General features: G+C 33.9%; 1 protein-coding gene across 2 annotated transcripts; it reads left to right on the plus strand.

The window, feature by feature from the left end:
- Window positions 1-2,240: 2,240 nt before the first annotated feature.
- On the plus strand, window positions 2,241-55,537 carry LOC142975698 (zwei Ig domain protein zig-8-like). Of its 2 annotated transcripts, none has more exons than XM_076118698.1 (7): window positions 2,241-2,580; window positions 35,939-36,038; window positions 44,392-44,591; window positions 50,085-50,295; window positions 51,709-51,836; window positions 53,236-53,404; window positions 54,042-55,537. In XM_076118698.1, exons 2-7 carry the CDS (start codon window positions 35,966-35,968, stop codon window positions 54,173-54,175), a joined length of 915 nt encoding a protein of 304 aa, XP_075974813.1. In that variant the 5' UTR covers window positions 2,241-2,580; window positions 35,939-35,965; the 3' UTR covers window positions 54,176-55,537. The 2 variants fall into 2 exon arrangements, with proteins under 2 accessions (XP_075974813.1, XP_075974812.1); XM_076118697.1 differs by having other exon boundaries at window positions 2,241-2,485.
- The last annotated feature ends 16,552 nt before the right edge of the window (window positions 55,538-72,089 follow it).

Genomic DNA, 72,089 nt, shown 5'->3' on the forward strand with positions numbered 1-72,089 from the left:
ATATATATAACAATTCGTATCAAAGATATACTTATTACGACAAAGTCTTTAACTTAAATAAAACCAGTTCATCCATCACCCAATATACTAGAAAGTCAACAGAAGTGCTTCATATTGCATTTATTTCTCTTTTACGACTGTCTTATTTAAAAACACTTCGTTTAATAAGAGTTTTTACGCAATCAACGCTGAACGAGCGGAGCTAGTTAAATATAATTAAAAATGTCTTCCGCGTTTGATGGTGGACCTCATTGATTAATTCTCTACGTTGTTCAATTACTTTGTGATAAGGTTTGGTAATTATATTCTTGTGAATTTGTCTGTATGGGTACAGCTTATTTTAATATTGGGGAGTAGCGATGAAATGAAGGAAATGATTTTGTTTATCTTATTAAATTCATAATACTTCTACGCATTAAGTGCAAATAATTTCATTATAAATTATTTTAAGTACAAATATTTCTCTAGAGAGCAATTATTATAGGTAAAAAGTAAGTTTTTAAATAAAAAAAAATATATTTTACCACACAAAAAAATGTTCCTAACACACTTCATCAATTCGCGGGTAACTATATGTGTTGTACTAATAAACGCCGTGTAAGCTCTTTTATTAGTAATACCATACATCGTTGTGTCACTTTCACTCAATAACACACATAAAGTATATAAATTTGAATACTATTTGCTATGTACCAGTAAATTTAAAGTACTGGTAAACATTGACTTGCCAAGTCCGCTTTGAAAGTCAAATAGCTTTTCTACAAAAATCATTGTAGAAGTGACAAAATGAGAGATCAAATCACTCAAATTCGTCTAATTGGACAAAGAAACTCCCGTAAAACAGTGCCTTAAGTTACAAAACAACGAAAACTTGGCACTTTATAATATTAGTATAATTACAAGGCTATTGTTCGACGTCCGTCGGTAAAGTTTTACAAGCGACGGAATCAACAATGGCTTAGTGAAAATAAATCACTCTATCACTCGAGTGGTGTACAAGTGATAAAAGGATTGCAGAGAAAATTGGACATTGTAGAAGAAAGGAGCTTTCTAAAGTAGTTACTTATTATAGAAGATGTTAGATCGTTTGAAAATTGTGTGTGATTTTAAACATGGCTTGTATATAAAGTGGTTGGACCGAGACGTTTGATCTTTTGTGAAATTGTTTGTGATATTAAATTTGACTTGTAAGTTACATAGCCGAAACGTGATTGTGAATTTTGTTTTTTTTTTCAGTAACATCTGAATGGCAGCTTAATTTTAATAAGATTTACACATTTTTAGCAAAAAATCTTTATCCCTTTTGCACATTACAAATGCCGGTTAAAAGAGTATATTATAGTCAACATTTCATAATCATCGCTGGTCAGAAATGAAAAATGTATATTGTTTCAACAAACTGTTTGCAAAACTTTGGTTAGAAATAAAGCTAATATTATATCAAACACTGAATACAAACTGTAATCACTTAGTTTGTCTTTCATTTCAATATCAGCGTGAAAACCACGGAACCGCAAAAAAGAGAAACACTTTTTACAAATTCAGATTAATATTAAAATGGTGTAGGCAAACTTTGTGGCAAAAGGTTAGAACCTCCGTGCTTGCAGCCGTAGAATTTTTAATCTGGATAAAAGGCACAACGAATTTTTTGACTACCAAGTGTGGCTATAAAGTTAACAACGAATAGATAGAGTTTTAATTCAGAGAGTGGACATGTGCTATTTTGACTACACAAATACTTTACTAACAAAAAATATCGTTTTAACACATAACCCAAATATAACAGCGCAAGGAAACGCTAGAGCGATAATTACAAGTTTTTCCTCAATTCCAAGAACGAACGAATAACAAAGTTTGCTTTTACCGCGCGGACAGTAGACTTTCCCGCTCTAAGAAAACACGATACAGGAATAATGCAACGTATAATTAGAACGAACCGGACCGAAATTTAATTACACTGTGCGTACTTTATGCTAATTCTTCGGCCGATTATAAGATTAAGTTGAGTGTGAATTACTGTCGTTCCTTATAAGAAAAAGGCCGGCTCGTTATCCCGCCTTGTTGTTCTACGGGTGATTACATTGCGGGAGAATCCCCTCGGCGCGTTTCTCGTACCTTCAACGGGCGGTCGGCGGTTTTGCAATTTAGTTGGAACGGGCGCTGAGAAAAATTTGCGGTGATGGGTGCGCGGCAAGCGGGGCGCGTGCGCGCGAGCGGCGCGGCGCGGCGAGGCGGCCGCGGCATCCCCGCAGTCAACGGCGCGGCGCGAGCCGATTAGTCTGCGCCGGTACGCTCCGCTCCGCGCCTCTCCGCGCCACGCGCCTCCCGCGCACCCCACCGCCCGCACGTCAAACTAACTAATTGATTTATACCCCCAAACATTAGCAACAGAACTTGTACCAACTTTATGTGACCCGCAACTAACAGTGCCGTGAACTTTTTCAAAACAATAAACTGTAAAGTTATGACTTTCAAGTGTATTTAGGTATGTTGTAAAACTTTATTTTTTAAATGTTTAATGTAACTTCATCAGCGGAGGAGCTGCGATATGTCAAGTTAAATGACAGTGGATGAATGATGGTAAATATAATACATCGGATCTCAGCTATGAGCTCCTTAGACGCTGAGTCACGGTGACAAAAATGAGCTAATGGATTCCCTCGTACAATATAGACACAAATAAAATGTGAATTTTAGAAGTCCGCATCATTTATTTTCACGTCATCAGCACAATTTGTATGAATAAATGAATATTTTAAGCAGTTATTAGATTTTACATAAAATACAACAGCTTCGAAGGACTTTGAAACTATGCGAATTTTAATTTGAAATAACCGATGTCGTGTTGTGACGCCAAAAATGTTTAACATTTTAACGACCCTGTTAATATGTTTTGCAGACTTGATTAGTCTTTTTGACATAAAATATTAACGTTCAGAATTTGCTTCAAAGTTTAATTATATCTTTAAATGTTGAAATATTAAAAAAACACATAAAAATATAAATAAACATCATATCATGATTATACATTGTTGCTATATGGTAACTTTTCCATTAGTAATTATTAAGTAATCAACTGGTTCATTTAGCCGCTTCCGTTTTCCGCTCTTTCGTATCATCTCAATAAACGCTAGCAGCAAAAAGGTAATATTTTTCTCAGGAGACGGGAAAAGATTTTTAGGAAACTCACGGTAATTTTCGCACGAATTATTTATACGTATATTTTTACTTGTCTAGTAGTTATAGTAAAGTGTTACGTGTTAGAAAAAATAGATTTTCGCCGTATTATCTTGTGAGTCAGTGTGCTGTATTTGACACTGTTCATCAATTTAGACTGAGGGGAGATAACAAACTTGACCTGTTAAAAACCTTGAACTATTCAATTGAGATAAAAATTCGAATCATGATTGGTATTTACTACAAACCGCTGTATAAAATTATGTATTATAATTAAAAAATCGCTGCTATATGCATTGTTTTCAGAATAAATCGGACAAAAAAGTCAGACTTATAAATATACAGTTTTAACAAGATGAAAATTAATAAGTGTTACCAATTATTTTATTTTTTATCCAGTCAAAATATTTAATTATATACGGTCGAATAAATACAATGATTACACTCTGCCAACAATATATTGCTTAAAGTCTTCGCGTTATTTGTATAGAGGTAAATATTTAAACATTTTGATTGATAGTCTGTCTAGCTCGCAAAGTCTCAAAAATAATGCGTTTTACACACTAGCTTAACCATGATACTAAGGAATAAAACATATCTTGAGTCATTATAACACCACTCGATATTCCTTTCTCATTGAGATTTCGTGTTCGCAGACACTGTACATGAAAAAGTATTAATCAATCATATTTGGCTGATAGCCAAAGGCATAGCTGTATTTTTTCGATTCCGTTACATATTAGAATTACGTATCCATTTTTGCATGGGCTTAGTCGTTATTTATTAACAGACACTGAAAATAATAGCAGATAGCAATGCTGCCAGCATTCTGGGAACGTTCCCGATTAACAGCGATGTGGAAGAGTTCTACGACGCGTATTGCGCTTCCCATATTTAGTCATTTTAATATTTGTCTATTTTTATATGTAGTGTAAAAGTTTATTGTTGCTGTAAATAATATAAAAAGTCATTGTAAATATTCACTGGAACAAAAATAAATTATCATAGCAGATCGAAATAGGAAGTTTATAAAATATATTTTATTTAGATATTTATTTTTGGACAAGTAACAGTCATCTGATTCTTAACTAAACAGAAAGACTACGGGAACTAAAGAACTTATAAACATACTTATTTACTTTGAAATACACACAAAAGACGACGTGTGTTACATCAGTCAATAGGTGATCCGCGCGGCTTCACTTTCGTTCATACTTTATTTCGGAACGTTTGGGAATATTTTTGAAATAACTAAGTATAAATATAATATGTTACTAGCTTGACTTGAAATATTTTTTAGCTAAATTTCATCCAAATCGACTGACTGATTAAGCTATGAAAATGTAACAGACATACAAACTATCGAATTTATAATATTGTGTGGATTTTGTTTGAAACTTGAGGATATTGTTTGAAAGGGTATCGAAATCAGCTTAGATGTATATTGTACATATACAGTCTCCTAAGTGTTTGTCGCCGTGAGTACGTAAGTGCACTAAGTACCTACGCTATGGCAGAGCGACTGCTGTTGTGCTACTTTGCATTGTATACAGTGCATTTGATTCACGTACGAAACGAATATGTATACTGATCGGATCTCATAGTAAGTTATATTTTTATAAATTTTGTCGGAATATTTGATTTTGTATTATTCATTTAAAATTCCCTTTGACAAAAATGTTAAAAGTGTATTTTTTTTTCCTTTTACGTACCTTTTTTTAGGTAATTGAGAATAAGCTCGATATAACTCGCCTACAATTACGGTGTTTTGTCGTAATTGGGTGAAAATTAGGTGAAATTTTTAAACCCTCCATTATCCAAATTAAAGTTAATAAATACTAGTCGTTATACTGGACGGTTAATTCAATTTAGTGCTTATGGTTATAGTCGTAAAGTCTACAATTAGTTAAATACTGTAGCGTTTTTCTACCACTCCCTGGAGGCAATATTTTTATTTGATAAAAATGTAGGCTCGCTTCAGTATTTGGGTTACCTACCCAATAATTAATTGGCCTAATTATTTATTAGCTAATTAAAAAGGTTTTCTGTAATGGAAATAGCTATTTTGACTATATTCAGCGGTAGTGAGCGCCTAGAATCAACATTAAAACAAGACCTTTGCTCATTAAAAGCTGACTAACAGAATTTGGGTATTTCGCTCTGTCTTTTTATTATGTTTTGAATACCCTAATTAGCGTTTTCTCTCACAAGCTTTCAAGCGAAAAGCTTACACTTTTTGATGTTAGAAACTTCGAAAAATGAAGGCCTTTTTGCTAAGTATTTACTTTTTAGATATTTCGTGGGCTTAGTAACCTAGTTCTAAGTTTGAAGGTTACGTAGCAGACATTTTTTGTGTATAAAACACGAACTAATAACAAAACTGACTGGAACAAAATACGTTATTCATATTACGTCGACAATGGGCTGGTTTATATTGATTGAATTACTTGCGCGTTGTGAAATTCACGAAACGTGAATTACATACATGGAGTATACAAAAAAATGAATAAATATATTTTACACGTAATTTTTTATTTTATATTAGCTGCTAAAATACAATGACATTAAACTTATCAGTGATTTTGTAGAGGCAACAATAATTCGGTTCGTCTGCGTTTTACAATAGCATGGATTGGATGGAACATTTTATAACCAATGGCAATAAAATTCATCATACATACATAAAATAACGTCATTTTCTAAAGGAGTAGACGAAGATGAAAGAAAAATAAAAGATTATACACTGACATCGATAACCTACATTTTTCAAAATAGAGTCCAAGCTTTTGCAGCACCCGATAAATTTACAACATTTACAACTAAATCTTGTCTAAAATAAGTAACATTTACTATTTGCTCAACAAAAAGAAAGTATTCAACTAAATTCTTCCACATATTTCCACACGAACGTCCATCAAATGCGGCAAAAATAAAAGGCCGTGAGCCTAATCGCTCAGTCTCCTGAGATAATCGATTCAACTCTTGTAACATTAAATATTGGGGAACTATACAGCCAATACATCAATCAGGCCAATGTGGAAGTATTTTGAATTGTTTTTAGGTTAATTTTGAGATAAAATATTGAATATGTTCACTGGCTATGAATATTGCTGTGTCTAAGAGCATACTATCAGAGTCTACTTTAGTCTATTTGAGAATTAACGATTTTTTTTTACTTATGGTTTGCAAACACCTATTTTGTATATTCACGATCGAGGCCTTCTTTTTATATGGGTTTAGTCCCTAGTTTACAACCAAAAATGTTGTTAATATAGTTATTTAAACTCATCGGTGGTAAAACGTTATCTAAGGTTTTTTATCAATAATTCTTTAGTTTGTCAAACAAAAGGCCACTCAAGCATTTCAGATACTTCGCTAATTAATTCAAAGGTATTCATTTGGTCCACCAACTTTTTTGAAAAGCCTTAAAATCCAATAACCGATATAAAACATTCTCATCAGAATCCGAGGGAAAAATTCCAAAAATTTCACAGTACGAAAGAATGTAAGGAATCCTTATAACCCGGGGCAATCTCCTCCAAAAATCTAAATATACCTACTTACTTTAAATTCATTCCTTAAGCCAAAGGTCCAAATTCCGTATGTTCCAGAATTAGAAGAGGGTAATAATAAATCAACTTTAACCCTCAGGATAGGTGGTGTAATAAATTATCTCACCATAAGTATATGTAACTTCCACTCGGTTTTGCCCGGATTTTCGTATCAGTTAAGGAAGTTACTAATGAACGTGTGTAGTTGAGTTACGGTCGTTTAAATTGTGTAGCTTATAACTGTCACAATAAGTTCGAAAACCTAAAGTTACTATGTACTGGTCAAGTTTTTAATGACCTTTTAACCTCATCTGTGCACGTAAGAGAACTATACAAAACTTTTAACAACGGACTCGTATAGAGTTACAATATAAAATGGTAATAATTATTAAAATTATATTTGTATGTACTGTAAATAATAAAACGGCATATGGCAATTCGTTCACAATAACAGAAATATAGAAACATTTTCAACCGCTAAGCTCATTATTAAAATTCGAATAATTTCAACACAAAATATTACCACAATCGCCAAATCGGTTCATTAAATAAACGTAATAATTTATTCATACATATTTAAATTACATCGACCAATATTCGAACTGTTTAGTTATTGACTGAACCAATCAGGGGCTATAAAGAATTACAGGCCAATTTTTGCGTCAATTTGCGAAGCCTACAATTTGATAATTATACGACTAACAATGATTGGGAGTTTGAACTCAGCAATTAGTAGCCTGATGTTCTGTGGCTGTCGATTGGTATTATTTATTGGCAGTACTGCTTTCACATTAAAGATGCTAATCACTAAATCAATTAACCCCTCGGTGAAACATATTTGCTTCATATACTGGCTCGCAGATACTATTAAGCTTAACTAACATTTACTTACTTTACTTAATTAACATATTTAACAGTTCAATAAGTATGAAAATAAATTCAAACGTGTTCATAAAGAGTCTTTCCTTATCAAACTAGTAACTAAAAAATCAAAAAAAATGTTACGGGATGAAAATCAACTTGAATTTTTTTCATTATGCTGAGACTTTGCTTTACTTTCTGAAACTTAATTTGATACTAAAACAAATCTTAAGATGGAATTCGTTTAATTCCCCACCAAAACATAATTTCTTGCCACAAGATCTGCCAAATAATTTCGTCCAAATTTCCACAAATGCCACAATTTCCAGTCCGAGCCTACGCGATCAAAATCCCAACTGAAGGCCAGAACAATTAAAGCACTCTGCCCCTTCAAGGAAATGCAAATTTTGATTGACGCAACATCGCAAAGAAAGGTACTGAAGTGGTAACAGCGTTCGTTCATTTACATTTGACAGTTTTCTTCGAAATGATCTGACGAGGGTCGTAGGCCGTTGGCTACAGGCCTTGGACCTTTCGGTGCCATTCATAATGCTTATTGGTGCATGGTTTTCTACTAAGTGTAAAAAAATGTTACTTAATCTTATGGTTTATGTTGTTGTTGGTGCGGTTACCAGAAACTAGCTACCAAAATAAAAATAAACCTCAGAAAATCTCTTGAAAGACTAAACCATTTTAGCAGCTGAAGTTTTCAGTTTAATTGTAACCTAATAGTCTAAATCATACTTTACTGTACGTGTCTTTATCAAGAAAAATCATAACAACCACTTCTTTCTAGAAAGTCCTAACTAAAACATTAGTTCGTACATCACGTTCCATTTATCGAATGAAAAAAGAAAACAATAAAGCAACGCCAAAACCCTAAATTACGTCACATCACTACTGATCCACTTCCCGTGAGACTTGTATTAGTATTCTCTCTTCGTCTCGCTCGGGGGATAAACGAAAAAGTTGTCTATGAAAAAATGTATTAAAATAAAAAATATGTAGCAACAATATTAATGAATTCGCTGCACGTAACATCCATACGTTGGAACGTAGACAGGCCGGTGGGAATTTCAACAAGGTATTGTATAATGCTGTTACCAGAAAGTCCGATTAATTTTAGTTACAATTCTGGGAAACCGATCGGCTCAGTGATCGATGTTCTATTTGAATATCGACGATTGATGGGAACGGATGCGTCAGGATAAAATAAAGCTTAATTATAATAAAGTATCAATAATTAATATATTCGATTTGCGGCAAGCAAACTGGCATAGGTCCTTCATTAAAAGAAAACTTAGAAACATTCCTATTATATGAATAAACCTTTATCACAGAGTACTTTCTTCGAGGACGGCAATAGAAAAAGGGCGTCACAATATTCCCAAAATATAAAACACGCAGACGATCAAAAAAGTTCTAACAAATTCAGCCAAAAAACAAATACATAACTCGTGCCAACGATCTCTGGCGGGAAAATAACAAAAATCCAAAGACCGCTCTCGCCTAAAACGATAAAAAGGCCAAAGATTCGACATTGGACGAAAAATGACCGTCGGAATCTAACGGTTACGAACCGAGGCATTACTGAACCAAGGCAATGAAAGATAGCTTGATAGTTGGGTCGATATTGCTAATCATTTGATCAAATGTTTGTTCAAACAATAGTGTGACAAAATTGCCGCGCTGGGTAAGTTTGTGGGGAACTCTATTGAATCAGGAAAGAGTTTGTTCGTTGTTTTCAGATAATTTAATATTACTTATTGCGGCAACGAAGGTAATTGACAATTACATCTAAGAAAGAAGAAGATAGCTAAATGTTTTAATACCTATATTTTACTTATAGGTAGGTTCCCGATGCGCTATTATATTCGCGTTCGTATTGTACTACTTACTTCACACATAGAGTCATAACTCAAGCAAACGCATTTGGATCAGTGAATTTGAGTCCCGTTTACGTTCAGGGGTATATCAATCATCATCATTAATCATTTCAACAGAATGCACCGCTGGTTTACAGGAAGTTTCACGCAGCCTGCAAGCCCGAACTACATTTAACGACTTGCAAAACTATAATAATATACCAATATAAACTTACTTCGCTTAGTTTAGTACATTATCTAAGCTCTAAGCTAAAGAAATTATTAAACAACATATAAGGTCATAACCTAAAACTTCGCGTTGCATGATTAATAAAATAATAGGATAACTATTACGGTTTGTTAGATACGGCACGTACATACAGTGTGACATATGAACATGGTGACAGACAGACGGACAGTGTAATAGGGTCCTGATTGGCCTATGGATACAAAACCTTAAAAACGTAGTTACTTTTTCCATAACCGAAGATTTAGAGCTACATATAGATAGTATGACTGAGTCCGCTTGAGACTTAAATCTATTTTTAGAATTCAATAATAAATTCAAAGCATAAAACGTACCTGCCATAAAATAAAAAGCATAAAGAAAGAACAGGGTTCATTCTATTTATACCTGTTCGCATTAATTCAATTTTCCCGTAGCAAATTACATTTATCACCGACGTCAAACTGAAAGAAACATCACAAAGACGTCGACATGTTAATATTAAATCTGTTTGCTTCGCGCTTTCGTCACAATGAAATATTCTGAAAGGTAAGAACAGTGTTGACAAAAATGTACTCATTCACACCTGTACGCGAATTTACGAGTTACATGACTTTTGGTGAATGTTCCAGTTACATGTATAAAACCAAACAGACTGCGTAATGATTAATGTTGTTTATTTCTAGAACAACTGATGTTTTTGATACTTTTGAAATATAATATATAGTCATTAAGCTTTCATGACATAAAAGTATCGCTAAATAGAAGTAGTTATACAAAAAATATGGGTAAATATTTATATATCTAGCGTAAGTCCTAAAAAATTTTGTAAAAACAAAAATGTACCAAATTGAAATCGGGTAACATAAATGCGTTAATTTCAAAATCGTTAGTCATTTAGTAAGATCAGTGCATATCATTTATTCATATTACATGACATGCATTAAATAAAATTAGAAACGTTTAACAGAATGGGGATTGTTCACTTTTTTTTAAATGCTGTAATTCGGAAACCATTTCGAGGAATAGTGCTCCTAAACATTATATATTAATTTTTAATGAAAAATATTATTAATACATTGATATTTTTGCAAAAATATGTTTGACCTTGCTTGCCCTTCAAATAACGTCATAACAGGACTTTTAGGTTTGTGACTTTGTCTAACAAATTCCGAAAAAAAAATCTGCCAAATATTAATTGTCAAGTTTATGTCAAAATCGTAAACAAAAATATAACCTATACAGTTGATAATCCGATATCGTTTCGGTTTTAATGTTGTATTGCATACAGTTTATGGATTTTATTTCGTTTACTCATCAACTTTTATAGATAAGTGGAATATGGAATGCAGGAAGCGTTTAGTGCACAAAAATATTGTACCTGCGTGAAAAGATTTAAGGAAGAAGTGGTGTCGCGAAACTGATGTTGTTTTAGCTATTAATAGAGGGTTTAACGGTATAGATTCAATATTAAGCTCTCGTGGCATGAGAGTTTTAGGCCCCCAAGTGTTTGTACACGTAGTAAACAACCACATTCTGAAGTTTTACAAACTTAGGTTATAGTAAGCTTGAGATTGAGAGTATAACACTTATTTAATTTACAAGGAAAATAAAATAAAAAGCTTTTGATAATGTAAGTAGTTTTATTCCTTTCTGTTACCTTCAATTAATTTTAACATTTGGATTTTTGCTTCGTTTATTTCGTCTACACTAAGGTGACTTCTAGTCGAGATATAGGTATTCAAATCATCACAGTATCTTCATTAGGCAGGTTTCGAGAGTCTGCTTGAACAAAAGTACCACTCATTTTGTTGAAACGTTTATAAATATCAATAATAATTACGATTACAATAAGTTGTAGATCAGTTTATAAACATAAACAGAAATATGACAGATCATGATGACGGGCGACACTTGACACATAGAGAATATTTTCTCGGAGTTCTGCTTATAAGGCAATGGCACAAGGCATTATGCCACTGATGACGTCACATAAAATAAATATAAAATAAATTTTGAATATTTTTAAAAAAATAACTATTGTTCCTATAATAAAAATATTCAAATTAGTTTCTTAAAATACTCTATATTTTCAAGAAATAAAATAAAAACCTATGTTAAAAAAATATGAACAATCCCCATTATATTGTGTAAAACTGCTAAAAAACAAAGTATGCTGTAAATTAAAAAATAAACCAGTCTAGCCATCATAATGACAATGAATAAAGATGAGATGAGGTAGACAGTAGACAAACAGTTGACAAATATGCGTGGAATGTCCCGTGAGTAAAAATTTATGCGTTGTCATTAACCCAGTAATTAACCTAGATGGCGTTGGTCGCGAGACACGTACATGGGTCGCGACTCAAATTTGTTCCCCGCCGGATATATTTGTGTATCTGATTTTACATTACATTCTCTGTTGTTTGCCAGGATTTTCCGCAATGTGCTGCATTTGCATGTAGTGTTATTTTTGTACGTGTTTTAATTTTAAATTAAGATGGAGCATGCGGGCTCTTTGAACCGTTGTATTTTGAGGACCATACCATCATATTCATTGAGATAATAATAGTCGCAAAGATATTTTTTCTTAATTATAGCCGTTCTTTGAGTAAACTCTAGGTTTCTATACAGCAAATCTGAGATTGAATAAAAAAAATCACGTAATTGACCATTATTCATCTACAGAATTACGGTACCTTAAGGGAAACAGCTACGATATCTACATCTATGTGTCTTTATAAATGAAACATCATAACGAATCCCCAGTCGATCTTTCCAGACGCAAATATTCACAGCTAAACGCCCAAAAAATCCTCGTGGAGTGCGTACCCTCGCTCTCAAGAGTTTCAAGTAACGTCTGAAGTAGTCTCCACACTCCACACTCGCAAGCTGACCGCATTATGAATGAGAATGTGGGTGGTAACATACGGTACGACCACGTACGAATGCTTAGTGACGAGTAGACTTAGATTTTAGATTTTTCAACAAATCGTTTACCATACGGCTGGACTTTATTGTTTACATATTTTCTTATAGTTTGTTTGATCACAAGACAACTTTTATCATGTTTATTTCTATTTCTAGTAAATTAGGACTGCTCTTGCGCATGATATTTTATTTCTAAAAATCAATAATCGTGTAATTCAGATGAATCGGCTTTAAAGTATCAAAACGTCTCATCTAAGTGTAGAAAATATGGTATTCAATGTTAACTTTTACCACATAGTTCAGAAAGACCAAGCTACCACATAGAAGAACTACTATTGCATGAGCCATGCAAAACAAGACAATGTTTAATAGATAACAGATTTCCAAGTGATTCATGATCCTTCCGTTACCACTAAAACGTATGCGGAAATATTACGTATTCAAGCAAAGCGAGCACGTCGACTAATTTTAGTATAACATCAACGGTCAATAAACCGCGATACAAAGGGCTCTCGCGGGACCATGATTTTGGATTAAATGGGAAAAAAAGGGTACGTTTCCGTTTTTTCTTTTACCCACGCAAACCTCTGCCAAATCTGATTCCTGTCCCATTTTTTTGTTTTTCCCAAAGGCCGTACTACTCAATGTTTGCTTTGAGGTCAGGAGACCACTTTATTAGGTATATTCTATTTGTAAACGACTCAGGCTGTGCTGAAGATCTAGACGCCGAAGATAAAAGTTAATGACAAAAGTTCTAGTTTCAAGATTTTATATAGTTCATTTGAACGCAAACAAAGTCTGGTGCCGTCTTAAAACAAACAAAACAGTAAGCAAACAATACAAAGGAGTTATTAGGAAGTTTGAAGTTAGATTTTGAGGCTTTTAGAAGTTGGTGACTTTGAAATGTCAACTTTGAAGATGACTTTGATCTTCTGATCAATTTATCTGAAATTCAAACGAATTTTGCCGACAATTTAAAAGTTATATACACTTGCTCACGAAAGAAGAAAATTAGAAAAATATTAACCAAAAATAAATAATGAAACACACAGCACCTTTGCAAACACTTTGAAGTAGAAGCTTACACCCCAAACAAAATCTCACCTTAAATATTAATACACGAACACATAGCAAACAGCGGAAAGGAAGTAAGCCGTCGTCCTAAGGGCCAGGTTTGACAAACTGGATGTTTTCCGACCCCTGATGATAAAATATTAACCGAGTATTTTCACATGGATGTATTCCCCTTGGCGGATAAACTTGAAGCTTCGCTGACACGCAACAGAGTGAAACATCGTCGGAAATCATATAGTTATGATCTTTTCGGCTATTACATCAGTTTAGGGAGCTGCAGGAAAATATCCTTCTTTGTTTTCTGAATGAATAAAATATAAGGCTATCTAAGTCTCTGAGTATTACCATTATGATAAACTAACAGAAGCTTACGTTCTACAATGAATTACCCAATCAGGTAACAACTAATCGTTGTTCAACTATCATCCTCTCCGACAAACATGTAAGTAAAACAATAAGATGCGCATAAAAAAAATTGTTTCTTCACAAAGTTAACAAGTAACGATTTACTATAACCATGTGATCTACAATCTCTATATCTCTATGTTGAACTACATGCGTGCGCGCACCAGCTGACGCCGGTTCCTATTTATTGTGACCTACACGTAGTAATTGTGTCGTGATTTGTGTCAATGGACACACTCATATACTCACGCAAGCGGATCATCACGTGTATAACTCGACTATAAACCTTGTATTTTACATTCAAATGCCTGAATTGTACACTTTTACACTGGTCATTTAAATACACAAACACCTTTTAAAATATCATCATCATCAGATCATTTTGACATCAAAAAGGAAAGTTACAAGATGAAACTATAAGACTTAAGTAAGATGCGATAAAATTTTCTATACAAATTAATTTTGGCAACGTGAGAACTCGAGTGCTACCCGGTCGAATTGAATACAATATTACGGTTAGAAAGGAATACTACAGGAATAAAAGAACATCGATAGAGCTTAAGAAAATTCGTGACTTCAGCCAATGCAAATATAGAAAAAATCCTACAAACTATTCGGAATATTAGGCCTATCATTAACTCAGACAATAAACGTACAACTATAAAAGCGGAAGACTAGAAAAATTATACATGTACGTAGCCGTAACCGTAACGTGAAGAGTTACATGTCACATACCGGCAAACGGCCTGTGATTATGGTAATAACGTGCCCTGATCGTTTATAGTAGCAATTTAGAGGCGAGATCGATGCCATGAAAACGTTACATTGCTTTGATTCGTAGTTATAGGGCGAATAGAATTTTTATTTCTATTTTTATTGCATTGTTATGATATTATCTATGAGAGCTGTAACCTTCAGGATCGCTTCATCGGCATAATCATTGGTTGACTCTTGATGAATGATGTTACAGTTTGGTTGAACGATGTTACTATAACTACGAGTAAGTTTATTAGCTTAGTTAGTTTAACTTACTGATTAAAGTAAATAACTATTTAAAGTAAAAACGAACTAAAGGTAAAACTTAGTCCCAAATAAAATGTTCAAAAGGATATATTATGTGTATTAATAAGACACAATATTCTGTTTAACATCCGCTAAAAATGTACCGAAATATGATACTTTCATTCAAGGAATTACCACATTTATATATGCCTACATATACGGTATTATCTCAGAAAAAAGACTATTGATTACATACAAAATTAGGAACCAATTATCCGAAGATCCTTCACAGGAAACAGCGAGAGATCAAAATCACTCTCATACTTATGAAGTATCGATACCGATCAGTTCATTGACCTTGACCTATCATATTAGACGTTGAGTAATGACACGAAACTCCACAATAGGGCAATGTCATCTTAGATATATCAATACGCTTGTGTTGTGTGTCATCTTCTAATCCTCTGCATTAGGAGTATACCTATAATACTTTGAAGAATGTTTTTAAGCTATATTCATTGTTCTTTAGATCAACTACTATGAAGTTTAGGCTATATTCAGATTAAATTGCATTTATGTTACATAATTCAGGCATTTTTTGTGTATTCAAGAAATATACAGTCAAACCGGTTAAGATATACTAACGGGTTATTTTTAATTTTTGTATTTTATTTCGGAAGTCACAATAATCTTTGAACATAAATTAATATTCTAGAATGACAACCTTCGCTGAGAATACCATTTATCTATACTAATCTATACTAATCTATACTAATATTATAAAGCTGAAGAGTTTGTTTGTTTGATTATTTGTTTGTTTGAACGCGATAATCTCAGGAACTACTGGTCCGATTTGAAAAATTCTTTCAGTGTTAAATAGTCCATTTATCGAGGAAGGTTATAGGCTATATATCATCACGCTACTACCAAAAGGAGCAGAGTACCAGTGTAAAATGTTACAAAAACGGGGAAAAATTTTAACGCTTATGTAACGCAAGCGAAGTTGCGCAGGTCAGCTAGTTTATAATAATATGAGCCGTACGAGAGCATCTTATAAGAACATAACTACTGTATAATATTAAAATTGGCAATGTCTATTCAGCCCCAATCTTAACTCGAAAAGTTCATTCTTCACATCTAAAGACACTAATCCTTAGAATCACTGTACTAAGTGTACTATCTTTAGCGTAACGACCTTCAAAACACTGAGCTCGGAGATAATACATTGTACCTACATTTAACTAAGTAATACATTTGTCTACCAAACCCTTGAACAAAGCTGTTCGAGTCTAGACGACGAGTTAACAAGATACTTTATGTTACAATATTTGATTTACACTCTCTTCTAAAATAATCGATTGGAACAAAAATGTCCTAATAATGTAAGAATTCAAAGATCAAAAGGAAATTTCGACAAGTATTCAGACTACCTGAGTCTACTTTTGAGGTATCTTCATTTCTATTGAAATACTGCCTACAATTACATTAATGCCAAGTCGCACAAACAAAATACCACCAGTTCCCGTACACTCCTCTTTCGCACAAAGGTTACCAAACTTTCTTCACACACATGTATATAACAAACAGAAAACGAAATTCAACATTCATAATTTTGAAAGACCTAAAGCAAAAAAGGAACTTAAAGCCAACCTACTACAAACATCGTACGATGACGCGGAAGATTTTGTAACTGTAATTAAATAGAGCACACGAACATGCACGCACACACGCACACACACACACACACACTCACACACACACACACACACGCACACACTCCCACACACACACACACACACACACGCACACACGCACACACACACACACACACACACACACACACACACACACTCACACACACACACACACACACACACACACACACACGCACACACAAGCACGCACGCACACACACACACACACACACACACACACACACACAAACATATACACACACACACACACAGTGTATTAATAATGTATACTATACTTACCTTGACGAAATACTTGCTGTAACGTTTTATTTTGTTTATTCTTAAGTTTACATAACATACTTATGATAATGATTTTTATTTTATTTTGACAGTTTATTTGTGTACAGGTGCCCAAGATACAGGCCTAGCCTAGTTTGGGACCTATTGTTAATCTTATGTAACTTTGTACTTTTTCTGGAAATAAAACTTTTTATCTTTTTTTTTTTTTTAATCGTTTTATTATCAAGCAGACATCTTAGCCTATCCTGATACTATTAGAATCTTTTAAAGAGTTTCGTAAAATTTTATTCTGAAATATATTTTTTCGTGTATTCTTTCAACAATGTACTAGTATTATAAATGAGCACAATACTCTTGATAATAAACAGATTTTCGACTTAACCTCGTCTTTAATAAATATTTTTACAGTAAAATCGTGTCTGACTATACCTAAAACTATTGTCACTGCTGTCCATTGAACGAACTGACCTCAGCTACTTACTGATACGCTCCAATCAGATCGCACGTCCACTCAGGAAACATAAATTGTGTCAGTAAATACCTCGCACATGTTAGCCTACGATCCCTGTTATACGTAGAATAATCAACGCCAGTATCCGACCTAGACGTTACGCAACACCAAAACAGGCACCCACAACTACCTAGCTCGCAAAATGTAACAGAATATCGACGGAAACCGTCAACATAACACAATAATGACAACAATGTGCGGAACCAACACATATCACAATAACTTTTCCTTATCTCGTCACAAAGGAACTGAGGCCCCTCTGCTATCATTATGTTCCGTGCAGTAAATTGAATAAAAGGCAGACGCGGACATTCGTTGTTAACCCGAAATCGTCCCGCAAATGACTGACAATAGACTCGATTGTGCCGAGTGAGGTGATTTGTGTCGGATCACAGGTGAACGCCAAGCCGTAAGGTCAATTTCGTACTTTTTGTGAATGTTGCCACTTACTTTGGTAATAGATAAGCCTAAAAAGTGTGCTGAGAAAAAGGTGCGTGTGCGATTACATAGTAGGAGCGTATTATATTTTCTTTGTTCGGCGAAGTGTAAATGTTAAGAATTTGGCTAGGTACAAGATATTCTACACTTGTTTTGTAAGCGATATTCTAACTTAATGCCACTTTTGTTGGCAAAAAATAAGTAGAGAAAGGCTCAAGGTCAGTTTTCGCTAAAATATTTTAACAATACCCAAGTACAAATAAATGGTATAAATCAACACGCGTGTTATTTTCCTATTTAAAACATGTATGTTTCAGTCGTTTGAAGTAAAACAATATTAATAGTTCGTAATTGCTCGAACCATACATATTCAACGTCCTCATCGTGCTTGTTTCGACTTTCAAGTAGTTTACATAATTTATAAACAATAATTGCGGCTCATAATTAGGCTGTACACTACTGTACAGTGTAGGAGTATTGCCGCAAGCCAATTATACCCTTTGGTACTTGTAATTTATTCAATAAAAGGTCAATTAGGTCCGTTTATTTATTTACGGATACACTTAGCACTTATAACAGCTTTGAATAGCCTGTAATTTTCTCGTTTTCGTTTCTGATTGTAGTCGATTTTCAAATAAAATATTCATGAGCCATTTTTTTACGTTTTCAGTATAGTAGAGGACAAATTTAAGGTTAATAGTCATAAAATTTAATAGAAAGCTTTATAAACAAAATATTAGCAGCTTAAAAATGTATCCGAAATTCACAATTTAAAATATCAGTGACCCGTAGGTCTATGCAGCTGACGGTACGTGGTACTCTTTGATACTGTATATAATAAATTATTAATAATAGAGGTAATTTGTATAAATCGTGCCACGATTCTCTATTAAGTTGTGGAACTGTTTTAAAATCACATACTACATTCCCAAGAAAAAAATTAATGGCTTTTTGAAACAGTTTTTAAAAGTAGCGAGTCGTGTCAGACACCCCTGTGTGCTTAGCAGCGGGCGGTTTGTATAAGTCAAGTGCTTCCATATGTACGAACCACTAAAGGTTTTGGTAAAAGAGAAGAAAGTTCATTGCCTCTTGGGGTACTCTGACTACTAAAGTAATACAAGTTCTACTTTGAGGCGGCCATAGCCAATTGCACTCACCGGTCGGTAAACAATCTGTGGGTTAAGCAACCGATGGCGCGGTCATTCCACAGATGGGTGACCGCATAGTGGTATTTGAACTGGGCGTCTCCGTGCTTCGGAGGGCACGTAAACAGTCGGTCCCGGTTGTTGTCTACTAAGATAACAGTCGTTAAGCCATGTCAAAGGCCTCTCGGGCGGCTTGAACAACTTTGACACTAGGTTGACCACTAACCATACGACAAGCAAGCAACTTTGAGAAAAGGACACAGATATAGGACCTGTAGAACTCTTTCTCCCAAAGAACGGTCTTAAACCATTTTCTTTTAAGTTTAAGTGTGAAACAAAACCGTATCTGATAAAATACCCATTTATTAAAACCTATTATTTACAGTGTACCTAGTGTTCAACATTGTGAAATGAGTTTTCATACAAAATAATCCATCCAACTCATTTGTAGCTATCGAGCGTGAAATTTGATGTAGTTTCAAACAAATTCTGAACATAAATATTGGTGTAGTAAATATTTTTATGATAAACTTTTGACGCTCATAGCTCTATAATATAAACGAGAGATTTAAATTTAGTATGTAACTGTTCGTTTGTGATCTTTATAGGATGAACAAGTGACAATATTGCGTTTTAGTTGAATCAATTTGTTCGAAAGCATAGTAAACCATTTGATAGAATTTTGTTTTATTTATATCATCACTCCTGTTATAACATAAGACGGGTATTTAATACATGCAAACAAGGTTACAAGCTTCTTGGCGTTAACTAGACTTATTAACAAACGCCGGGCTACTAATGAAAATAACCTAACAAATTTTCTTGCCCTACCAGAGAATCAAACCCAAACCTTGTGATCAACGGTCGTTGTATCATATACCACTTCGACCAAAAGTACAGAAAATGAACAAATGTCAAAAATGAACTCATTAAACAGAAAGAAGTAAAGTACGTTTCTCAGAAAGTAAATAAATACAGTGACAGTACGTATAATAAGAAAAATGCTTCGAGCTACAACAAAAGTTTATATCGTCGTACAATTTTTGTCCACCCGGCTCATACAGCGGTTTAAGAAAGTAAAAAGAAATAAACTTCGTCATTGTTCGTTTTGTATCACTTACAACGTTATTCAACTGCAGTGTTTTTACTCTTTCATTTTCACATGAATTTCAAATTATTTTGAGTGCTGATACTTGAGTAATATAACCTACCAACCACTATATTTACAAACAATCTACTGACTGATTAACAATCCCGATAAATACAGCTTTCTCGTCAGTAGTTATATATTTAATTCTCTTGTATGCATATCTATTTATATCTTTTGACCCAGACTATGAAAGCTACCATATAAAGTACAATTCTTTATTGGATTTATTAGATAAGGAATTTGTCTCCTGTTAGAGGTATCTGTTGATGAAGACAAGAATATTGCCTACCTAAGAGACACCCAAAAACTGGTGTAACTAGCAGTAAATCAAAATAAATATGAAATAATTAATATGCAACATAATAGTTACAACATCTATAATGTAACACAAGGACATATTACTAGTTTGATTATAAAAACTTATATGCAGATCGCATGGTTCAAATTCAATTAAGTAACACAGTTCAGTTAAAAAATTCAAAGCAAAGAAAATCTTGATTACAATACAACTTTAAAAACACACTAGATTCAATCTGCAATAGCTTGTTGCATTCTAATACTTACATATGCATTTAATACAATACCTTATTCCAACATATTGTATTCAGTTCCATTTAGCTGCGTACTTTTTAAATCTTTCCATTTCATTAAATGTAAATTATTCCATACATTATTGATACAGGTGCTTGTAATACGACCGACTCCATTTTACCGATATTGTTCTCGTACTTTTTCCGAAGCTGTACGTACAAATGTATTCTCATTTACTGTTGCTTGTAAATAAATTAATATTGTACAGTTTAAATGTTTTATACTCGTACATGTATGAATATTCATGACAGTACGACAACATTTTACTGTCAATTTTCTACATTGTAATGTGTGTGAATGAGAACAAATGCCATGTTTTAAAATGGGATTAATACTTTCTCTATTACCACTACTTGTTATTTTTATTAGGTAACATAAGGATCTGTAAAACATATAAAATCTATATCAAGCTTTCTAAAATATAGAAATTGTACTGTAATATTATCCTTTAACTACTTAATAACGCATATTACCCTGTGATAATATTGTAAAGTTATGAAATTCCGGAAGTTTGAAAAAACATTTCATAAAGAAATGTTTTTTTTAGAAATATCGTATCAAGTAGTTTTTTAGGAATAACTATTTTTGAATTAGGTTCAGTAGACATACTTACTTAGCCTATGCATAGTGATTATATAGTGAAATATGCCACTTTTGATGTATTATTACTTCATTTCCAGGCGCTTATCCAATCATAACCATTATTATTATTTATATTAGATCGACAATAATCTGTACAGGGCCGAAACCTAATTTGAATCTGAGATTAATGTCTATGATAAATCATACTACACTTTTTGCTTATAAGAATCTGCTAAAAGTCTAATAAATTCAAGGAGAGAGATGTCAAGTTTAATTTATTTTCATGATTTTTATTGGTATTATGATTTTGAGGTTTATTTTAGGAGCATAAATACGAATGATTATGAGTAAATTTGGATGGATATCACAGTTTCTTAGAAGGCAACTGTTTATCCTATTCGGGAAAGAGTTGATGATATTTTTATCCTAAAATAACATCTAACATAATAATATTATTATATTTTGGGAATCTTATATTGCTCATACAGAAGCACGATTTAGTACCGGCGGTACTATCCAGTATCGAAAGTTTGATTTAGTTAAGTTAAGTTGCTATAAGTCATCAATCAAAGTGATTATAAAACCACTTTAAAGTAAATAAACAGCAGTAATTTCTCTATTTTTAATGGTAGAAACGTGTTGAAATAGTAACACCTTTACATACTTATATTTGCTTTTGACTGAACAACATCTTTTTTCATATTTTATTTATCACTATTATTCTATACTTATACATTATTAATCTTCAGCACCTTTTCCCACGACAAGTTTTGAGGTTAAAGGCAGCAAAGGCCTTGTTTAAAACGTGAATTATTCACATCTGTGCGGTACACGGTTTAAGCAAAGGTTCCAGTACTTTGATTTAAAAATTAAAAAGGTGTGACAATCCCCTAAGTGGGTGGTAACGACGTAAATACATTAAAAGCAGTCGGCACCGAACAAAGCTTTTCGTTTAATAACGGTGTTATGTAACCATCTTGGTGTTTTCCTGTTTTCAAGTAAGTTAGAGGGTTTTTGAAGAGCAACTTCGAGTAAAAAGTATTTTGAATATACTGGTTTATTGGTTAATAAACTTTTGTATAAGTACTTTCAAAATCATACGCTTGAATACTTTCAAAACGATTTGAAACTGTTATAATTTTATATCGGTGATTATGGAAAATAGGATATTTTAAAAGACGGTTTCGTCTTAAATTTCAAAGTGATTTTCAAATGCGATGATTATATGCTATGAATATCAGGCAAACAGTCTTAAGCTTTACTAAAATGGTACTTAGAATTTGATACTGTGTATCAGGCAAATCTTTTGATGCTCTTTTTTACCACGATAATGCATAAAGTGCTAACCAATAAGCTCCTCAGGAAATAATCTCATAATGGATTTAAATATAAAAAGCAATATAACTGACAACTGTATGACTTTATACAAATTGAACACATACGCAATAACATTTATCTTTTCCGTGTATATGTTACTGTAAAAGCCCGAACGGTGGTAAATCCTAAGATTTTCCGGTATAACCTAAGATTTACCAACTCGCAATGGTAAAAGTCCGAACAATTCTTTTGTATCGAACTTTTACCTATATTCACTTGATGATATCGAGATGTCGCCGGAGCCCCGCTTCGCGGGGCTCCTCCTTCTGGGTGGTTAAAAAAAAATAACCACGAACCTAACCTAACCTACCCATGTCGCTATGCCCAAATCTCCTTCTTTATAACTATGTCACAGTATATAATTATACCGTGAAATAGTTATAAACATAGTTATGAAGGAGGATTTTTTTATATATCGTAACATAGTTTTTAAACTCTGGCTTGTTCGGACTTTTACCATTGAGAGTTGGTAAATCTTAGGTTTTACCGGAAAATCTTAGGATTTACCACAGTTCGGGCTTTTACAGTAACATATACATGAACGTAAATTCACTCCACTGCGCACCAGAAACAAGATACGAGTAACTTACATAATAACCGCATCCTGTCAAAAGAAATCATACCCACCGAAGTTGATATCGCGGAAGCATAACATTTCAATTTAAGGGTACACCGGCCACCCACGCTCTCTGATATACGGGCCACTAAACAAAAAAGTTACAACAAGCAATTATTACCAGCCGGCGTAGACGCAGGCCCTGACAAAGTTGGCCCCATAAACGCTGCATGAGAATTGGTTTGAATAAAAATGAGCACCGACCCGTACGTTTTGTCGAGTTCCTTGGTAAAATTGATAAAACTGGCGAACATCTTTATCGCTTTTTTGTTTAGACGTACGCTTCGTGTGTAATATGAGGGTATTGAGTCCTCTCGTATTAGCTAAGGCTTTTTGTCAGATAGAGTTTTGTGACAAATCAACCAAATGATAAACTGCACTTTACTATTGTAAAAAACATAGTAATATCGACTGTTAGAATCGTTAAAACAACTCAATAAATTCATCCGTCTATCAGTTTATCAGTTCCTGGCTAATAAGGTTTATACCGTTTGTTATCTAAACTAATACTAAAAGACTCGCAAATATCAAATTCTATCAAAAGTTTGACATGTACACAAAGCAAGTTCGTAATATTGCGCTACAATACGCACGTCAAAGAGTAAACATTCCACAATATAATATCCGGGTGCAAGCTTTATTTACCGTACGGAACTCATAACATGAGACGCGTGTGTTCCAAACATTTTTTCCCATATATTACCCAAAAGAAACTTTATTGAATCAACAGAATGCAGAGATCCATAATCGTGGTGTGAGATAATAAAAATTTGTTTATTCCGATGATGTATAGGCGACGATATCTTATATTCTCTTGCGAAGTTTATTTATCCACTCTTCGCTTTGGTTTATCAAATAATAATGGTAGTTGTAGTGTTTCAAAGAATGAACTATGTTATACCATTTATTTGTTCCCTTTAATAAAGAACTAGTTTTGTGATCCAGTATTGTACAACTGAAAAAAGGATTTTAAGGATTTCTTTTCTGATGTGTTTAATTGATAAAGATGCGTGTACTACGCATCTTTATCAATTAAACGTATCGTAACTGGCGTTCCTGTCTGACAAAATGTATGGATGTGTATGTGGCAAGGGTAGTTTGTAATAATCGCACAAATTGGCGTTATTTGGCTTCTGCCAACCACAATGGCAAATAAACGCGATACTACGTATGTATGTTCTTATAATCGCTAACTATAAATGTAAGCACTGCTCCTGAAAATTTACTATGTAAAATCTGTCTCAAGACAAAAAGTTTCGAACAAAAATCATTAACACTTACGAAAAATAACCTGCTAACCCGTAGTTCAAAGATGAATAAAAGAAAAATCTGACACTTTTACGAGTATTCAATCATGAGGGCCGCCATCTTTCATTCGTCGCGACAAACATTGGACAATAAAGAATATCATAAATCATGAGGCCTTATCTCGAGAAATCTAGACAGCTTCCCTTTTCATTTTGTCTCTCGAGTAAAGCTCACCTTCATACATAAACAGTAGGTATTAGATTTTTGTCTATTGCGGTATTGCTTTAGTTTTTCGTGTCTCTAAGCTAAGGGATCTTGTGTCCTAAGAGCTTTCAGGCTCAATTTGGGCTGGCTACCAAATGTGTAATAAATGACATCATATTTTTTTGGCTATATTGTTTGGTATTCTTTGGTATCTATAGAATATTTTGGCACTTTATGTTATTGGATCATCTTATCCTATCCTATTGGATCCTACCTAATTATTTATGTACGGTAGGTAGCAGAAAATATGTAAAGTGTACAGTAAAAATAAACACGTTCTGGCGTGATAAGAGTGTCTGGATAATCAGCCATATAAACAGGTGTAGGCACGCAAAATCTCTGTGTTTATAAAATAAGCCTCCAATTTCAGCCAAAATCCGTGTCACAACAGCCCGTTGTAAACTTGAACGAGTGCAAAGGCAACACATCTTCCACTATAAAGGCCTATTTTGGTAGATTAACAACTCCCAAACGTATTCTCCAAAGGTTTAACGCGATAAAATTTTACGTTACGTTCTCAAGCTGTCGAACCGCCAACTTAATATTGTCACTATCCAGGAAGAACTTTATTTGAAACAGAGCAAACGAGATTTCCATGCCTTCCGTCTCTTTCTAACTTACTATTCCTTGAATGTTATCTCGCTTTCGCGAAGCAAAGATTACAATTGAATTCTCAAAGGAGTGTGCGAAATGTAAGTTCTAGACAAAACCTCAGACTAAGTTGTATCATAAAACTTTGGTGGTTTCTGTTACTTGCTACATGTTTACATATACTTAGTTCAGCAAACTGAAACTAGACATCTAACTTGAAATTCAGTGGTAATGTTTCAGACTGCTTAAATACAGTCTGGTTTATACAAAAGGTATGAAGGGAACTTTTATGTGCAATATCAGAGGAGAAAATGAACATAATTTCATTGTTCGTACTCCTTGATTATGCTAATATTAATTTAGGTGTATTTTTATAACTTAATATTTATAAAAGTGTACAACATTGCTTAATAGTAATGTTCTAGTCTTTTGCGAGTTCGTTTTCATATTTCTTAGTTCGTATTTCTAGTCAAATATTTCTCAGCTTTAAGTATTTATTCTTCTTTATCTATCTATCGCTCGCGGCGCCGCGCCCCCGCATAAACGTTGCGTAAATATCTCTGTTTTTAACGGTTAGTATTTTATCAAACACTGTTTGTTTTAAAGTTTAACTACAAGCCTGACAGATGCGGTGTCAAATGGTGTAAAGTCGGCTTATCTACGGATAGCAAAGCAAAACCATACTCGACTGGTTAGGCGTTTTTTTTCTGGTGTCATGTGCTCTAAAACCACGTTCACAATCTTTAAACATATTTTTTGTAATATTATAGAGAGATATCAAGAATGTTTGGGCAATCTACGGAACCTTTCATAACGGTAGCGCTATTTTCTACAGTCGGTAATAACCAGTGTTTGACATTTAAAATGCACTGCAAAAACTGTTCTGATTGCGCTTGCTTGGGGCGCTGATCACGTTTACATACAAAATTTTCCAAGTCTAGAAGATTGTCGATAGATGAATTAAAGAATCGCGCTACACTAATGTACTCATAAATCGAAAGTTATGTTGTATTAGAATTGGAGGAACATAGGTTTCATATTCTGTATGAATGTACAAATTAACTGAACCGCTAGTTTATGACCAAATATTCTGTCACAAAAGCAAGCCTAAAACAGAAATGCGTTACTCAAATTTTATTACCGACAAAACATAATTTGAAATGTCATGTCAAACTGTCATAACATATAATAGGTAGGCTAATATTACTTCATATGATAGTTACGGGCAAGCCAAGGGCATGAAGCAATAACTGGAATAAAATGAAGCCGTCATTCGGCTTAATGTCGGAACATAAAAGTTAGGTCTTGCAACAAAGAGTTGAACTTTACGACAGACGAACACATGAAACAATAATAAACGTTTAATCTTTTCTGATGTCGTTACAACGTATCTTTGGATTGCTGGAAGCCTTATTTGTGTACTATACATCTGTCATGAGGAAATAATTCACTAAACTTAAGTAAATTTTGTTTCTATTAAGTGATGTTTATACGGGTGGTCTCATGTTGACTTGTAAGGATTCTGACGTAAATATGCTTTATTACAACACATTACATAAAAGTTATTACAGGAAAGTTCTTTCAGTTAAATTCTAATTTAATACACGTTATATCAATATTATCTATCAGTTGGCATAAACATGGACAAATACTCTTGCGATAATGCTCTAAGTTAAAAAAATCTGTAGTCTTGTACACAAAAACACATATTTTGCAACTTTTGAACTAGTTGTAAACTTTGTAGAGCTACACGGGTAATTTGACAAAATTCCAAAATTGCGTTTAAAAGTATCAACAATAAATTGTCAATTCATTAGAAGCAAGCATATCGTTTATTTATTAACACACAGACTCAGCAAGGATATGTTAATGCCACAAAACCTTAGGTACATAATGTATTCTCAAAGCAATCCCAGTGTTTCATAAAGGTGACCCTCGCTCTGATCATATTCTGTAAATAGTTCGCAAGACTGTATAGGTATCTACAGTCTCCTAATTTACATGAAGCAAACGTCGTCCGACCTTCGCAATCGGCTGGACTCTTGAGCGAATATCAATAACTTGGGATAAAACTGCTGCGCAATAAACGATACTTTCCTTTTCAATTTGAAATTTTGTGAAGGAACATTGAAATACAATTCTTAACGTGAACAATAAAATATTCGAACACTGCTTCCCATTTTAATTAATATTTACCGTTCACCGTTCAGAGCTCGTATTGCTACAAAGGGGTAATCTATACTTATAATAAATCTGTAGAGAGGTCAATTCTGTACATTGAATATATTTAAAAAAAAACCAATGGGGGATGTTTAGTAACGGATACTGATACCAAATCTGCAATTTATAATTTTCTTTTCTGTCTGTCTGTCTGTCTGTCTGTCTGTCTGTCTGTCCTCCGTCTGTATGTGTCGCTATCACGTAAAAACTACCGGATAGAATGCGCTGAAATTTGGTATATGCATAGAATAAGTAGTGGAGCAATTTCTAGGATACTTTTTATCGCATAAAATTTCATAGATTTTTAGAAAATTGAAAAAAATACGTAGAAATCGTTTGAACCTGCGTTTCCATAAAGAGACCATAGATGGCGTTGCAACCCATTTCACAACATTCGCATATATATAGTTAAAAATGCCTTGCCATCCGTATCGATACCTGTTGTTCTCACCAACCAATAGATGGCGTTATAGTCAGCAACACAGCGTTTTTCCTAATTAATTTATTTTGATTGCTTTATTGTAAAAAAAAATACCTTTGAAACAGGCTATACATTTATAAGATTTTCGAACATAAATGTTGTATGATATATTACACAAAAATGTTGTTTTACGTAGGTCCGGTGCGCTCGGGATATACTAGATGGCAAACCAAGTAATTTCGTTTGTTGTCGCCCAACTAACAGATGGCGTAGTAGTTCGTATCACATAACCAAATTAATTGGTTGCATTAAGGAAATAAATTGGATAGCTGTGAAACAGACTACCTATGTGGTAAGTTTTAAAAAATAAACAACGGATGATATATTAAAAAATAATTACGGGTTACGCGGTTTCGGACGTATCATCGCAAGTATACATTATTGCGCGTGTGAAGAGCTCCGGCGCAGATAGGTCTGTTTGTACCTATAATAATATTCTGAATCCAGACGGGTAAGCAATGGTCAGTCTATAATAAGGTACCTATTATATTTTACAGTGTAAACTGGTACGGATACAGAAAAGAGCGGGAAAGAAGGTAACCACAGGAAATCAGGCCTGCCTGAGCCTGTGTCACATTGTGTGCCCTTCGGGTACCTTTCGTAAATAACCATTAGATGACAAAAGAGTTGTTAGCATTTTATGTGTAGGTGTATCGAGTGCTTCGCAATTCGCGTAGTCAAACGAATAAGCAACAGTACGAAATTCACGCGAGCGGAGCCGCACGGGTCAGCTAGTTTTTTAAATATTTTATTTGTTATTTCATTTCAATTCGATTGCATATCTAAATGGTGATTTCATTAAATTAATAAAATCAAATAACTCATCATTATTTTCCTCTGTTTTTATTCTATATTTGTTTTTGGACTGACTTTTGTATGTTTATTAATATATTTAAATATCCAACGTTACTGAATGATGGACTGATAGACAATGCACAGCCTGAGCGTAGAAAGTTGAAATTTGGTATGAAGATTCCTTAGGAAAAGTAGAGGACAAAGAGAGGATTTTTTGTAAATTTCCGCTCAGAGGAGGAAAGTTCCACGCGGGCAAATGTGTGTGTGGAAACCTAGTGAAATATAAATCAATATTAACTTCTGAATAATTTATTAGTAACAAACATTGATAACAGACTAATCTAATAGACCAAACATTATGCAATCAGCGATACAAACGTGCGAGTCTAATCAACGGCCGAGTTGTATGCTCAGGAAATTTTAGCACGTAGGCATAACTATCGGGATGAATATCAAATAGACTACGAACCCTAGGGAGCTAGGTTAGTTACGTATCTATGTCTTGACCTTAAATCGAGAAGATATACCAGCATCAAAGGAATATACATATATAAATCCTATATTCTACGTACAATATTTGGTATATTTTAATGATAAAAGAGGTGCTAAATTTACTCATCACTACAACTATTAAACATATCATACGTAAATGATATGACGCCTGTTATACCCAACTAGCTGACTCGCGCAACTTCGCTTGCGTCACATAAGAGAGAATGGGTCAAAATTTTCCTCGTTTTTGTAAAAAAAAATTGCTGGTACTCGGCTCCTATTGGTCATCGCGTGATGATACACAGGCCTTCCTCGATAAATGGGCTATCTAACACTGAAAGAATTTTTCAAATCGGACCAGTAGTTCCTGAGATTAGCGCGTTCAAACAAACAAACAAACTCTTCAGCTTTATAATATTAGTATATTATACCCAATAGGCGTAGGTAGAGATGTATGAAATACGTGTCGCCATGAACGAAGTAAGTCCCATTTCAAGATGGCTATTGCCACTTACCGAACGGCTGATTAAACTACGAGCTACAATTGGAAAATATTCTAATGAAGATTAGAAAAGACCAATACCCGACGGAGAATCGAACTTGAAACCTTTATCCGCAGCAGCTTGATAAACTAGCGACCGACAGAGGCAGTCAATGAAGAAAAAAAAGACGAATTTTATTAGAACCTTTATACAAGTTACCAACTTAAGTAGTTTAGTAAGTGTAAGCTTAACGGCTTAACATTAGGTGCTAAGTTTTGTCTCGTACCGAAAAAGTACTAAGTATTTAATGTCTTTAGATATAATTTAACCACGATTGTGCCACGAATAACAGCCTTATATTTCGTCACAAATAGATATTTTTAATTAAAATATGTCTCTGTGACCATGACAACCGTCAGACTGAAAAACCGCGACCGCAGCAACCTCAACTTTTAGTCTAAAATTAATCATAATGAGAATAATTCTATACAAGATAAAAGCTTCTACATAATTTCTTTAAACATTTAGGTACTACAACAGTAATAAATTGAATCTTTTTCATATTGAAAATGCTACAATTTGTATGTCTGTATGTTACTCGTTCGGAAAATCAACTGAACGAATTTTGATGAAAATTGGTACATATTATATACATAGTTTATAGCTTAATCAACGCATAGGGCTTTTCACTATGGAGATTTTTTACGCGGAAGAAGTCGTGGCAAAACTAGTTACATTTTAAAGGATAATTAGTATCTCCTAAATAGATTCAAATTTATAACACATATCCCTTCTCTATGACCTTAACAATACAAGTACAGAATACTATTATCAATGTAAATATTTAACCTATCCCGAACATGGCCGAACATGCCCGAAAATACCCGAAACTTAGTTACAACTTCCAAGTTATCTAAGACAACATATGTATACGTATGTACCCCGTTTGTAGTTCCTTGTAAAAACATTGAAACTTAAACCTTTCAGGTAAATTAGCCTTGTCGGCCCCTTTTAGTAGAGAATTTAGACAATTAGAGAATGTTACAAGAGAGGTGTATTACGAGTACATTATGCATACATTTGAATAGTTATGTCAGGTTAATGTTACGTAATTGAGGATAAGTAGAACTCAAGGTCACGAGACGTACTAATATTCAAACTAGATTTTGTGTATACTCCATATTTGCTTGAAAATTATGTCGTTCCCGAGATTTTAGTGGAATAAGTACTTATAATTAACCTTATTTTCAATACATGTAAACATTTACTTGAGACCGTATAGCAAATAGGTATACTCTAAAGCTTTACCTTTCAGAAAATTAGACTAGATTGCGTTTTTAGTGGAGTAAATTTTATTTCATTCTTTAATGAGCATACAAACGTAACATCAAGTCTGTCATACTAGAAGGCATATGCAGAGGTGTATAAAATTCATACACATTTTGTCATTTGCAAATTAAGCCCCATGTAAGCCATTTGCGAAAACATTCTAACATTATGTTAGTAAGAAAATACCACTTTGTGAGACCTTGGTATTGAACCTGAGACTTCTTGGTCAGCAGTGTTATACAACCAAACTGCAGAGGCAGTTGATTAATCAACATTTGTTAATAAAAGTACCATTAAATAAAATGACAAACACATTACATAGCCTACAAAATATCTAAATTCAAACATATCAAAACAAACAAAAACAAGGAACCTATAAAATAAAATAGGTACAATATCACACACAATAACCGTAATCATTGCGCGGTGATGTGGTTTGAGCTTCAAATTGAACAGCCACTTACAAACGACAACAAAGCTATCGTTTCAAAGGATCAAAAACCACTGCTGTATCGGGCGTAGTAATTATGACACCGACTGTTACGGCTTGATATGAAATCAAATAATGTAATACTGTTCCTGTGATAGGATTGTGACTGAAATATATCTTTGATATTATCAACGATTATTATTGTTATAAAGTAAATAGGAAGCGAAGTAAACGAGGTGTTTTTAGTCTGTGCCTCTGCTAAAGAACCAAAAACGTGATTCTGTACAGTCGATACTATTTGATATCGATATCGAGAGTTTGACATTTAAAATAAACTGAAAAAATTCTCGATAACTAGCAGGTAGTTGATAGTCGATAGTAGTAGAGAATCGCGTTAATCGCGTTTCAAGGGGCTCCTTACTGGCCAGTAACATCTCCTGGCATTTCAAATGCCAGGAGATGTTACTGGCCAGTAACATCTCCTAGTTTGTCATGAATGAAATCAGCTTTTGGCACAGCTAGACTATGGATAGGTGGTCGCTCTTTCTTTTCTCGCTGTAGGTTATGTATGTAACTTCAAAAACCAATGAGCCGAAATTGTTTAAGCAAAAATATTAAAATTTTGTCTCGACCAGTGACTGACTAAATCACTACTGTAATGTTTTATTAATAGGACATCTTAATACTTTTTTCAACGTTAGTTACTTCACTGTAATAACAATCTCAGCATTTGAATGATTAAAAAAGAAATCCCTCAACAACCGTGGAGCAATTTGCAGAAATAATACTATTATATTTTGGCGAGAAAGAACATCAAGCGGAAGTATAAATTCAAAATGAACTTATCTACCAACATAAGTGGTCCCTAAATAACAAAACTTTTGTAATGGCCCGTCCTAATATTTTATTTTATTCATGGAAGGGACGCGTCCGTAGAATCATGACACTGGGACATTACATGGCTGTTTTGTTTACTGCTGCCATAAAAGAATGTGTTTTTATAACAGGCGCACACATGCACATCAAAACGTAATAGGTACCATACATAATGCTGTACATGTACAAATAGTACAAGTACAGCGAGGTGCCGAATAAATTCCGACTTTATTTTCAAGCGCATATCATTCATTTTTGAATGAAAATAGAACAACATCTCTAGTATGACACGGAGATTACTGTGATCATGCTTTATTTGCCTGAGCTGACTTTTCAAGACGTTGTCAAATAGGTGTTATTACTGACTATTAAGTTATTGGGCGAGGCCATTCCATTAAAGCAGTCATATATCACATGCAATCACGGACACGTAGACGCTCACGTACAGGAATCTCTGAAGCAACGTTTTCAAACGAAGAATTTATTGCAATTCCTCAAGCAAGTAGTGTATTGATATAATATGTTTAAGAATGAACTAAATAATATAATATATTTTTCGTTGTGAATCTTTACTCACTGTTTTGTGATTTTAAGTTGTAATTTTTATAGACATTTTCACAATTCATGAAGAAAATTCACTTAAACCTCTAGCAGTCTGCTGATGGTTTTCATACAAAATTTCCCGACAGTTAGCCCCGGTTGTCGGTAATCGATAGTGGTAGAGGATCGAGCTACAGCAAATGTTTGCAAATAACTATCAAAATACTATTCGTAAGTTTTCTGAAACCAGCCCTTTACTGTTTCGATATATCATGTAAGATCATCTTCTTGTCGTATGGTTAGTGGTCAACCTAGTGTCAAAGTTGTTCAAGCCGCCCGAAGGCCTTTGACGTGGCTTAACGACTGTTATCTTATTGACAACAACCGGGACCGACTGTTTACGTGCCCTCCGAAGCACGGAGACGCCCTGTTCAAATACCACTATGCGGTCACCCATCTATGGAATGACCGCGCCAAGGTTTGCTTAACCCACAGATCGTTTTGACCGGTGAGCGCAACTGGCTACGGGCGCCTCTGTCATGTAAGATAATAAGTATTAATCAAAATGCAAAAACATAATAAATAACTTGGTAAACTTTACTTTACTTACTACTTACTTTACCGTCAAAAGCACATACAAATGGTAGCTACCTTTCTATAAAACTCCGTAAAAATGATACCTATGATTTTGATCAGCGGTATTTCGAATAAACTGTCAATCATGTTGGAGACATAAAATTTATATGACGCCAGTAAAACATATCTGATTTTTATGTTAGAAAATTGTATCTCAATATCAGAATAGATCGGTTGTGAATTTATATACCAGTGAATAATATTTTAGATGTTATTGCTGAATAGAAATGTAATATGTTGCTGAATTTGTGATTGCCTCAGGGGTGACGTGAACAGATTATGAGCACATTAGTCTTTTATCATTAACATTAGTATGTAACTTTTGAACATATTCATGTGATAAATTATATTATTGACGGTGCTTTTAATGTTAAAAATAAATTGTCTTTATAAAATAATTGATTTCTGTTTGAAAAAAAAAACTCTCGCACTAAGACAGGTCTTGTGTCGGGAATTGCAGCAAGTGGGGATAAAACCCACAACCTGTCAGCGCTATGCGCGGCTCAGCGACTGAAGATGTTTTACTTTCTCGCGCAAAAGTTTTTAGTTTGCATAATTTAATCTATTTTCATAACAGCATTTTAAAATACAACCACTAAACCTACTTAGCTGTCTGTTTCTTTACATACGAATATCTCTCCCGTTTCCTTTATTCTAAAACACATACAGACTCTTACTAACTGCTAACTCAAAGAAGCCAACCTCAAAAATATTCAGTGACTAAATTGCGTCAAGAACAACAAAGCCTAACATTAGGTTCTAGCCCAGTATGTCAGACAGTCACTCAAGCAAAGAACGTCTGAGTGGTGCTAATGAAATTAGTCCGTAATACTCTTAGATCTTCTCGTGTCTAAATATACAACCTCACGAATACAAGGCCGAAATCAGGCACGAAATAGGCTTAGTAATTTCAGTCTGATTCTAACGTAATTTGGTACATGATAAACAACGTATCACCTTTTTTTCTGGGAGATATGGACAGATATGTTTCATACATATAATTATTATTCAAAACAATGGCTTTTCTTTGCTCCACCGGTCAATGTGGTCCTGTTTATAACACTATCAATTTACCACAGCAACTGAGACCTTAAAGATATAAGTTTCATAATAATATATGTAAAAATATTTGTTGGAAGCAATATTCCGTTAGTATTTTTTAAATCGCCAAGCTACATTTTCAGTGCCTAAGTTCTATTACCAAAGCATAGAATCTCGCTATCTTTTAACAAGTTAACTTTATTTTCGCGACAGGGAAAGCACCTTCGGATGGAAAAAAATCTCAAACACACGGGCGCTGTTGTTAAACCTTTGTATGCAGCCTAAACTCTCCGTAAACAAAACCATACACCAAACAAAGCCATAAACGGTCGCCCAACAGACAACACATTCGCAAGACAATCGAATTAACGCTTAATTCTGCAAATTGGAATTTCACTCAATGCCGTTCTTTGTAACCGTTTTAACATGACAGAATCTTTATTAATAGGATATGTCGGTTTTAAACGTCACTTTTCATTTTACCAGAAATTTTATTTGCGAAGTTTTAGGGTGACCTTTATAGCGTATTTTGCAGTTGGCAATTTTATTGTGACGTCATTACTGAATGGGATTCGTAAATTGAGTTTCTGTTGATTCGAGTCATTGTATTTGTGAAGACAGTTCGCGGTATTTTTGCTGTTTTTCTCGTTGCATTAAGCATGGTAATCTACGTTGGCTGTGACGCAATAGCCTTTTTTATTAATTTTGACATATCTTTTCACTACAAATGATTTTATTTTTCGCTTGATGATACACAGCAAGACAAAGGTTCATAGGCTATTTTCATTCTCATACTATTTATAAAACTCTTCTTCAATTTCTTAAGGGTCTGGGTAAAAATACATAGGCACTACTTTCTATTATCTAATTAGTTAATTTTATAAGAGCTGATCAAATCCGTAAAATATTTCAAACGACATAAATTTATTACAACTCACTAAAAATATTTTTTTATACAAATATATTCTATCTTATTTCACAAACGACATTATTACTAAACGTATATTTGTATTTCAGTGAGGCTGTCTCCGCGAGGTGATCGTAATGGGGTTCACGGCGAGCGGAGTAAAATCCGCTTTATGGCTATCTCTTCTACATGGCTTCCTTTTCCTCATCGGTAAGTACCATTGTGTAACGTGTTATAATCTTCATAATATTGTCTTAAACATCGTCTTGGAATATAAAGAGGGGAATGAGTATAGATAATAAATTATAATTTTGTAAGAGTTTGACACATAAGTACATACACAATATCACGCCTGTTATACTCAAAGGTGTAGGTGTATAAAATATATGTTATTAACAATTTTGTTCCCATGTAATAGGGGGCGAGATATACACCGGGACTCTTACTCTACATCTATTAAAAATTATCTATAATAAATTAAAAAAAAGCAAAATAACACTATGTTTATTTATGTATACACCCGGGAATCTAATACGAGACCTCACGTCGGCAGTCAGATATAGAAACAGCTCTAACACAGGCAGAAAAAAATGCATGTGTTGTTAAATTACATGTTTATGTTTTTTAGTATTACTATGAGCATAGTATTTGCATAATATACTTGCAAATTTCACGTAAGTTTCTGATCTGTTATCAAATTTTAATTCAAAATAACGTTTGCAAATAATAAATATATTCTGCAACTAGAAATCACGAAAAGACCGATCGACGACAAGTTTCAATCTTCAATACATTTCCTTTCACGATTTCCAAACTGATTATAAACTTCCTTACCGTGATGTATTACGTGTTGCTTATCGTGAAAACGTTCACTTTTTGCGACTACCTACTTTACTGACCGACTTACTTACACTGCATTTGATGCCATGACCCGCCCGCTTATTTTCTAAAGCCTTCAAGTTCTTGAAAAGAGAGTTTTTTAAAATGACTATTAGCAATTTGAAATGCATATCGCTACTTTAATGGAAAAAGGACGTATAATACATTAAATATTTGATAACTTATGCCGTCTTTTGTTCTTACGTTATGGTTTATTATTTGGTGGATACTTTAAACGCTACCGTAAACTCAGAAAATTTAAATATCGCTATGAATAAAATTTTAGTATTTCAAATAGTGCATTTAACCTGAAACATGCATTTCTTTAAATTTTAAAGTGACCCCCTGTTTTCAAATGTAACCCCGTATTACCGTACTTAAGCTATATTTGTATAAGATGCATTTTGTAAGTGTTAATACCATATATTGCTATGGTAAAAAGTAATTCTTAATAGTTCGCAAAGCTCTAAAGTACTCTTGCATTAAATATTGAGGTTTTATTCCCGGACACCTCAAACTGAAGTTTTAAGTTTAAGGAAATACCGGAGAGAACATTAAATTGAATTTGACTTAACTTTCGAGATAATTACTTTCTTGGACTCTGAGCCAAAGTGCACTTAGCTTAATGTAAAGCTCTTTACAATGCTTAAGTTTTAAAAGTGTCGACTAGATCGTTTCTAATAAATTATTTTTAACTAATCTATACTAATACTAATATTATAAAGCTGAAGAGTTTGTTTGTTTGAACGCGCTAATCTCAAGAACTTCTGGTCCGATTTGAAAAATTCTTTCAGTGTTAGATAGTCCATTTATTGAGGAAGGTTATAGGCTATATAACATCACGCTACGGTTATTAGGAGCGGAGTAGCAACGAAAAATGTTACAAAAACGGGGAAAATTTTGACTCATTCTCTTAGGTGACGCAAGCGAAGTTGCGCGGGTCAGCTAGTAGTTAGATATTACTAGATGTTGGAAGAGAAACTACAGTGTTAGCATTACATTTAATTGGTAAACTATCAATACCAAGACAAAATAGCATATTATACTTCCAGTCTGTGACGCTCTTTAAATAAAAAACACAACGTGCTGCCTTTTTGATTCGTATAAAATGTTTGTCAATTTTCTTGAGACAGGGAATTTCACAATATTTTATTCACATTATGCGAAAAAAAAACATAATTCGACTTTTATGATTACGGAAAAAATATTATTATAATAACGTGACCATCCCATCCCCATCCCATCCCATAGTAACATCTACGAGTAAATTAGAACATCCAACCATCCCACACATCTATCGATAACTTTCCGATAAATTCGCACTAAGTCTTCACAAGCCAGATCAGCTCTAAATATTTATAATGTCTATATTTCCGCCCACTAGCAAACTAAGCGTGCACTTACCCTGTCTGAGAGCCAGATTTTGAAAGGTATTATGACATCCTTATAATCCGGGGTATACCACCGGTTATGTTAATCGTTAGGGTTATAGCCACTCGACACGGTGCACCTGTGTCCTTTTGTACGTCAAAGTTTTCAGTAAAAACCTTTGGCTTTTATATTTGTTTTGGAGGTCGAGGTCGCTGTTTTTGTTTTACATGTTTTGGTATAGGTGTTCTAGAAAAATGTACTATGAAGTACGTCACACAGAAAAAGAGTGTGTACTTGTTTAGGAACAACTGTTGTTACGGTGTAACAATACGGTGGAAACAATTTGATTGATTTGTGTAAATAAGGAAGTATCCTTATTTACACAAATCAATCAAATTGTTTCGTATAAAAAGGGATTGTATATTTAAAATTTCTTCTTTACAGTACCTACAATAAAGCCTGTCTCATTTAAAATCAGGCAACGTGTGTTTTCAAACTTGAAATTCGAAACAACTCGTCTTCACAAAATCTGGCTCCAAATAATCCATCTTCAAAACACCTGAAATGTTGCGATATTTCTGCAAAATTCGAAACACATCACGTGCTCAATCCATTTTTCAGACTTTTATACGGTAGAAAACTGTCAATGGATGCAAAAATACAGATGACTCGTTGAAAGCTAGTGAAAGTTAGTAGGTAGTATGTCGGGACCATGCAATCGGATTAAGCCCAGTACTTTCGCACTTCAGTGTTAGCCTTCAATGCACCTAAAGGCAGGTCTGAGTTAGCAAATGGATATAGCCGGCGAAAAACGCTTTTTCTGGTCCTTTTGCAGCACTTGTTAAAGGGTACTCTGTCGTGAGAACTTCATTTAGGAACAGTATTTTGAGTAACATTTTCCGTGTATTTTTATTCCTGCTGACATAATAACACGCCTTTTTTAGTCGAAGATGCGGTTGATATACATTTACGTTTCGCCATTAACAACGTTGGTCCCACGTATTGGCGGCTTTTAGCCATTTTCGGGGCACGTTACTAAACACCGGGCTACTATTAAGACATATTCTACTTTGGCTGGAACTGAACCCTATATCTCATAACTAAGAGTACATTATTACTTAAATAAATACTTTTTATTACACTAGACTCGCGTCCAGGAACATCAAAATTAGTGCAGTAAAACTTTACCACTTCGACTACAACCATCAAAGAAGTACCCAATGACGTAATAAAACACAAAATAACACATACATACACACATTCGTTAACAATACCATACATTTTCTATTAAACCACCAAACATTTTACGAGGAAGCTACAAAATAACTATCACATAATCCGAATCCGTATCTCTGTATAACAGATGCCGACAATAAAAAAACAGGGATTATTAACTATTAACTGGAGCAATAAAGAACCGACATGAGGCTTGCCAAATACTCGAATACAATCCCCCTCTGAATGATATTTAGTCGTAAATCATAGAATGAGCCTCTTTTGTATGTCTCCTTGTGTATTTATTCCCTTCTGGTTGGCTGGTTCTGAATAGAAGCTGAATGCTAAAGAAAAATGTAAGTACATGCATTTCTGTTGGATAGTCTCGAATGAATTTAAGAGGTCCAGTTTGTATTCGGACGTTGGTTTTATGCTTTTCTTTTATTTCGTTCTGGTTATGAGATAATTTTGTTGGTTTGAAGTTGTTGTGTGCTGATTTAATATTAAAATAGGACGACAGAGACTGATTCAATTTTAGACGTGGATAAAATACTAACTGTGAATGAGAAGTCAAGCTTCTGGCCAGTACGTAGGTTATTATATACTCGACAATACAAAGAGTATTGTACTCAGTACTAGCGAGCATCGAAAACTTGACATTTAAAATATAGTGCGTAAAATTAAGTTTCCATGACTCCCGCTAGGGGCGCAGATGGGATTGTCATACAAAATTTCTCAATAACTATCAAGTGGCCGACATTCGATAAAAGTAGAGTATCGCCTCTCTGGTAAGTATACGAGAAACTTAATAAATTATATGGCAGATTTCGTTTCTTATTAGAATAACCGACCTCAAACATTATTATCGTAGTCATGAAACAGAAACAACAATTCAAAATAAGGAAATAGGCTCGTCTCCATCACACTGTTTAATACCTTCACCGTTCCCGTCAAATCATTCCGTCCCTCAAAACAATACTGGAATTTAACTCTGACAGTTACTTCTGAGTTCAACCTCACTTATCGACTTTCACTATGAATACCAACTATAACGCATAATAACAACGGGTTGAGGCGACAACAGGGGTGTTTTGACACCCCAATGAAACTAATCTAAAGTTTCACCGCCGTATTAATGGAGATGAAACAAATTATAGCTATGGGGAGGATGGTATTATCATAAATTGGACTGAAGGTAGCACGAAACTTTGACGCTTTTATTAGTTTTATTATTTAAATATTTGTTTACAGCCCGTTTGAACATACTATATTCATATTCCCTATTTCTAGCGAGACTAGAAATAAACGAAACCGAGGTTTAATACTCTATAATACTTTTGAACTTAAACAAACTAGTCTGCGAACTCAAATAGAAGCCTCGTGCTACAAAACTCAACATTTCCTCGTGTAAATGTTAAGTAGTATGATGCCTATAAGTCGCTTTCAACCTACACTCTTTAACTCACGATAGTTAAAACCTTCCCACGCGGTACATAGCTAGAGTCCAGATTCGCGTGACGTCATCAAGCATTCGGCCTACATAAATAAAGCTCAACACTTATTCCACTTTCTCTAAGTCCTGTCTTACTTTTCACAGCTCTGGATAAATCATAACACAAACTTTGAAGGGCACCGACAAAACTGGGAGCGGGAGTTGAGTATTATTATATAAAATTACTTCAACCTACTTTTTAACAGATTAGCTAAGTGACTCTTCATTTACGTTAACGTGCAAGTCACTAAGGCTTAATTGTAGTGTCCTGATTGAAGTTTGATGTTTGAGTAACGCCTGTATTTTATACTGTACATGACCTAGAAAAGTTTCTGAAGTAAAACCGTTGCGAAATGAGATTTTGTCATGTCTCGAAATGAAGACGAGCTGTCATCATCAAGTCAGTTTGGAAGCAATCAAACTCGGAAATTAGAACTAAAAAATGTAGGTAAAAGTAAATGGATGTTTTAGTAATCGAGTCACGCATTTGTTACGAGCAAATGTAGTCCAAATCTGTCGAAAAGTAAATTTGCGTTTATAATTTTAGCTACTGAAAACAACACAATATTGCTTTTAGTTCATTACGTAATGGAATTGAAATGTAATCAAGAGCAGGTGTTTTTGTGAAAATAGATACAAATTTAGCAATTTTTGTATCAGTAATTTTGAAGTTAAGACAATTCTTTTATATAGGCTTTTATATACTGTGTTTAGGTCGGATATCTAGTAAAACGGGATTAGACTGAATCAGTTTTTCGACGAGGCGACCTAATCAGATATCTGCATCCCAAAGGAATACCCGGCATTCTAAAGGTAAAATAAAAAGCGGGGTAAAATTATGTTACAGTAATATCTAGAACCGTACTACTACTGACATGCGAAAGTAGCTCTTCGTACCTACTCTCTTCATGTCGTTTAATAGGCTAAATGTTATCACAAAGAATTTACATACATAATATCAAGCCTATATCCCAGAGAAGGACTGCATATTTAAAAAAATGCCTACGTTTTCGAAACTGTCAGCGAAAGCTAGTATTACTTGAAAATATATGACAATCAAAAAACTTTTTCATTTTCAGTTCATAATTTACAAACAAAACTATTGTCAAAATGTTCGCTTGTTAAATCTGAGTCTACGTCTTCTAAGCCCTAGCTAATGAGCAAAGAGAAAAATAGCTCGTCACAAAATCTAAAGTTTGAGCGAGCCAATTAGTCCAATTTCACAAATACAACTTTTGTTGGCTAACGATTGTATTGACAGAAAACCAAGCGTGAGTTATGGAAGAGGGTTCCTTAGAGACTTTTATTCTTTGTAGAATTTTACGATGAAATGTCGTATAACAGAAATAACTCATTAGCTAATTCATGGCCACATTCGCCTTGCGATGGATTTTGATGCAAAAGGGATTTTGATGCGTCAAGAAAGTGTGATTTTTAATTGAGGAAATTCTTGAGGGGCGATTTTAACGTAATATGTTTTAACAGATTATTGGGAAGCAAAAGATTTCTTTCGCCCTCATACCATTTTAAGATTTATACTCTCAATACGTGACAAACTCCAAAAAAAATAATTCAGTTTATTATTAAGGACTGATTGTAAATAAAAACAGAATAGATATGACTCCAAAATAATCATTTTGTACAATTTCATTGTACGAAAATATTAATAAGATTTTTAATTTAGTAATTACACTTAAAGTTTTGACATAAATTATAATGTCGGACACACCTCAATTTAAAAACAAATAATGCCTTAATATTAAATATAAACAAAACATAATAATAATAGTAAATTATTAATGACAAAGAAAATACATATTGCAAATACAAAGTTAATTTTCCGTTAAAAAGAACAACCAAAAAAGCACTGATACACCCCTTGTTAAAAGTCGCAGTACTAACAAACTTATAATGAGATGTTCTTTGTCATACGTTGCTATTTACTCGTATGCGATGTCCAATGCATTGCTTTGCCTTTGTGCATTTATAATGAACGAAAACATTAATACAAATATCAGTAGAAATAATATTATATTTATAGGTTTACAAACAAATGTATTGAGAATTTATTATTAATGTTCACTAAAATAATGATCGAGTGCTGTTTTATAGTTAAATTATAGCGAATGGTTTAAAGCCTAAACAGAATATTGTTTTTTTTTTAGACTTTAAACTTATTATACTAATCAACCGACTTTATTTCAAGAATTTGATATTTAACTACTAACAATTGTTGAGTAATTTTAGAGACTTTTAAATGAAATCTGAATACTACTCCTAGCCAGGATTTAATTTTCTCACAGAAATATTTACCGTGAAAATGTCTAATGTCCAAACTATAAAAAACGAGCTTCGAAAAATTAAGAGTTATTTAATATTTACAGGTAAAGCAAACAAAATTAAGATAAAGGTACATGGATACATAAATTAATTATCATTATCAGACTTACGAAGTAAATAAAAATAAATTAAGCATTAATTACAAATAACTGCTTACTCACCTTATTAACGTAAATGTAGTATTAAGTTCATGCGCAAAATTTAATGAACCGATAAATATTACTTATCATAATAAGCCCGAATTTATGAGGATATAATAAAGTGTGCTTTTGGTAAATTCCAAGAAAATATATCAAAACGAGAATACGCTTTTGTGAATATTGGTACGGTAACACGATTATATATTTCGATAGCAATGTATCGCTTCGGGACCTTTAATTGTCATTCTATTTATATCAAAATAAATAAAACGGGTTTATTATTAGTAACGGGCTTAATATCAGAGAAAGAGTGAAAGAGACTTTGAACCGAATTTGTTGGGTAAATGCGGAACTTTCTTTCCGACAAAAACTGTCACTGGTCACGATGTCGTTGGAAATATAGAAATAAGTAAATGGCTAAATTATTTAGAACTTATCATTTTAATTTTTGAATATTACTTGCATCTTATATTTAGAAATATATTTTATTATTACAGATACAGTACACTGCCTATAAAGTGTCACGTCTATTGTTGAAAACGTCAGATTAGAATTGCCATTCTTCGTTCCGTTTCAAACATTTTCCACCTTTAACTTGCAGTCTGAGTCAGTTTCAAATTACAAGGTAGTTAAGCGAGGGTTGTTAAATTTGCAGCTACACTTTAGTCTGAACTCAGTGCTTTTAACTGAAAACAATCTGCAAACAATTCTAAGCCACTTACGGTTCAACAAGGAACAGGGATTACGAAACTTTTAGATCACTTGATAAGCGTCGAATCAGAATTAATGCTAACATTTTTGCAGATTAATTTTTTATTCATAGGATGCTCTTGGTTGTTGAATTCTTCAATACTGTAGTACTTATTGTTAATTACGTGAATGCATCGGAAAGCCCAAAAATACTACATTATCTACAAACGCTTTTAATAGAGACTTATCTTCTTAAATGTTGTTTTAACTTGATTTAATTGAGTGTGCACATGATTTATCCTGAAACCATACCAGTCACTATATAACACTTTGCCCTTAACTTGACCTTTAAGATAATGATTAAATACAAACACATAAAAAACAAAAACACGTTACATAATCTTCAAAATGATTAAACATTCCTTTTTGTCAACAGCGGATTCCGGCACCGAATCGCCCCAAGACGGCACAACCATGGACATCTCATCACGGCACTTCAGAGCGGAATTCCTTCAAGAGTGGCAAGGATCGCCAGATGCTCCATACTTCGATCCTAGTACTCCTAGGAATATCACCGGCCTAGTCGGTCACCCAGTCAGACTGCTGTGCAGGGTTAAAAATCTGCAGAATAGAACGGTGAGTAGATTTAGCAGTTTTTTTTTTATTATTTTTAAGGGCTGCTCTATAGCAATTATATGGCAGTCATTATAAAGGCGGGTACAAGTAAAGACATACTTATTCAGTGACAATTTGTATAAAATAAGTAGGGAATTGCATAGCTAATTATTTTAGTATCAATTTCAATAAAATACTGGTTGCTCAATGTGATGACACCGCATCCCTTGATGATGAAGATAAATGTCTCTTTTTGCCGCCGCGCCCTGCAAATGTAAATAAAAATTCTTCTATTATACCCAACAACAGAATGATACGTAATTTTCCATCTCATGCCGCAGACAATCCCTTATTTTCGTACTTATGCTTAATGACTCAGTTTTACGATTAAGCTTGTCGTAAACTGTTTATACCCACACAAATAAACTCAAACGTCACAGTACTCGCAGCAAAATCAACATAAAAAATATTCCGCTATTTAAATACAGTCTTTCAACTTTCAGTAAAAAATGATTGGCCGCAACAAGTCAAATAAATTCAACAGAAATTAATTCTTAAAAACCAAACGTTCTACCAATATTTATTCTTTCCAAGCAATAGCAATTTAAAATAGCCGCTGCCAAAGCCTTTAATATTTTATTGTTGAAGAGAAATAAAGTCAGAACCTCGGTACGTTCGCCCGCTTATTTATTTAATAGAACGTTTATTCGTAGTTTGCAACAGTAGTGTTTTCGAGTTAAAGGAATAGTGATGTAAAACGAAAAATTCGACGAAATCCGAAACTGTAAATACGTGATATTCTGTTTCAAACAGTTTCGTTGGTTGAAATTAACTATTATTTTCTTGGCTCTTTTTTCACAATTTATACCGAAATTGATATATCGCGCGCTACTATTAGCGCTTTTTCATTTCCCATGATCGTTGAAACGCGACATGAAATATTCACTATTATTTTTCACCAAACGACCACAGCAAATACGAGTATGAATTACAAATTGAAAGAGCTTTTTATGTAATCCTACCGTAACGTCTGATTAAAAAAAATACAAAGGGTATGTTTATAGAAGTAGGTTATTACATCTATAGAAGTAGGCAGAAAAGTGCATGGTTCTAATTAAATGCAAACCCATAACTCATTTTTACACTCACGTTCAATTTTACTTCACACCGTAAAAGTATCTATAACTGTGAACGCACATGTTCTTCAAGATTAACACCATCGTAGCAACAAACGCGTCGATCCCTCTCTAAGTCATAAAACTCTTAAGTGTTACAGCCAGCCTGTTTTATATTTATGATTACTTTCAGGTATCGACCGTTTTACCTCGGAAGTGCGCACTTTACCGCCATTGATAACTCCTATACAGTAAAACGCTTTAAGGCGATCCATTACAACGAATTCTAAAAGCAGCCTGAGGGTAAATTGAACTCGTTTTTTTCTTTAGTGCCCGGGAGCCCATCTCTTTCGACGGCCGTTAAGTGGCCCGACGTCACACGCTCGCAAAATTGCTGTTTGTAAACAACATTAAAATATTTTTATAGTGACTTGTAAAGAACGGCAGGTTGGAATAACACTTGCAAGTTTTTAATAGACGCTGGCGTTTAGCTCACAGTTGAATGGTTCCGTAATATTGAACTCTTGTCAAGGAGTAAAAAAGTCGTTTTAATATTTATATCTGAGTGAACCCAGCAGATATTGCCGTTGTTTTTGTAGAGACTTTTTCATAGAATATTTATAGCACGAAGATAGAGAAGAAATTACGTTTTAAACCTTGGATAAACCTAAAATTCCAAACATAAAAGTATTTTATTTCAAAAACTTCATTAGGGACCTCGACATGAAAATTTTCATAAGACGAGAATAATGATTTTGTGTAAATGACTCGTAATTTATCATTCTGAAAATATTTCGCGACATCTTTGACTGTCTTAAGTATCATCATTACTCACAGCTTCCCTTTCAAAGCGGGATAGTTCACTTCCATCCATTAGCAAACAGGTATCAATTTGTCGTTTGAACTCAGAAATCAATACCTTCATTAATAATTTTGTCTTTGAAGGCTGTGAAAACAGTGTCTGTTATAAAGACGAAGTCCTTCTTTGAAATGCTAAGTTCGTTTATTTTTGTTTCAACACCGTTCCTCGCTTTAGTCCCTCCGGTTACTTTTTGTATTATGAGATTAATATAGATCACTATGAAATAGCCATTAGCATGTCCAACGGCCGACAGTCGTTTCCATACTTAATGAACGAAGTTTTTAATAAAACATACAAAAAACGCTGGCTGTTACTAAAGTTTAAATAATGCAAATGCAGGCTTGCTATGCTAATGAGGAGGAAGGAGTCGACTTGTAACGAGAAGTAATTCTCAGCAGTTGGACTGTGTATACATTTTTTTAGCAGTATTCTTTGCTATTATTCGTAAATTGCAGTGATATAGAAAAAAAAACATCATTCCTATTCAAGAGATACATTTACAATATAACAGGCAAGAAGTACGATCTTAAATAAGTATGGCGAACCTAATACTTAAACACGGACCAGCAATCAAATCAACAAAGAAATATTCAGTGGTTTTATTCCTTGCCCTTAGTTATCTCGACACATTTTCACCACTTCAAAAGATAAAACAAAATGTTTGGTTTTATTCCTGAGCTTTATGTGTTCGATTCACGGGTACCCTTTGAATCGTATCTATGTGTGTCATCTAGTTCTCCATCGGAGTAAAAAAGGCGTAAAAGATAGGGCCGAACAAAAACCTTTTATGTTCATGTTACTTTAATTCTTTGGTAGTATTTATTTGTCACTATTTCCATTTACTGACGAGAATGTTTAGTAATATTATCGTTGTATAAAACGTCCATAATGTAAGTTTGGTTATGGTCACCAAGAAGTTATCACAGCACATGGGAGCCCTAGATTCGATTACCATACGGAACAAATTTATATATTTCTATAATCTTCAATTTTTGTTATGGATCTGATGACAATACACCGTAACTTACAGAACCTTGCTTCTAAAAACTCACTAAAAGCCGTTTTATTCTTCCCAGCATTTATTTCGTTAGGCCAGTTTTTCTACTGTTTTCTTTCTTCTACTTCACCTTTCCCAGGACATTAAATTTCTAGAGATCTCAGTTAAAATATTTACTCAATGTAAACCGAAACTAGAACCCAAGAACGTATAATCCACAGTTATGTATGACCACCAAAGTAGCAATAAGTTAGGAAAGTTTTCAAAGTAAAGCCGGTGGCGTGAATTAACAATGTGTTGGTTATCTATCGTTACCTGCAAGTAATACTTTACAGTTAAAACTCAATTCTTTACGGCTGTTTACTTGCAACTTTGAGCAGGGTTGTTTATAACGTCTAGATTTCCTTACGTCTTGTAGACACGTTCCAGCAATTTCTGTTTTAAAACTGCTGCACTTGTGATACGATTTTGACCTTTGCGAACATGTTTAATGTCATCGCTCACATAAATTACCCACAACTTTGTTTTGGTATTCAATTACAACAACACGTGTAGCGCGATTAAGAGCATTAAATATGATTAATACTCTTTCGTATCGTGGGTTTTGACATTTAAAATCTTTAGTGAAAATATTAACGATTAAAGGTCAATGAATGAATCCCTATTTGTTCGTAATCAGTCCAAAAGAGTGATACAAAACCACCATTTATACTACGAAAACTTGACATAGCAGTATCATGTAGGCATGAAGGACGTAATCCATTATAGGTACTTTTTAGTACAGAGGATGTACTACAGATATCTACAGTAGAATTCCGTATATTTTGTTCTGACTGTAAGGAAAACATAGTGATAAAACCTAGCACGCGTGAGCGTTCTTTAAATCGTTTATTGAAGGGTTGGAAAGATTCCAACTGACCGGTATGCGTATCACGTATCTCAGTTGACAACTAGTGTACATCAAATTAAGAGTCACTATTCAGTTCATTGCTGATTTGAAGTAACATGTCAATCACTTTGATCTAAAAGAGAAAACATACAGACATTTACACAGCATAGTGACTTTCAAATAGTCGTCAACCGAGATATACATACATATAATTACAATAGCTCCCCAGCGTGGTATACCGCAGGATCAGGGTCCCATCCCTTATTTAAGAAAGAAACCATTGTTCCTTACCCAGCAGTAGGACAGTTCATATACATTTTTTTAATACATTTTTAGAAAGTATCCAATTCGCAGGTTTTATAATAACATGCGTATAACTACAACTTGCAGTCCTCAGTTAACTTAGATTGCATGTAATCGTTCGCATGTCAACCAGACCTACATCTCGAAGTGATCTCGAAGGCACGGAACGTTAACTCGAACATTGCTTAGCGGCGCAGATCAATCAATCTTTACGATATCCATTTAGCTAGCAGCCTTCTAGGTGTTTTTCTTTCGATCATCAGTTTTCCTTTACTTTATGTAGACGTTACGTAACACTGTGTACTTTGTTATACTGATATTTTGTTTTTGTTTTTTCCCGGCTGGATTTAAAAACAAACGTTTATAAAAATAGCAAACGGAATATATAGAATACTGACAGTTACAGCACCAAATTTCCTCCTATTTATTTCTATTTATAAAATGTCAAAATATATTAAAAACTATTCCATTACTACAGTTGTAGCGCGATTCTCTACCACTATCGATTTTCGACAAACGGCTAGCTATCGCTCAAATTTCGTATGATTATTAGATCTGCGCCTCTAGCGGGCGCCGTACAAACAATTTAAAGAATACATCTTATTTGTCATAGTCTTGATACTTGTTAGTTCTCCGACTGTTGAAAGTCGCGGTACTGTGTTTTTCTACATTTCTACCCGAAAAAGTTCAATAGGTTACGATTTTTACTCCACGTTTTTTCAAATAACATGATTTCCTTAACGTTGTTATCTTAAAAAAGGATTTCATCGCTGGCATGTACTGTGGGTTGTTGCAATAGGGAGAGGTACGATTCAATTGAAAATAAACGAAGTTGACTTTTTCAATCGATTGAATTCTGATCACGGCCTCACAAATAGACAGAGTGTAATGTCGTTTAGTTCCAATCTCCGTTAGATTTATTGACATCTGAATTTAAACTACGTTTTTAACTTAGCTATTACTCCCTGCGAGAAAATTTCTTAGAGCAGGACTTTTCTTTTACAAAAATATACGCCTTCCCCAATGGGAATGCGTAGTGATTACAAAACACCACTTGCTACTAATTTACATATGTACGTACATTTTGCCCGCAGCTACGCTAGCGTAAAATTTGCGTTGAAATAAAATCTTTGTTGAGACAACGAATTCTCCAAGGCTCTTCTTTCTTTAATATTACACGCCATGTTCGTAAAAACTCTTCCTAGGCCTAGTTTTATTTGTATGTTGTCTAAATTGTAACTGTCCGTGCCACAAACTAAAATATCATATCGCCTTAAATGCCCGCCTAATGGCCGATATGCCTTTAGAATTTTTAGATACAATGTTAAATGTATGTTTTGTTACTCAGGTATCATGGGTGCGTCACCGGGACATCCACCTGCTGACAGTGGGTCGCTACACGTATACGTCGGACCAGCGCTTCGAGGCGCAACACAAGCCGCGCTCCGAGGAGTGGGCGCTGCGCATACGCAGTCCGCAGCGACGCGACTCCGGACAGTACGAGTGCCAGATATCCACCACACCGCCTATAGGACATGCCGTCTTTCTAAATATTGTAGGTTAGTACATATTAACGTTAACTAAAGGATATCAAGCATAAATATGCCATGAATATTGTGGGCTTGTGGGAAGTCTGATTTATCTGTATTGCTATACACATTTTCCCTTGCGAAGACATGGCGTATCATGTTCGTCGTCAGTCTCATCGAGTGAATCGTTATTTTTTCTTTACAGTACACTAAATATGTGCAGTGAATTTTACAACGTTTCCATTAAGATACCTCATTCCGTCTTATTAAGCAATACCCGAAAGATGTCCAATACAATACGTAGTATACTAATTCAGATTGAATTGAACTTTGAAAAGTTAACTATCGTAACAAATTATAGTCAACATCATTTCCCACTTAAACTTCTCGATCAAAGAGTCGTCCAAACCAGTAGCTACTCGTATTTGCACAAAACCGACCATTATTTTATTCTTTCCTGTTTACCTTCGACCCTAAACTTTTACCGACGTTATACAATTTTGTTCGTAAAACAAACATACCTATTTTACGTATCTATTACTACAATATACATTACTTTGCTAGGTAACTTAGTATTTACATAAAGAACCTAAACAATCGAGGACAGAGATAGGAAGCCGTATTTGTTGATTCCACAGAGGATTGTACCTGCCTTCCTTTGTTTTCCTAAACTAACACGAAACCTAACATATTACGGTGGTATATCAGAATTCTATGTACACTAGGATATGATACAAGTTGAAACCAAATACAATATAGCCCTACGTCTGTTTCTCTTCTCGAAAATGAAGCCGAGTGTAAACAAATTTTTCCTGTTTCCTATTCCTAGTATATTTCCAAAAAGTTTCTGAGAAAAAAATATTTCTTACTTTAAGTACACCACTATAAATATATCTACTTATATGTATACTTTGCTTAACCCCGGAGGGTTAGGCAAAGTTTTTCCAACCTTGCTTGTAAGAAAATTCTCGGAAGGATTGAAGGAAGTCAGGGTTTCGTGATGTACGGGGCAAATACCCATAGGTTTTCCCTATAAGCTAAGAACACTTTGCGATTAGTTGTACGAATGGTCCTTGAAAACCATATTATACTTACATATGTATATATATTATAAAGCTGTAGTTTAGTTATGCTGTTTGTTAGCTGATGTATATGTAAACTCAGTACGATCGTATCGTATCTCATAATATTTTTCTTTGCAGTAAGTAATACGAAAAGCTCTTTGGAATACACTAGGGTAGCACCACTAACGGGCTTCTTATGAACTATTTTGACAGTACATTTTAATTGTCAAACTTTCGATACTCGACTATAGAGAATCGCCCTACAGCTGACGTAACAAAACTGCTCTATAGTCGAAAGTAAGACGGAAAGTACAAATAGTTTGAAAAGTTGGTTGGTAAGGACTCTAAAATTAACCTAAATCTTATTTGTATTCCCTAGAACCTGAAACAATAATATCAAGTGGACCAGAGCTATTCATTCAAGCCGGTTCCACTATCAACTTAACATGCACGGTGCGACACACGCCTGAAACACCCACCTCCATTACGTGGACACACGGCGAGCAGGTAAATATGTAGTATAGAAACACTGCAATGGTTACGTAAATTGAAACTTTGTTGGTTGTAATTATTGTTTTGGTGTGGCAAATGAAACTGTCATACATTGACTATGTAAGTAAATTGTGTGGAACAAATTTTACGAGTATTCATCAGTGAATACAAATATATCGTATGGTATCAAATTCAACTACTACTTATGCTTAGTATCGTGTCATGTCAGTTTTAAAAAGGTGCCACGTCGAAAAATTTACATTTTAAAACGTAGTTTTAAGTTTTGGACGCTTGTGAGAATTTACCTGAAAACAATGACCGTCAAAATTAATATAAAGTAATTCCATAGTGAATTGACACATCAGTACTTTTTAATTAATTTTTAGGTAGAGTTTGAGTATTTGGAAAACAAAAGAAACTCGTATCTAACGCTCATTTAGTAAAATAAACAGCTACAAAAGCTCTCTCGATTACGAATAAGTCTAAAAGCACTTATAAAAAATAATTTCCTTAACCTAATGACACAGTTCAAGCAAAATGCATTAATAAAAATACAAATTCCAATTCGCTTTCAAAACATTAGTTTTCATAGCACCCTTCAGACAATCCCCAAAAAAACCTACGAAACCCTTCTCATTAGAAAAAATGTGACTTAAGTAACTTCCCTAAATCGACTAATAACCGAATTTAGCGACAAATTTCCCGCCAGTGTGGATTAAGAGCGTTAAATCCACGATGTACGGAATTGGAGTCTCGGTTCTGACTCAATCGATTTCATGGTTTCAAAGTGATTACGTAATGAATTGCCTGTTGAACAAATTTCATTTGTAATTATGTCGGCAACGGAGTTGGTTTGCCGTTTTCTACTTTCAATGTTTAATCGAGTTGGTTATCGACATTTTGATTAACCTAATAGCTTTGTTAGAGTTCAATATTTGATATTAAATGTTTGATGTAACTATTATTGGGCAGGAAAACAAATACAAATTGTAGTAAAAACTGCCAGTCATTTAGTGTGACTACTCAATACATATATAATTGAATTATAAAAAGTAGTCACAAATAAAAAAAAAAGGGTCGTTCGCAAAATAGCGCTCCGATATCTAATTTATTGTATTTTTAACCATAACTGTCCCTAGGCAGGGGTCTCTTAATGAACGAAGGAGGTTAGACCTAGAGTCAACCAGGCTGAACAAATGTAGGTTTCGGACTTTGCATGCATGCGTTATAGAACATCTAGGCATGTGAGGCACGGTATTTTCCTTTACATTTAACGCAACTGGTAATATAATTAGTTGCCTAGGGTTCGAACCGTCGACCTACATATATTGCTATTTTCTGTATGCGATATCAACACCTCAAATTGAATTAACCTAGTTATCAACATAATATTATAGTACTATGTTTTCCCTAGGTGATAAACTTCGACTCAGCCCGTGGCGGTATCTCCCTAGTCACAGAGAAGGGCACGAAGAGTACCAGCCGTCTCCTAGTGCAGCGAGCGACTGGCTCAGACGCGGGAGTATATACCTGTGGACCAAACAACGCTCCATCAGCAGCCACCAGGGTTCATGTACTGTCGGGTAAGAAAACGCAACTCAAGAAAATGTTTGTGAGAAATAAAAAATCAGAATCAAATCATTTATTCGTTTAGGTTTAATGCTGACACTTGCTGACAATATAGAGAAAAGAAGGTAGGGCCAATGAAAAAAGCTGGCAAGAAACTCCTGACCACTTTTTTTCATCACCGGTTTATATTTCTGTTGGGTATAAATCATTGATGATGTAAGGAGCTGTTACCAGCACTATAGAACACACTTTGATCACGACGTAGATTAAATAAATAGAGAAAGAACATTACCGAAATTTATATAGGAGGTCCTTTAATCAAAGTTTAAACGAATGGTAATGACTCTGACGAAGACGATAAAACGAAGCATTTATAATGTTATGTAGTATCTTGAGATACTATTTGAATGAGAAAAGGGATGCTTTTGATCTTTGATCCGAATAAATAAATATGTATTTCCTAAGTCTATTGATTCAAGATCTAGGACGGCTTAGTTCAAACGCTTTCAAATGTTCATAATATTCCCTTCTAGTGTCTTCATTATCCTTGTGCAAGCATTACATCGCCTGCTTAATGTTCTTCCAAGCAGAACACTAAGCAATGTGCATTCGTGTTAGTATACGTGTGTAATGTTAGTTCTCTATTTGCAGGCGAACATCCCGCGGCCATGCAACAAGGATGCGCTAAATCAACACTGGATAAAACAACATCATTACTATGCTGTATACTTACTCTGTACGTTCTAAGAAAACCTTCCTTCACCACCCTCCAATTCGGAACTTGAATATACGTAGAATAAATTGAATCTAATGAACCCAGTCAATATTGTACTGTAATTTTATAAGCAAACGTTTGATTGGAAAGGACAAAGAAATACTTTTTGGTGCCTACAATGTGTTACTGCTTCCGCAGTCTTTAATATATCGTTTATTTTCTCTTGTCAAGTTACTCTGTGAAAGAGATTTTGTTTCGGTCGTTAAACATAGGGGTAGGGTCCTAATCAAACAACAGTTTGTGGTAATAGTTACACCATTGTGAATAACTTTAGCAAAAGAATATCCAAGTCAGTTTGTACGATTGTTTTTGTAAATATTAATGTACATATTCGCTAGTGTATTGAAGGACGCAATAACATATGTCTGATCTGTCTTAAAGTAAATATTAGCTAAACGAAATTATATTTATTTGTAAAATATTTGTTATAGTTGTTGCAGACAGAAACTTCTATTTGTAACATAAATTTAGCTCTAGTTAAAATTGGCATAAAATGTTAAACAATTAGCTACCATGTGGCAGCCAGTTGCGGGTTGCGGGTATAAGATTTTTACATAAAGATAAGGTTCATAAGCAAACATATGGGGAGCTTGATAGTAAGTAGTCACCATCAGCCATGGTAATTCTCAGCCTAATGGAGGTCGTGGATGCTTATAGAGGTTTCTGGGACTATATTGCGCAGTTTCGGAAGACATCGGTCCGGCTTTGACGGTGGACCCATATATTGTATGAGTTTCCTCAAACATGAACTGGCAAATTTATTTTTGGACTGTGACCCAGAAGTAAATGTTAATGCTGTGATGAACTTTACAAATGAGGTATGTTTTTCTGATAATCTTAGCGAAAGTGCTGTATTGTTTTATTCTAAAACTCAAGCCAAAGGTTGAAAGAATCAACTTACGTTCAATTCTTCCTACGCGATCGTTTGATATTTATGTCAAACATAATTTTGTTAAGAACATACAATTTTGTTAAATAATATTACTTTATTCGGTCCTAAGCTTTCAAATATGTTTCTACAATTTTCTACAATAGTATAAGATACAGTTCAACATTTTCATTAACAATCTATCAACGAAACAGTAAAACTTACCTCTCCAAACAAATTAATAAAGGAAACATCGTCAAAATTGGTCGCAAGCGCGCTGAATTCCAATGAAGTACTAATTTTAGTACAAATTTTGTGACAGGGCCCTATTTATGTAAGTTCCTTATTCTCGTCAGTTAATCCAATTATACTGACAGATAATTAGAAGGCAGTTGGGGCGCGAATCGTGTAAATTGACTGTAAATAATTAACCCAAATTATTGTCCAATTTTAAATTATAGTACGGAATATGTAAATAATGAACGTCAACGAATAAAATTTGTTATAAATTATGTTTTGTGTTTTATTAAAATCTCCCTTTTTCTTTATTTTTATATTGTGAGTAATATTGATCATCAACCATTATAAATGATCCTTTTTAGAGTGAAGATATACAAACATTATACCCTCAATTCAAAACAATCAATTTATAGAGCACCAAACATTTTCCAGAAAATGATTGGGTACAAGAAAGGTTCACGTTTCCAGTAAGTATGGCAATAATATTTTGAGGATCAATTCGTTGAATTGATAGAATATTCATAGTGATACGATCACGAACAAAAATATCAGGTTAACATTATTTTTATTATCTTCAAACTTATTTTTATTCACGAACATATCAAAATAAATGTAAGGTAGTATGTTTGTAATGGTCAATGGTAAGTTTTCAGCTCATATGTATAGTATTTCGACAGTATATTATCCTAAATTTGTTTAAAAATTAAATGTACACGTGATGCCGATGAGAGATGGCCGAAGAAGACAAACAACCGAAGAATCTGGATGCTTACGATAGAGGTCTTTGCAGCAGTGGGACACCGACATAAGGTAAATAAAAAAATCTAATGCAAAACACATAATAATATAATCGTTAATTCAATTTTTTTGTCTATCTTTGTCTTTGTATCCGTTTTGATAACAAACCGAATTGAATGATTTTTATTATTTCACAAAAACAGAGCCGCATAGACAATAACTGCACCGATGAATCTCTGAAAATCTTAAAAATAAGTTCACCATCTTTGAGGACCATTACAAAAAACGTACGTAGTGACGATTTCTTTAATAACGCTCAATCTAGAGCAATCATATTTAAATTCTATCTTCGTACTACAGTTTATTTACTCGCCCCGGTTCCGAATGAAAATAGAAAACAAACTCAAGAGTAAATACATTTCTTGTGGATAAACGACCAAGATTCCCAGTTTAAGAGCGAAGATTAAATCTATTGACACTTTAGATTTAGATCGCTCTTCCAGTTTTAAATTAAATGTTTTTAATACATTTTAATTATGTTCGAAATACTTTTGACTGGATATTGAAAAGTAGGAAAATACAAACGTGAGCACAGAAATAAATTAACTTAAATTATTTCGTATTATACTTATTGCAATGGGTTTAATTTCTAAGTAGGAAAACTCAAACTGCATATTAATATTGGAACTTAAATTTTGCAATTTTACTAGGAAATACTATAAAGTTTAGGCAATTTCATGCTTTCAATCCGCTTTCTAATATAACTTTTTCACTAAAATAGGTTAATGTATCAAAGAACTACTCAAGATATAATTAAAATCACAGAGAACATCAGAAACAACTTGACCGAGTTAGAAAAATCGTTTTCTTTGTGAAAGAATGCAGTTTATTGGTATTTCTAACTTTTAAAGAAAATGGCACTAGGTTTAAGATCTTCGAAAAAAAAAAAGGTTTAAGATCTTAGAATGTTTCTCCTACTACCTACTTATGATACTTATATTTTTCGAAAAGACTTAAAAAAAAATGAAACTTAAAAAATATTTTGCGAAAAAGAATACTGCCCTAGTCGATATATAAACTTCTGTCTTTCTGTCTTATATATAAACTTCGTCTGTTTAGAGACTTTTACGCTTAAGAAAAAAGACTATAGTCAGAAAATTGTTGTGTATAACATTATTATAACATTCACAAAGACTCTAGTAAACTTTCAGTGTAACTCGTATATAAAAATAAAATAGAGCAATACAATCTATATTGGGGAAAGGTTTTTATAGAGTCATATCAGGTAGTACAGATATCAATTTCACGAGTTGAATAGAATAATCAAAGGATACCATATTTTCCGAGAAACGACCAACGCAATATTTTTTTGCTTCTTCAGTATTTATTGCAATCAGGATCAATTTCATGTTTGATAGATTCAATAAACAGTTTACCTTACAACAAAAATAAATAAATGTTGGCTCATTTATTATTCTATTATTCTAAAAACAGGATGAAATTCCATAAATATTTTTGTCAATATTTCCTTTTGACGTATTCTTGGAAGGTTGGAATGTACAGTCATGAGCCACTATAATAAATATATTGTATCGATGTCTAAAAGCTTAACAAAAACTGTTTAGCGGAAACAATAATACAAAAAAACTGCTGGATATGAATAAACACATATAACTAACTAGTGCTAATTAGGTAGTAATAACGATTAAACTATTGCAAATTATTGCTTTAGTTTAACCATTTTATTTTGAAAAAAAATACGTTTGGAAGAGGTCATTTGTGACAGCACATTATTCAATTTTGTGCTCATGACTGTAGTACCGACATAATATTCCTGTTTTTTCCTTCGGACAGTTATAAATCTTTGAACATGAGCATAGAAACAGCCCCATATCATTCCATCACTTATAAAATGAACGCGGTTCATATATTCTATTGTCATTAACTTCACATAGCGACAAATAAATTTATTTCCTCTGGAAAAACTGTACATATTAATCGGTTCATTGACCTTTGCCTTGAACCGCAAAATTCTGCGATTGATTTCAACTTTGAAGGCGTTTTGACACGTGACAAGTTAATTGATTACCTTTCAACGTGGTTCTGCAAATTATATTTAACTAAATATTGCGGAGGTACTGAAAGAAACAGGTAAAAAAATAAGGCTAAGTTGATTCAAACATTTACTTGTGACAAATAGACCGATATGACAATAGGAAACAGCGTCGCATCTTATAGATAAGTTTCGGATAACGTAATGACACATATCCGAAGTGATCCAATTGATAAACTAACCGATACTTATTCAGAAAAAGTTAAATTAGCCGTAAGTATTTGACCTCACACAAAATGTCTTGAGTATTTATTTGAGGGTAAGATACACTTCTCAGAACTATCAACGGAAAAAAAGGAACAGGGGTAATTTTCGAGGAATTGCGCAAAAGAATATGAAAACCAGTTGCTCTGTTTATGTTCAATATGTGCTAGTAACAGCTTTGAGGCGTGAAAGCTTTAATAATGTCGTCCTGGCTGATATTCGGCTAGGGCGGCCAGTTTCTTTGAAACAAGCCAACTGTGCAGGTTTGTTTACAGTGTCCAAGTGTTTGCACAATACACAGAGATGCTTTCTATTTCTTTACTCTCAAGACTACACGGCTAAACCGACATGACCAGTCGTTGGTCAGGCGCAGGACCGACGACTACGTGCTCTCCGAGATACGGAGGTCTATTCTAACTCCGGCCAATTTCGGAGAAATTCTAAACAGAAATTTCAGAAATGACTTTTTGGCTCGACCCGGGATTAGAACCCGAGACCTCTTGCACGGCATACACTACCACCTGTGCCCCAGAGAGACCCATATGACCTATGAGACTTCCTAAGAAGAGTTCATTAAAAACCCAAAGTATTTCAAGCTATTTCACACCAGTCTCGAACACAACTCAAACTCTAGACCCGAAGTTACTTTCGAAGTTCGTATCTCAGATTCCTGCGGTGAAGATAAGGACCGCGAGCTCATAAACCTGTCGTACACCAGTTGAACTTTAATAGAAAACTTCAAAGACCACTTATTATGGGCTAGCAACTTAGTAGAAAGCCTGCCTGCAAGGTTCACGGCTTTTTCAGAATTTAAAACATCAGCGATCCGCAGACTTGTGCAACTAATCGTGTCGTGAGCTTATAATGTTGATTTGACAGTTGATAGCTAGTGTGCGTCGAATTGATAGCAACTATGCAATACATTGCTGTTTTGACTTAATGTATTAATCATTATAATGAGGAATAGTCATTTTCAAATTATGGTCAACTGGAACACGTGATAGCCTCCCTGTCTGACACGACCACTTTATTTTGGAAATACACAGAATAATGCTAATTAAAAACTAGATAAATCGTGCATTCCAAGGCTCTCTACTAAATTGTTTGACTATAGTAGTGGAGTAAATTCAAAAGACCGCTATTTAAGAATCACACGTTTAAAATAAAATGCGGACGAACTCGTTACTAGTCGTTACGTAGTCTGCGCTTTTATGTTAAAACTTTTGAGAATTAATTTCGTTGCACTGAAAGAAAAGTTACGACTGATAATTTACATTGTACTAGTAAGTAATAATAGTAATTTGACTGCAAACCTTACGTTGACCCATATATGCCCAGAACATCTTATCACCAATTTTATTAATTTTTACGTAAGTTAAGTGCGTTAATCTTTACTTATCTAAATGAGCGCATTATTTTTAGCAATGTCAACCCTATGGGCAGATATGGCTTAAAACAGGTTTCAATGGTCGATTTTTTTCATTCACTATGTATTTAATAGTGCATGAAAAGAATCGACCACAACTTATGACGTCATCAGCAAACGAACGAAAAATCCACAAACATGCTGTATTAAATACATTTAAAATACATACGAGCCAAATTGAAGCAGAAAAGCGAACTATAGTTGGTAACTGTTCGTACACAACGGGCCATGAAATAGTGCGGTCAATACGAATGCCTTTGACACTTCATGTAAAGCTTCAACGAGCGGCTGGGGGTGACGTGTTGGAGTAAACTATGGCCAAGTCGAGTACAGCTCAGCCTCACTGACTTCGGTTAACCTACAAACCTAACAGGCTGTCTTTTGAGAATAACTTGAGTTAATTAACTGCTTGGCTCATGTGGAGTGTGTTTGATTGCTGGTAACAATGTCTCGGGAGATTTTTTTCTTTTAGACAGGGCAACTCCCGCATTTTTTTTTCAGTCGAAGACTCGTACGTTGCTTCACAAACATAAAAATACCACAGTGTACAAAAAATCCAAAATGACTACTAGTAGGTCACCCAGATATTTGGCACCTAACACACCATTATGACCAACAAAACCACTGCGTCACGGACGTATTGGGCTTTACTGGTTATATAGATCCAAAAAATAATAATTTAAAGTTCAGTAATTTGTTATAACTTTAAAAAATATTTTCTAAAAGGAAGCTTACTAATGATATTATCAATCACATAGCAGTCATAATGAATTTCATTGTTACAAAATAATAAGATAAAAAATAAAAAGGTGTTTCATAACAAACTCTTAGTACTAAGGATGTCCTTGACAGTGTTGAGTTATATCGGCATGCCAAACTATAAGCCTGTAAGGTTTTATTTAAATATTCAAAACGTAATTAATTACAGGCAGTTTTAGCTGCGAACGTTTCGTTAATGAGGTCCCAGTATAATTTATTTTATAAAGCAATTTGTTTGTATTGCACACGGCCTTTAAGGGTAGTTGTAAATTTCGTTTAAGTTATTTGAATATTTTGGGAAAGGTTGCTTTATTCTTTTTTCTAAAGTTGAAAACAATTTTATGTATTTGTTTAAACATTTTAGGTGACTGTGTAATAAAGTTTTTAATTACAATAAAACCTATGAAAAAGACCCAGCCCGTTCAGTCAGTCAGTGTTAACTGTTCAGTTTCTACATCTTTACCATTTTTAGAAAGAGAGGTTCGATTATCGGCTTTATACATACTTACGTATGAAATGGATTCAAAACAGCAACTACAAACCGATCAAGGTGAGAACTTTATTCTATAAAATAAACTATAAAGAACCCTTTAAAACGGAACCCTGGAAAACGTCTGTCGGAAACGCAAAGAAGTCAAGAAGTTGAATTAAAAAACGAATCGTTTGGGACTTGGTAGGAATCAAGTTGGATTAGTAAAGTTTGATTTATTCAGTTAATTAGTCGACGCGTCGGAACCACCTCGGTTTAGTCTCCAAGTAGCTGCTATTTGCGTTCATGTCAATAATGACTTTCTAACTTTTAATATAATGGTAATTCGAGTTTAGTAGATAAGTTAACGAAGTGAGGAAATTAAGTTGGTGATGAAAGGGGATAATTTAAAATAAGTCATTGAACTAACATACGGGTGAGCTGATCACATCGCAACGATGCTATAAAAAATAACGGTTTAGAAGTAAAACATTCACATACTCAAACAAAAATAAGTTGGTTTTATCGCGCTTTGTCGAAATAACACTAAAACCGAGTACAAATATGAATCATTTTCACCAAAAGAAAAATGTCGACAAAGATGAAAAGGCACATTTTCTTTAATTAAGGCTCTTAATTCAGAGCGCTAAGACTCATAATGTAATCACATTGTAGACGAATAAATCTATAAAAGGTCTTAAACAAGTATGATTTATACAGACATAAAACTTCCCTTGGGTTTGGTATGAAATAAAAATAAAGGAAATGAAAAAACGCCAAGATAAATGTGCTCCACTTTTTACGGTTTAAACAAAAAATAAACTGAGAATGCTTGAAAGCTTATATTAGAACTGGGACACCTAGAATCTTTATTATTTTCAGTATAATTTAATTCAACTAGGCGCGCTACTGAATAATTTTAAAGGAAAAGAATCAGATACAAACGAAAAGTAGTTAAGGATTTCCTTAGTAAGCCACTTTACTTTCATTCTCTTTAACTGAACAGTGTATCACTTCACAATTTTCTAATTCTTCGTTTAATTTAAATTTACTGAACATTCACCACAAAGATTAGTACATAATTAACACCAATAAACACCCAATAAACATAAAATCCAATCACAAGACACAAAATAAATTGAATGAAACAAAAGCAATGAAAAGTAACGACAGTGCCGATAGCCAATTCATTCAAACCGGTAATAAACCCCTTTTAGAAGTTCAGAACCTCACATTAATTGTACTAAAAACCTGACTGAAATTAATACTATCAGCAATTCTATTCCGGCTGCAGCAATTTGTCCTGGAACCTTTACAATTTAATTATACTCTTGAATATTTGAATCTTCGAGTTCTGGAGAACTTTCAAAGTTCCATCTCTGTGATTCGGCAGGGCAATATTATAGATTGTACCGGGTAATTGGTACGACTTAATTGAATTCAGTTCGAATTGAGTGCCGGAAAGTAAGACACCTACAGGGAATTCTTTTAAAAATTAACCGAAACTTAATAAAAAAATGTTCTTCGATGACCCAATTTCTTTTAAGAGTAAATAAACTAGATTAAAACAATATAGTATGAGGACGAAATGATCCTGGAGGGAATAACTGTGAAAATTAACTTGTTCAAATAAAGAGCACTACATTGCGCAAGATATTCGCAATAACGAAGGGAGGAGAGAACGAATAATTATTTTTTCCCATTTCTGCGAGGAGGTTCATTTAAGTCCATGGTCACGTCGGCTCGGAATCCGTAACAAGTTTTTTCTTGGTCAGCAGAAATTAATTCTCGTAATCGAAACCCAGAACTTAATTTCGATTTCGTAAAAAGGTATAAGTTTTTTTTTATTTGAGCTATAAAAGTTCAGCACGCTTTCGAATAAATTAGGAGAAGTAATTTTTTGATGGAATAATAAATAACCCTGAACTTTTACAAACGATGGTGACAAGTAAATACGAAACTTTTGGAATAAAATTCCATGTTTTAACGGGTGCTTGTGGAAATAATCTTAATAACAAGTTCTGTCTTCAAATATAATATATAATTTAAAGTGTACTCTTTGACGACATTAAATCAAAAGTTGTATTCGTTGTTCTGCTCTGTCGCCAAAATAAGACGATAAAAGTAATGCGACAAGTATTATTCAGATTTGTCGTTTGCCACTTTGGTGGAAATATCATTCCAGGAGTAAATTGTAGTGGATTAACCTGGGACAAGACAGGCTGGAGTAACTTTTGCTAAGTCAATTTACGAGCCAAATTTCACGTCTTCCGCCGAGCCCGCACGTCGGCCTCAAAAATCTCGTTAAAACTTAACTTGGGAAGTTAACCGATCCTACGGTTGTACTGGCAAAATATTGGCTTTGGCGTATCGGATGAACGATTCCATTGAACAATGCACGCGATGACTTGCCAATAGTTTGAGTGATATCTCTATTGCAATAGCACCGCTATGCAAATTGACCGTATGCCAGAAACCTCAAATACTGTTGACGAAGTCGTTGTCGACCTATTAAGTGGTGAAATGGCTCCATCTGACAAAAATGTGTGAACCTGGAAGCCAAGTTGCATAATTTAATAAACCTAAATGCTACTCTTGCAATAAACGAGGTAGTATTGTGGTTTTAATGTCAGTTACTGCTTTTTGTGTTCAGAAATAAATACTTGCAATACGTCAGTTCTTTGTCTAAAAATACTATTTATATTTGTCCCGAACATTATTGAGTGTTCTAATTTAAACTAAAATACATCGTAAATATTGTACTGTATTTATGCTTTTATTGGCTAATATTATGATAAGTCTATACTGTTTATAATGATGGTATTATTCAGCGCATACTGTATTAAACACACCACGTCAGTATCTCCGCTTATTAGTGGTTCTATACATGTTATCTCATGAACACAAACATGTCCATCATTAAATAACTGGCGAGGGATAAATTAATATCCGCCGCTAAATAATTTCCCTTTAATTAAAACCTTATCAATGTTTGCAGTCGCGTTAAGTAAAATATTCGAGGGTGAAGAACACCATTGTTTTTGTTTCTGACTTCAGTAATTAGTGAAAGAAGCCGATTTAGAAACGAAACAACGCTTTTAAGAAGTTTAAGGAATTTAATTTGAAAAATGATGTCTTCTAAAAGTGAAGCGGGTGTTTCATTTTTCTTGAGATACATTTTTTGGTTGATGATAAAAATACGTACCCAGCCAGTGGCACAAATATTTGTGCATTGTACATTTTTAATCGTTCTTTTGTTGTATGAAATGCACAAATTTATTGCTATTGGGCAAAAACAAAACACAGTAATTGTTAAATTCTCTGAAGTTAATTAATTATGGAAATAAATTACTCTAATTGATGAAAATGCTTTTTAAGAGTGACAGTGTACACATATTTCTAATGCAGAGCGTAAATGTACAAAGTCATGGAACAAAACAATCGCAACATCATTATTTCTTGCCAATTATAAAGGAGAAACGTTTTAAAAGAAATAAATAAAAGAGAATTTTAATCTAATCTAAAAGACACTCAACATTAAGGCACAGTGGAAACTTCATCCTTTCAGCTACTCTATCGGAACAAAGGCGGCCAAACAATAGACTTACTATTTAGGGAGCACTTAACGACCTTATTCCTAGTTAGTTCACTCCCAACCACTTTGAAAGTTTTTTCCAACATATTATAATCAAAACTTTGCCTCCCTTGCTTTTTACATCAGATAAGAAGTTTTGTAAAGATGTAAAATATTTTACTCTTAAATCACCGTGGGACATTATTCTATAATAAAAAACATTACCAAAAATACAACGATCTTTTACTATATACAATTTGTGCAACATTGCTTAATACGCAAATTTTAGAAGCCGCACGAAAATTGTTCTTCATAAACATAAAAATGGACACAAATAATTATTCGCACGATATTTTTATCAATCGTTTTGTGTCATACTCGTACATACAGTAGAGTACACATATTATTAAGGAATGTCTCTTCCTGTTTTTTTATGTCCATCGACAGTTTAAGCGAGACAGTGCTATGACTTATTAAAAAAAAAAACAAGAATTAAAAATCATACTTTAGTATCTATCCTCTACCTTAATATCTATCCTGTATCTCTCTAAAAAATATATTATTATTGTTTAGAAAAGGTAGTGGTAAAATAAAGGCTACGCAAGTATCGCCGTAATCTCGAGGACCGCGGATTACGAGACGAAGCCCCTAGACCAATGGAGCGGATCTATCGGCTAACTATCGCGTATTTGAGAGAGTGCGGCTAATTGTATGAATGACTTGGTAATCTGGCGTAGATACTTTACAATGAAAAGGAGTGTAAGAGTACCTTTTATGGTTATTTTGTATGTGATAGATACATATCGCCGTACAGAAAACTATGTAACTGACGTTGTTGGTTTCACATATAAGAAGTACCTATTTGTATTACTTTATAACAATGTAAGTGTGTAACTGTTTGTTTTTCCCTAAATAAATAAATAAATAAATAAATAAATGTGACTATGTTGCTTAATAAAGCATCAAAATAGTTGAGTCCAACTTTCAGCTATTTTGTTTGAACGCACTTATCATTTTATAAAACAAATCTTTGCACTTTGTACTACTATTAACTACCGTTTTTTTCAACCTAAACTTTCGCATTGTAATTTGTTAAACATTGCTTATATTTTCGCTTTCATAAGCATAGAATATAAGACTCTTACATTTTGTTTTACCTTTGTAATAATCACTTGTTCTGTAACATAGATCTTTCATTTAAGGTTCTCGGAAATCATGTACGCGTACGGAAATTTCTGAAAGTAATTTTGACTTCTACATGAAACGCCATTGTGTCTTTTACTTTTCACATTTTCTCATCATCAAAGGCTTTGAAATTGATTTTACCAGGAAGACACTATATAGATTCCTTTGTAACACACGTACGTGTATTTCGACATACACATACTCGTAAAACAATTCATTAAACATTGTTAAAAAAAAACGCAATTCGTTTTGTTATAAGTTTACTAGATAGGTCAAAAAAATATAAGTGGCTTAAATCTGGGCAGATGTATAATAGATAGAATGGAATCAATCGGGTTTGGTTGTACTTTGTGGCCGTTGTTAATATGTTTGTAAAATCCTTGCGATACAAGACGAATTCTTAACGCGAGAGTTGTAAAAAGAAGAGAAAAGACAAAGTATTACAACAGTAGTTTTGTCACGACTACGGCATTCCAAAACAGATGTGTAATTCCGACCTCGCAACCAATAAAGTCACCACAAGCAATCACAAATCACAATTTTGTCACACAACTCGACAGGATATCGAGGGGAAGCTAGGATAATTCGAAGCGTCGCCGAACGCAGGCGGCCAGCCGGACCTAATCGTCACGCCCCTACGCGGCAGAGCCTGAAACTCATTCGAGCGCGTCTATCGGGTAACTATCGTTCTGCAAACATGAATTTATGGCTGTACATTCTGTACAATTATGTCTCACTTGCCCTTGCGTTATCTTTTTGCTGGGTATGATAGATGACCTGAAGTCCTGATATGGTAGTCTGAGAATTTTCTAACTACGTTGAACTATGGTGACAAAGTTAGATTTTTTTTGCAGTATATTTGCAGTTGTAATAAGAATTATGAGTCAAATTTTATAACTTGTAATCGCTTTTATTCAAGTGTCTTTAATACATATTATGAGTAAAAAATATAAGGACTATAAATTACGTATTAATAAGAGGAGGTATGTAGAGCGTAATCTGTTGACTTTTTATATCAATTACGAAGTTTATGAATCAAACCATTGTTGATGCAAATTACGATAATGCTGGCGTAGGAATAGGTTATTATCCGAGATCCATAAATAATTCAATCCGTATGATGGTCAGAATTTTCTGACCATGTTTTATTTCAAGTTTTATAGTTATTGTTACACATGCAAGGCCGTCAAAACAATCCTTTTTATTTGGAATCAACGTACGAGTAATGATACTGTTTTCATCGGCACGCAAGAAAATGTTTTTTAAAAGTTCAACAAACCTTTATTTCTCTAATTTCTATCAAATTTTACAAATATCATAAAAATGTGATCGACACAAAGATTGGAACTTAGCAAAATTTTATTTCAAGTGCTCACTTTTTTATATATTTTCATGAAATGACTATACTTTAATAACACGGTTCATTGCCTGTTTGAAAATTCAAAGCAGTTTTTGTTCATATTATTGTTTAGGTACTCAAATATGGTATGCTAAATGCAGAAAACCCTAATACATTTATGATTGCAATTGCAGTTTGATCCTGCAGAATTTGATCGTAAATAACAAATAAATGTTAGATTTAAATAAAATTCCCATAAAAGCTAAATAAAAAACATCTGCTGTAAACTATTGAATCGTTATTATTCTAGTTGCAAACGCATTAATCGTTCGTTGATCATATTTTCATATAAAAGCATTCACAGAATTTTGTTCAGACATTTAAATCCTGATATAATAGGATTTACGAATAAATCAGAGAATGTATGTGTTAAATCGTACGAGTATCAAGTAGGAATGGGAGTTGCGGTCAATTACCCTGATTTCTGAAATATCAGCAATGAGCATAAAGTGTCGCAGGGAGCGGTGTCCACCGCAGCACGATACAGTCGTTACAAACTTCCAACCAATTTCGGTACAGGCGTGTTTAATAAAGTACTGGCAACGTACTTTGCACCCTAAGTGAAGTTTAAATCTGTTTTACACGATAATGACTATTAGCAACTTTTCAAGCCCTCGCTTATATTGATCTGTTCTTTGTTCATTATTTAGGTCAGGCAGAACAATTCGGATGTAATCTGGAGAGGACATTGGTAACAATAGAGTGTACACAGCAATAAGGAATACAATACTGTAACTTAAGTGAGTGTAAATACGACTGTTTGGAATAAAGGATATCGGTTTTCTCGATGCCTTCCGTAGATTAAGCAAGGGTAGTTAATTAAAATCGCGAGTGCGGTAGTAAAGCATCTTCCTTAATAAGACCCTTGTGACTATTTATTACACTATATTGCGTGTGTGTTTGCGGGTATCTCGTGGGTAATGGCGGCCTCGGAAAATTGTCCTTGTTACTGCAAAGTGCACTGTTTTATTTGCTTCCATGTAACTTGATGCTTGTTTGTATGTGTACTTAAAGAAGTAATTTCATCTAACCGTAAGAGTTGCTCTTAAGTAGAGGGTTGTAGAGTGTGTGTTTGGATGACACGTTTACGTCTAAAGACAAAATGAAGTAGTGGTATTACGCGACAAGTTTATTTTGAAAAGTTACTCTCAAACATAATTTATTTGTTTGGCATTTTATTAAATTGAATTTATTCTTTAATTTAGAATTTGTCTTCCTCTTTCTATTTCTATTATTTTTAATTATTTCCATACTAATTTGTAGATTTTCTCAACTTACAGCTACTTGTCGGCCTCGACCATCAACCAAAGTAATAGGGGTTCTTCATTTAAGTTTAAATGTTTAAAACCACAATGGCTTGGTATAAATAAATCGTGAGCGTTTATGACCTCCACTGTCACTGCCGACCGCCGGAGGCCATTGGAATTTAACTAAGGATTAGATTAAGATCCTTTAAGAGACCTTTGGTTTAACATTGATATATTGCAGTAAGATATGAATATACATTTGTAATTAATTATGATACAGGTGGTTTTTGATCCTGTAAATTTCGAAAAGACGTAACATATTATGTTTGTTTCTGGGTCTTAAATTATCTCTTTGCAAAATTCCATTAAAATCTGTTTAGTAATATAATAATCAAGGCGTGTCAAAACGAATAGTGATGTTAATTAAAAGACATAAAACAAAAAAGAAGAGATTAAAGAAAGTTAAGTTCTTCAGTAAAAGACTAGCCACTACAGTGTAAAATTTGAATGAAAGTTTATCCCGTATTGACAATAGTTATAACAACGGTCATGAGTATATTCGTTCTTTTAAACGGATTTTATACTGACTTCTATAGTAATTGCTACTGGATCCAAACGAAAATTTGAATAATTTCATTCGCTACAAAAGGCACTAAAATTCAAGGTACTATGAAGGCAAATGATGACTTAAATTCACAATAATATTCTCCTGGAAATCAGTGTTTGGCTCAATTGCGTTTCACCTGTAACCACAACCAAATATGCAGGTTAACAATAATACTATGAATTCAACTGTATTTGAATCACAACAATTTCTGCGTAAGGCCGCCACTTGATGTTCAATTATATTGTACAAGATAATACTGGACAACTACGACCGTTGATATTATTATTCGCTTAAATGCTATGTATGCCTGCAATTATTGTACAAAATAATTGCACAATCCACCAACATTAAAATAATAGTTGAAGAAAGTTTAAGTTACCAACTTTATGGTATAGTAATACAAGAGGTCGAAACATCAAAAAGATTTACTGTATTGCGATTCTCTACAGTCGGTACTGTCAAGTTTCGAAAGTTTGACATTTAAAATGTACTGCCAAAATAATCCTACGGCGGCCGTTAGAGGCGCTGAACCGATTGTCATACAACATTTGTCGATATACACTCGGTTGTCGATAATCGATAGTGGTAGAGAATCGCGGTACTGAATCACAACTTATTCAAATAATCATAACCATTCCGTTTAATAAACGCGTAAACTGCAAATACAAAGAAAACCCTGTATTTGTCGCCATACGAGGAAGAATAAGCGACTTGTCAAATAGAGGCTTCACAAAATGTTCCTATGACGTCATTTCTCAGTTCCAACAGCTGTATATACTACCCGTTGGTAATTTGTACCGGCGAGTCAGATAAATTGAGCTCTCCCGTTTTAGGGACAACGGTTTCAGAATAAACTAGTCAGGTTTTCAAAGGCGATTTATTTCTTCAATTGCTTGGCCTGTTCTAGAAATATGTTGAATTATCACCATGATTGAGCGGTTAGCATTTTTTGAAATATTTATTCTTGAAAAAAGTTTTCTAAGTTGAACAAAGGACCCTTATTGAAGTAATGAAAAAGTGATTTATTAGCGGAATATTAATAATTCTTTGGAATATTGTGTTCTAATAAATTTTGATTGGAGACACTAACTTCTGAGTATCAACTGATATTAATTTGATTGACTAAGATTAAAATTTATGTTTATGTAACAAATTAAGAATTAATAATCATACTGGTCAGCATTTTGAAATTATTCTACAATACTATATTCCCGGAAAAAAATAAAAAAGGACGAATTTTCCTCGACGTTTCCTCGTAACAATTTACCGAATCAAAAATGTAGTCGTACCCGACATTATTTATACGTGGTGTACAGACCGCAAGTTGCGGTAGAGAACCTCGTCCGAGTCCACGTCAGCTCATTAAACTTCTGGCCATCTATGACCACAACAACGGTTTCGCCAGTTAGTTAGAGCCAACTGAATCACAATTCGCAACAGTGCAGAGCTGAATTTATCGTTTCGTCTAATCGCCGGTACCTCGGTTCCCCTTTTGGACGTACGGAAATGCGATTTTCGGTATTGAATACGAAAACGACTATTTCCACGTGAGTTACAATGACCGGGGGCATCCTATTTGGGTGGAAATATATTTTTCGATGAAATGCAAGTTGGGTATTCTCTTGGAACACAATTCTTGTGGTTTCGGAATTCATAGTTCCGCTACGAAGGAATTTGAGTGGAGAGATTGAAATAGAAGCGTATCAGAAACGAGTTCTTGTGGTATTTGGAGCTTGCGATGCGATTGCGCAGTTTATTTAACGATTTACCAATCTCCTCCTATAATACAAACAATCATCTACATTTAAAAAAATAGCAATCTCACACACAAGTACGTACAGTTAGTGTTCCTCCACATTCGTTTTAAAATATGCTTATTTATTTCTTGGTAGACAAGTAATCACATTTTACCAATAACATGCGTGTATGTAATAACAAACTAATATAATCAGAAAATACGACTTCAATAACATACTTTCACGTCTCCCCAGAACTTCATCACGAAAATATTTATAGCACAATAAAAGTAATTTTATTTAACGCAGATTCTTTGTAAAGCACTAACAACTTTCCACACAAGAAAAAGTTAGGGAACATCAGAAATAGTTTTCAACAAACTCAATACCGAAGATAGTATAGAAAGGTATTATATTATATTCTTACAAAACTTACGTCCCGCGACTCGACACATAAATAAATGTCCGATCCACTGCCTCTTTTCAGAATAACATTATCCGTAAAACATACGCTTCAAATTCAAATCGCAGCTTATTCTCTGCTGACCCACTTAAACTTCGGAATAGAAAATGAATGAATTGTATTGAAAATTAAAATACTTTCAAAGTGCTTTTACATTATTGTGGCTGTGGCCTCTGACATTTTCACTCTGTGTTTTTATTTGAAACCTCGGGGTTGAATAGTATTTTTATTTTTTATTGTTCCGGCTTTAAATTGGCCGCCGCAAACAACTATGTAATCACCTTAGGGTCGGTTTGTTCCTGCATCAAAAATATTCAACGAACCTCCTATTGATTGTATCGATGTATTGTGATACAAAAGTTTCTGACATTTCGTATGAGCTAGTAATAATACAACCGAATAAACAAGAATGCATTTATTGTATTTAGGACTTTTATGTCACTAGTTTTTTACGGCATAAAAATAATTCTAAATGTTTAAGCCCTGCTTTATTTTAAAGGCAATAAAAATATTAAAATACGGTGTTGTTCATAACTACAATGACATATTGGCTATTAAATGACCTGTAACTTGACCGTATAAAGTACGCTCTACACATACAAAATCAGAGTTATATCCTGTGAGGAAAATGTTCGCGTCACGCTTGGTAAACAATGTGATTGCTGAGTGTTTCGACTGCTGTTACCGATTATTGCTTACAATAAATGTAAGGAGATGGATGTAAGCACTATATGTATTTAATGGATAAAATGGTGACAAGACTGCAAGCATAGCCAGTTTACATGCAGTTACGCTTACATTTCAGGTATTCTCATAATAGTAGTTGATTCTAAATACCATATCTCGCTACTATCCAACTCAGAAGTGATAATTAATTAGTTCAAATTTGAGGTCAA

The sequence above is a fragment of the Anticarsia gemmatalis genome, chromosome 9 (assembly GCF_050436995.1).
Source record: "Anticarsia gemmatalis isolate Benzon Research Colony breed Stoneville strain chromosome 9, ilAntGemm2 primary, whole genome shotgun sequence".
In the NCBI taxonomy this organism is placed as follows: domain Eukaryota; kingdom Metazoa; phylum Arthropoda; class Insecta; order Lepidoptera; family Erebidae; genus Anticarsia; species Anticarsia gemmatalis.

Coding starts and splice junctions, on each gene's coding strand:
- LOC142975698 (XM_076118698.1), top strand. CDS start 35,966: ATGGGGTTCACGGCGAGCGGAGTAAAATCCGCTTTATGGCTATCTCTT. Junction 50,296..51,708: donor CGTCTTTCTAAATATTGTAG/GTTAGTACATAT, acceptor TGTATTCCCTAG/AACCTGAAACAATAATATCA. Junction 53,405..54,041: donor CAGGGTTCATGTACTGTCGG/GTAAGAAAACGC, acceptor CTCTATTTGCAG/GCGAACATCCCGCGGCCATG.